The 72,089-nt window shown below is 35.8% G+C and overlaps 1 protein-coding gene across 1 annotated transcript; it reads left to right on the plus strand.

The window, feature by feature from the left end:
* Positions 1 to 26,389: 26,389 nt before the first annotated feature.
* Positions 26,390 to 31,343, plus strand: LOC138306381 (uncharacterized). Its single transcript, XM_069246818.1, has 2 exons — positions 26,390 to 28,827; positions 28,868 to 31,343. The coding sequence occupies exons 1-2, from the start codon at positions 27,272 to 27,274 to the stop codon at positions 29,499 to 29,501; spliced, it is 2,190 nt and encodes a 729-aa protein (XP_069102919.1). The 5' UTR covers positions 26,390 to 27,271; the 3' UTR covers positions 29,502 to 31,343.
* The last annotated feature ends 40,746 nt before the right edge of the window (positions 31,344 to 72,089 follow it).

Genomic DNA, 72,089 nt, shown 5'->3' on the forward strand with positions numbered 1-72,089 from the left:
TCTCAGCAAAAAAATCCTGTATAAATAGACCCTTAGTACTAGTTACTATATGTTACATCCGTATTCTTAGGTTAGTAAATTTCCTAATTCTTAGGTTAGTAAACGTCCAAATTTGTCAAGCTAAACAGTCACTTCTAGTTGTGTTCAAGTACCTAACACAAATGCGGTCACTCCACGAGCTAGCTTTGGACCATATCAAATCGATATGTTGCATCATCAAGGTCACTATGTCATCGCGAAATATCAGCTCTAAAACAGTATGAGACAAATCTTCGTGGTCGTGTTAGAAGTCCCCCTTCAAAATTATGAAGATAGACGACTAAGCCCACAGAAAAAAACAACCCTCAGGTCATTAAAGGGCCGCTTGTTACTGAAGTCGGGTCGGAATAAAATGAATTGAAAAAATTGTCAATTCAAGATTCAGCGAGAGAAGTGATGACAAGGGGCGGAGTCAATTTATACCAATCAAGGTACGCTTCTTGTGTGATTGGGTATTAGTATTCATGACATAGCCCATGAGGCACGGTGACATTTTTCATAAAGAATAATGTTCATTTTTCAGACAATTTTAAACATTATAGCCAGTCAGGTGATACGACTTCTTTAATTGACTATTTGTAGACTTCTTTCAATTAACTGTACGGATAAGCAAAAGATGTAATGTCGTCCACGTGTTCTCACAGCATGTCATCACTCAACTACTGTACTAAACGATACTGATTTAACGGAACAGTGGTTTTAAAAGTAGTATGCAGTTTTGACAAAAACAATAATGTATTCATGGACTTTATGCAGCAGATTTTGGACCTAGAAGATATGACGAATATGGACTCACACAATTTTTTTTTACCGTGGAAGGAATTTTAGCACGCATGAAGATATTTATGGATTGTATCGATTGATCTACAAAAAAGTACAGCTAAACGACCCATGTCATCTGTTTTAATTATTCTCATTAATTTGATGTGTTTTGTCGATGTACATGAAACACTAAATGCTTTTGAAACCACTTTTTACCTGATTGTTTATAATCGGCCCGCAGGTTGAATCATTTAGATTGATCAAAGATCGTATTAAACTTGAAATAAAAAAAATGAACAAATGAACTTTGTATATCAAGGATGTATTAAAAGGACCCCATTCAATCTGAGGACCTCAGTTATGGAACACCAGCGCAAACCCAGTAATGATATATATTATTTTATACTCGGCCGTTATGTCTTTTGGTCAAACTCACTTTACAAATTTCTTTACTATTCATAAAATCCACCGACTTATTGCGTTACGTGTTATATTGTATCGTGTGCATTTATGGATCTATATTTCTGGTTATATACATATTTTTAGCGTGAATTGCCTGGTTAATTGTATATATATATATATATATAATATAAAAAAAATAAAAATCGATTTCTCACAAAAATGTTATTTAGCAAGAGGGATATTTAATCCAATCTATCACTAAAATTTCTCTTTTAACCTCATGTTTACGGACCATGGACAAAGGTTGGCGATTAACCGCCAGCGGCAACTCTCTAAATCACACGCGTGGCCATTCCAACGAACCCATAACGAAAATTGGCGAAGTCGTACCCAGAAAGTTACCTGAGAACTAATACGGTTGCGTGGCTTGGCATGTAAATCGCCGCGGGGTTCTAGCGTGACCAAGACAACGGGGTCATACCTCACGAAAACACGTGGAAAGCCCACCTGTCGTGCTTTTGATTCACAGACTTGCCTAACCAGTGTACGGGTACTCTAATATGTAATTAATCCATGTCACTGCAACTCAGAAGATAGTTTCAAATTTAAAAGATTTCATTATAGTCTCCCAGACACATTAAAATGTGTTACATGGATTATACAAGTTACATTTTTAACTGCACGTGGCAGGATGGACAATATATATCATTACCAATTACTAAAATATGGAAAATTAATTTGAAAATTAACAATACTTATACCGTACTACTATCATAGCTTTTATTCACATCTACAAAAATACCATCATTTTTCTAATGAATAGAGACACCTTCTTCAATAATTGGATATTACAAATACCTATAAAGCCACCCATCTTATGAAGACTGGGATTACTATAATAATACTGTGGGATATATTTAATACGTATATTTTTTTTATTTCTTCGTGTTTACATACAAAAAGATAGTGAAATTCATCCCCGATATTTTCATTGCATAAATGGCATATTCTTTCACGTTTCTCAACATTACGCCATCTTCCAGTCTCAATTGGAATTTTTAAATTTGATGTACGGAATTTAGTTATGTATACTCTATTCATTTCCGATAATTTTATAAGATAATTTTCAAATCCAAATTTTTTTTTATATATTAGATAAGTCTGTCTCTTGAGGAGTTTTCCACACCTGAGAACCATTTTTGTATAAACTGATCTTGAAGGCGCTGTTTCATAAAACTTTTATAAAAACTGTTAATCATTTGTATTTCATTGAGGAAGATATTTGACTGACCAGATTCGTCAAAAATATTTTTAATGAAAGATATCCATTAAAATGTGTATATTCCTTCGAAATGTAACTTCGAGATTAGTTTATAAAGTATGCTACTTAATTTATTTTCATTTTGTATAAGTCTATTCCAAAAACACAGCATTGTCAGTTTGATATTTACTTCGAGTGGGAATCTTCCCAGTTCCCCCATACACCATAAAATAGTAGTCGAAGAACATGTACCATAAGTACACATGTACCATAAGTACGACTACACAACTGTGTGCTAATATTATACAATACTATTTATTTTATCTAATTCTTATCGGAACACATCGTCGTACCTAAATGAATAGTCAAGGACTCCAAAACCAAAAACTGTAACTAGATAGAAAGTTTCTTTTTAATCTGTTAAAATCGTTCATATATCTGGGTTTAGTGTAGTAGATAAACAAAAGACGTGCGTGTCCTGAAAAGTCGTATATTAGAACGTGAAACTTTTTTTTTTATTTTGAAATATTACCATTTAGTCTTTATATAAAATATCTCATAATACGTTGACTTGTATTTTGAAATGAAAAGTTGTTAAATTCTGTTGGTAACTCGATTTGGTCCGCAGTCACTGAAATAAAACACACACATATTACAGTTTACGCGTGGCTGAACACGTGATGACCAGGTACTGATAAAATTGACAGGAACAGAAAGGTCGTCATGGTTCACGCTGGGTGGATAGTTATTTCATGACGGGGAGGGGTGTGCGGTCTGTATACATGGGGCGGTGGCGTTTGTGTGACATGAGCGAGTCGAGGATGCAGACATTTCTTCGATATTTTTAGAAATTGATACTAATTAATACGTTCATAAAAATCAGCAGAACTCAACTGTATGTAGTAAAAAAATCTTTGTATTATTACTCAATGATATGTCGAGCATTTAATTACGCCCCTAATTGTTTTCTAAAAGGTATTGTTCATAGACGGCACTGATTAAGATATACACTTAATTCATTAATGTTAAAATATGATACTTATAGATAATACTTGTATATATGTTATCTGTAATTTGATGTATGGATAAGCAGTAATAAAATGCAAAGTTTGCAGAGGTATCACTATTTTAATTACTGATCAAATTAGGAACATAGTCTAACCCAGACTGACAGATGTTGTAATGGATTTGATGATCAGATTGATTTCTTTACGCAATGACGCGCAAGCGTGATATGGGTCTGATGAAATCCATTGTTAATCGTTGGAAGTTTCGAGTGTGATTGGCATTCGGGTGTCGACAGATCGGTGAGGGGTTGAAGGTTACCTGTGACCACATCAAAGGAACTCTGTGATTGGTGTTACAAAACGCCATTTATTGGGAAAATATATCAAATTTTTTCAGGGATGTAAAAAAAAAAAAAATCAACACGATCAATTTTATCGTCCTCTTCAGCTTTTCAACAGTTAACACAAGTGATGACGTCAGTTTGGTATTTCCTTCGATCTTCTCTTGTCCTACACTATGATATCTGAAACGAGAACCTCAGGTACATTTGTATACTATATTAATTGAATAACAATGATCTAGAACTACAGAAACGTCTTCAATCGCAGATCGAAGCCATGTATACAAGGTGTGTAGACAAGCTTTACAAATTGGAAATTGGTAAAAATTAACACGTGAACTTATGTCGTATAATTTCATTTATTTCAAGATTAATCCTCTTCAGCTGATAAGTTCTGCATCATAACGTCAGCCTGGTATTTTTCTTCGATCTTCTTCTCTGGTCTTACGAGATCTGAAACGAGAACCTCGAACAGCATTTAGTATCAACACAATTCACATCAGTACAAACAGTAATTCATATTTTACCGCTCGTCTCGGAACTCTCCCGAAAAAAAGGTTGAAAATGCATGTTTCGCCAGGTAGCAAGAATGACGAGAGTAAAACAAGTAACTGTATATTTAGAGAAAAATAAAGTAGTTTTAGTGCATGCATGACGTAAACATAAAATATCACAGGGGTAGTCTACAATCGGATAGCTTGGCCCGTTCCACAAACCTAATGTTTACCTGTGCAAGCCGTGTGTACTCGGCCGTCACGGCTCGGCGCGTCCGCTCGATAATTACCAACGTCAGTCAGAAAATCTGTTAATCTTCGCGCAGAAAGTATTAATATAACCGACGAAATATTAAATTCTATCGCCGAATGTGTTAATTTCACTGTCGCATCGGAAAAGTTTGACCCCCGACTATGTAGCATTAGATAGCCGTGCATGTAAACAAAGGTGGGTACTTGTAACTGATAGCCTCTGATGGTTTGTTAGTCGGCCGTCACGGCGGCGACAGCGGACAGAAAAATACTTAATTTTACGGCAGAATACTTCATTTTTCTGATCGAATTGGAATTCTAAGGAAAAGTCCTAATATTAAGGGTTAACACTGAATAAAAAAAAGCACATCTAAAATTGGCTCTTAGGGCCCTCTGTTGGTTCGTATAAAACTGTATTTATCAAAACAAAAGGAAGCGAATTGTCTTACGTCCTACAAAGTATATACTTTATCTTCAATTCCGCCGTTCAGCTGTTCAACATAAAACTTGTTCGATGTCATACTTATAAATTGATGGCAATTAGTTTCTTTATGATTCCACTTGAAGTTTGGATTCGATTAAAAGCTAACGAGGAAAGATCAACCCAATGTCCTCCCGGGAAATATCGCGGCCTGCTTTATTTGATTAGTGTTAAATATTACTTTTTACTCAAAGTAAACTTCTTATAAGCATACACCATATCTAATGGATTCAACGATTACAGAGAAATTTCCCAAGATGTTCTCAATGGGATGCCGAAACCTGGAATGGAAATATTAATATCTGATCAAAAATCGTGATTTTTATTCATTTCCTATTATTCATGTACATAGTGTGTGTTTCTTAAACCGTTCTGGATTTCAAAATAAATATAAAAAGAGTAATGTATTGTGTTTGTAATGCACTAAAATAGATTGACAATTAAAATGTTTCTTGAAAACATGAATTTTGACACGTGTAGTTCCACAAAATTTAAATGTTATAATTATCTGCAGTTTTTGCGTGATTTCAAATGTAGAATCTAATGTCGATACGTATAAACTCCGACTCCCCATATTACAATATATGAATCAAAATTTATGATAGAATATTACATGTCCTACTAAATTACAGTAAAACTATTATGTCTATCTGGTTTAAATACCTGTTGATGATGATTGCTTTGTATGTTGATTTATTTGTTATTCGTATCCTCCCGCACCCAGACGTTTTACTAGTACTTAACTAAGATTGCAAACCAATTTGCAACTCATAAAGAGAAATTTTACGTCTACTAGCAACTTTCAAATGTTTAAGTTCCCTTCCAATATCTTTGTCTATAAAGTGTATACATTTATTGTCGGCCATATTTCTCGCTTCGTGCTCCTACTAGTGCCAGCCTTAATATATGCGCCCCGTAAGTCGAGCCTCCTAAGTGCAGGGCGCATCACGATTTCCGTTAACCTTCTCCACACGTGTTTAGGTCTAGTGTGAATTCCTGTCTAAACAGGATAATCACACTAGCAGACCTGGCGAGGAACCTATAAGTGCTGTTGCTCAGATAGGGACTCAGAGAGGGAAGAAAAGGAAAGAGAGGGATGAATTAAATATGTAGAAAAATTGTTAATCGCTAAGATTAATACAAGTATGTGTTACATTTTACTACAGTCTCTAGAAAGAATGCATAAATTCATTGAAAAAAGTAAGAAATCTACACGAAAGTTTTACCATCATTAATATACTATAATTATACCACCAGCCTCCGCATCCAGGTGTAATTGTACAGGGTTACGGTGTTCATCGCGGTTCTCACAATTACAGCTTTCGTCCCGCATTGCTTAACATTTTATAAGGAAAACGAAAGTTCATGACAATTGCTATTTAATAAAAAAAAAATCAGAGAAACGTAGCAACTATCCCCAATTCGCTGAAAAGACGTTTTGGAAAATCACAGGTGGTGGTGTGTCGAGCGCCGTATGCAAGCATTGATAGAGTGATGCCTCGCTGCGCTGCTCGCCAAAAGGGTCGATTTACGTCACGCACCCAAATTAAGTCTCGTTACCACAATACATGTCCATGACACCAAAATGCGGTTATCTAGGTGTCTCGGCAACCTCCTAGAAAAAGAAAAGAAAATGACTCCGAGTGTCTTGAAAGGAGAACACACCTCATTTTTATCATGACACTTAAATTCTTTGATAGTAGAGTATAGTTTTCCTTTAGCTAGATGACTCTGTCGCGGTACCCATTTTTCAATAATCTTTGTTGAAGTTAAATGTTTAACGGATCTTATAGTTTAACATGCGATTCCAAACTGTACATAAAAAAATAATGGTAACGGCCTTCTAAGCGCAGATAATAATACTTAAAAAAATTAATTAATTAAAAGATCCACGCGACTGCTTGACCCGCGGGCGATTTTCACGGGTCGCAGAGCACTTGTTTTCGATGTCCCCGCGCGGTAGCAAATTGAAGTCGGATACATTGGAGTTTGTTTTTGACAGTGATTTTAGCATGAACTTGAATATATATTTCACTTTTCATAACGTAGACAAAACGTACAATACAGTACTATTTAATTAAAATAAATGCATGTCAGTTTGCATCATGCGTATTGTAACTGTATTTCAAGACACGTGCATTTGATATTTATTTGTGTCTTCCCTGTAATGATACGACATATCATATAGAATTATAGAAGATTTTGTAATGCTTCATTTTGAATATATAGCACTTGTTCCAAATCTATGTCTCAAATAATGTTGTGATATATATATAAGCCATTCAAGAAATGTACAAAACTTCGTTAAATCAAAACAGATTCCATAATTTGCATAACTTTCGACTAATTAATAACATTTTGTTATCAGCCATACAAGAAATGTACACATAATTTCCGTTAATCAAAACAGATTACGTACGTTATCAGAAATCATATCTTAATATATTATATTTATAACGTAAATAATCAGTAAACTTGAAATACCACAATATGTTAAAAAAACATCAAATCTTTGTAACAGTGTAGTTAAACTAAGACCGATTCCAAGGATTTATAAACGTCCCTTGACGATTCCAACACAATCCTAATATGTCTCAGGGATTTTCAATAAGTTTATACAGTGAATGCATAAAAAAAAAAAAAAAACTTTGGAGAAAAAGAGAACTGTAAATATAGTAACAGAAATACTATATATTATATTCCCTGCTAAGTTTGCACAATCTGCACATGCGATACGGTAGCGATACAGTGACAGCTGATTACACGCCAGTCGACTATATATTGGGAGCCGTTGCTATCTGTTATGGTGTGACCACCGTGGTCAACACACTAGCGAAGCTTGCCCGCTGTGCTCACTGCGCTGTTCGCCGTAAGGGGGTCAGATGAGAACAATAGGCAGTGGTATTTCCACGAAAAAAATCAACAGCTTTCAAAACAAAATAACGCTTTCACACAACGATACTTGTAACGTGGTCTCGTAAAATAATCACATGTTATGTTGATGCTATAACAAATGTTTCACATAAAAAATCACGTAAAACATTCTGGCAATAACATGTGGGGAAAACAAAATCATTAACAATCATTGCTGACACACTGAACACGTGAAATGAAATGAAAATAACAATGCAAAATAATAATCAACATGCAATATAAATAATAACATCAGCCACTAAATCTAACCACACGATTTAAAACGAAAGAAGAACGCGCATGCAAAGAATAGAGATAAACACAGCAGCAAAAATTATAACGTGTGCTAGAAAATAATGACATGCTTTTAGTTTAAGATAACTAAAATTTGATGATAACAGTTTAAAACAGATTTTATAACCAACATAATATATTTTAAAATAATCACGAATATGGTTACAAATAACACTTTTAGCGAACGAAAATTAACAGATACAGGGCTACCAGTGTCTGAAGATAGTTTTCATAATTATTTCATTAACTTCACGGAGTCTCCCAACACATTAGTGCAAATGTGTTACATGGATTTTATACAAATACATTGTTTTTTGCACTTGGCAGGATGGACAAGATATATACATTACCAATTACTAATAATGATACATTTAAAATTAATTTATTAAATTAACTAATACTTGATACTATCATATTTTTAGTTTCCCAGACAATTCATTTGTTCAAAGTTTCTAAACAAGTTTACGTTTTTTCTGAAACATAAGACACTAGACACATTACCTTCTAAAATAGTGACAATATTCCCATTAACAATATATGTAAAACCATCCCACCTAATCAGTAAAGACTTCAATATTGGATTACAAATATAATACTTTATGATGATATGTCTATATAATACTTGGGATAATATTTAATACGTATAATTTTTTATTTCTTCGTGTTTACATACAAAAAAAAAGTGAAATTCATCCGCTGTAAATATTTTCATTGCAAAAATGGCATATTCTTTCACGTTTCTCAACATTACGCCATCTTCCAGTCTCAATTGGAATTTTTAAATTTGATGTACGGAATATTTTTATGTATACTCTATTCATTTCCGATAATTTTAAAAGATAATTTTTCAAATCCAAATTCTTTTTTATATATTAGATAAGTCTAAATCTATTTGAGGAGTTTTCCACACCTGAGAACCATTTTTGTATAAACTGATCTTGAAGCGCCTGTTTCAAAAATTTTAATTTAAAAAACTGTTAATATATTTTTGTATCATTTGATTGATTGGGAAGATATTTGACTTACCAGATTCGTCAAAAAATATTTTTTATGAAAAGATATCCATTAAAATGTGTATATTCCTTCGAAATGTAACTTCGAGATTAGTTTATAAAGTATACTACTTAATTTTTTTTTTTCATTTTGTATTTAAGTCCATATTCCAAAAACACAGCATTTCAGTTTGATATTTACTTCGAGTGGGAATCTTCCCATTAAGTTCCCCATACACCATAAAATAGTAGTCGAAGAAACATGTACATACCATAAGTACACATGTAACCATAAAAGTACGACTACACAATATAATGTGTGCTAATATTTAAATGGGTCAATTAACTATTTATTTTTTCATAACAATTTTTATCGGATAACATACCATCGTCGTACCTAAATGAATATTCAAAGGCAATTCCAAAACCAAAAACTGTAATTTACTAGATAGAAAGTTTCTTTTTAATCTACTTTTTAAAATTATCGTGTATATATCTGGGGTTTAGTGTAAGTAGATAAAACAAAGACGTGTCCTGAAAAGTCGATATTTTGAAATCTTGACAAACTTTTTTTTCATTTTGAATTTATTACTTTATTTTACCTATTAATTATATAAAAATATCTCATAATACGTTGACTTTTTAAATTTTGAAATGAAATGAGTGTAAATAAATTCTGTTGGTAAAATTTGGTCCGCATTTTAAAAAAAATAATTTACACACCATATATTACAGTTTAATGGCTGAACACGTACAACGTGACCAGGTACTGATAAAATTGACAGGAACAGAAAAAATCGGTCATGTTTGAACTTGGGACCCTGGGTGGATAGTTATTTCATGACGGGGAGGGGTGTGCGGTCTGTATACATGGGGCGGTGGCGTTTGTGTGACATGAGTGAGTCGAGGATGCAGACATCAGAATTCTTCTTATTTTTAGAAATTGATACTGATTAATACGTTCATAAAATTCACCAGAACTCAACAGATATGTAGTTAAAAAAATCAAATTGTATTATTACTCAATGATATGTCGAGCATTTAATACCAATAATTACGCCCCTAATTGTTTTCTAAAAGGTATTGTTCATAGACGGCACTGAACTGATTAATAAAATATACATAACTTAATTCATTAATATTTAATAAAATATGTAATACTTATAGATAATACTTGTATATATCCAGTTTATGTGTAATTTGATGTATGGATAAGCAGTAATAAAATGCAAAGTTTGCAGAGGTATCATATTTTAATTACAATGATCAAATTAGGAACATTGAAACAGTTCTAAACCAGACTGACAGATGTTGTAATGGATTTAATGATCAGATTGATTTCTTTACGCAAAATGACGCGCAAACGCAAAGCGTGATATGGGTCTGATGAAATCCATTGTTAATCGTTGGAAGTTTCGAGTGGGATTGGCATTCGGGTGTCGACAGAATCGGTGAGGGGTTGTTTTGTTACCTGTGACCACATCAAAGGAACTCTGTGATTGGTGTTACAAAACGCCATTTAATTAGTAAAATATCAAATCAAATTTCAAAATTTTTCAGGGATGTTAAAAAAAAAAAAAAAAACCGATCAATTTTAAATTGTCCTCTTCAGCTTTTCAACAGTTAACACAAGTGATGACGTCAGTTTGGTATTTCCTTCGATCTTCTCTTCAAAATGTCCTACGTACTATACATGATATCTGAAACGAGAACCTCAGGTACATTTGTATATATATAATTGAATATCAATGATCTAGAACTACAGAAACGTCTTCAATCGCATTGATCGAAGCCATGTATACAAGGTGTGTAGTCAACAAGCTTTACAAATTGGAAAATTGGTAAAAATTAACACGTGAACTTATGTCGTAATTAATTTCATTTATTTCAAATTAATACAAACTTCCTCTTAGCTGATAAGTTTTGCATCGTTAACTCAGCCTGGTATTTTCTTCGATCTTCTTCTCTGGTCTTACGATATCTGAAATGAAACCTCGAACAGAAAATTTAGTATCAACACAATTCACATAAAGTTTCAGTACAAACAGTAATTCATATTTTTACCGCTCGTATCGGAACTCTCCCGAAAAAAAGTGTTGAAAATGCATGTTTCGCCAGGTAGCAAGAAATTAGAATAAAAACAAGTAAAGTAAATATGTTATAAACAAATAAAAATTGTTTTAGTGCATGCATGAATTAACCTAAAACATAAAGGGTAGTCTACAATCGAAATAGCTTGGCCCGTGTTTCCACAAACCTAATGTTTACCTGTGCAAGCCGTGTGTACTCGGCCGTCAGGCTCGGCGCGTCCGCTCGATATAAGTACCAACGTCAGTTTGAAAGCCAATAAAAAATTTAATTCAGCTTCGCGCAGAAAGTATTTAATATAACCGACGAAATATTTAATTTATCTCCGAAAACGACGAATGTGTTAATTTCACTGTCGCATCGGAAAAGTTTGATTACATTTGATTTACACTTTTGTATAATTAGATAGCCGAATGCATGTAAATTGAATGTAAAGGTGGGTACTTGTAACTGATAGCCTCTGATGGTTAAGTTAGTCAGCCGTCAGTTTCACGAATAAAGTTTCCAATCCGGACAGAAAAAATACTTAATTTTACTGGCTTACGGCAGAATAGCTCAAAAAAATTTTTCTGATCGAATTGGAATTTCATGGTAAAAAGTCCTAATATTTAAAGGTTTAACACGGAATAAAAAAGCACATAAGCTAATCCTGACGAAACTTGTTAAAAATTAAGTATTTTGCCCGTTATTCTAACAAATTCTGAATATGAAATGGTCAACGTATGGAAAACAAAAATTTTTTTGACACATAATCGGATAAAAATGTCAAAAAACATAAATTAAACAAATACATTTGTACATTTCTGTTGTCATACATACAAACATAAATAAAAATCGCTTTGACTTGTTTTCATGTATATATGGTAATATCACAGGGATCCGAAAATTAGCTACATTTGATATATATTTTATTTATGGACCCACCAGAGACCATTTATAGACAAATATATAGAAAGAGGTTTAGATCAAAATTCAGAAACCTCTAAAATTGGTCTTAGGGCCCTCTGTTGAAATCCGTATAAAACATGTGTATTTATCAACAAAAAAGAAGCGAATGTCTTACAAGTCCTACAAAGTCAAATATACTTAATTCTTCAAATTCCGCCGTCAGCTGTCAAAATCAAAAAAACTTGTTCGATGTATTTTACTTATAAATGATGGCAATTAGTACTTAAGGTTCCATTGAAGTTTGGATCGATTCAAAGTTTCACGAAAAAAAAAATCCCAATGTCTCCCGGGAAAATATCGCGGCCTGTTTATTTATTAGTTTTAAATAATTTTTTACTCAAGTAAACTTAGAAGCATAAGCATACACATAAAAATGGATTTTCCAACGATTACAGAAATTTCCCAAGATGTTCTTCAATGGGATGCAGAACCTGGAATGGAAAATATTATATCTGATCAAAATCGTGATTTTTATTCATTCTATAATTCAATACATAATCATTTGTGTTTCTTAAACCGTTCTGGAATTACAAAAAAAATCAAAAACCAGGTAATTATTGTGTTTGTAATGCACCACTTACAGATTGACAATTAAAATGTTTCTGAACAACATGAATTTTTTGACACGTGTATTCCAACAAAATTTAAATGTTATAATTATCTGCTTTTTTTTTGCGATTTCAATGTAGATCTAATAATGTCGATACGTATATAACTGGTCCCCCCCCATATATATACAATATATGAATCAAAATTTATGATAGAATATTACCATTCTACTAAATTTTACAGTAAAACTATTAAGTTCTGGTTAAATGGTTTCAAAATTTACCTTGTAGATATTGTGTGCACATTTCTGAAAGATTATATACTTTTATAACGTATTACAAAGCGAATCCCGTACTTCGCTAAAAATCAATTTCAACCAATTTTGCAACTCATAAAGTTAAATTTTTTACGTTTACTAGCAACTTTCAATGTTAATGTTCCCTTTCAATATCTTTGTTAAATAAAGTGTATACATTTATTGTCGGCCATTTTCTCGCTTCGTGCTCCTACTAGTTGCCGCATTAAATTAATTAAGCGCCCCGAAGTTTTCGAGCCGCGTTAAGTCAGGGCGCATCACGATATTTTCCGTTAACCTTCTCCACCGTGTATAGGTCTAGTGTGAATTCCTGTCTAAACAGGATAATCACACTATAGTTGGCAGACATGATTCGAGTTCCTAATGTTAAGTGATGTGCTGTACTCAGAGACCAGGCAGTAAGAAAGAAAGAAATTGGAAAATTAAATATGTAGAAAAAATTTTAATCGCTAAGATGAATACAAGTATGTGTTACATTTTTATACAGTCTCTAGAAAGAATGCATAAATCATGAAAAAAAAGTAAGAAATCTACACGAAAGTTTTACCCTCATTAAAATAATACATAATTATCCACCAGCCTCCGCATCCAGGTGAAATTGTACAGGGTTTACGTTGTTCATCGCTAAATTCACAAGTTTCGTAACGCTTTCTTGTCCCGCATTGCTTAACATTTTATAAGAAAAACGAAATTCATGACAAGTTCTGCAAATAAACTTAATAAAAAAAAAATCAGTTTAAATTAGCAACTATCCCCAATCGCTGAAAAGACGTTTTTGAAAATCACAGGTAGGTGTGTCGAGCGCCGTATGCAAGCATTGATAGTGAGTAATACAGCTGCGCTGCCCTCAGCAAAGGGGTCGATTACGACCCACGAACAACTAATATGTCTCGTACCACAATACATGTCCTGACACCATAAATGCGGATATCTAGGAGTCCAGGCAACTAATGACTCCGGTGTCTTGACATGGAGATCACACCTCATTTTTACTCATGACAAAATTCTTGATTGTAGAGTATAGTTTTCTTTTGCTAGATGACTCTGTCGCGGTTTCCATTTTTACTATTATCTTTGTTGAAGTTTAAAGTTAACGGCTATCAGTTAACAAGCCGATTCAAACAGTACATAAAAAATAATTGGTAAACGGCCTTATAGAGCAGATAATTAATACTTAAAAAATTAATTAATTAAAAGATCCGCGAATGCTTGAACCGCGGCGATTTTCACGGTCGCTGCGCATAGATTACATGTCCCCCCGGCGGCGGTTAGCATATTTTTAGTCCGGAATAACAATGTGATGTTTGTTTTGGGTACAGGTGATATGTTAGTGCCATATTGTTAAGAACTTGCAATATATTAGTTAACCATTTATCATTACGTAGACAATTACTGTACAATACAAGTAGTTTATATTTAATTAAATAATATTGCATTTGTCAGTTTTGATTTCATGAGTTTTATTGATTTATCTAGTTAATTCAAGGGTAACGTTGCATTTTCTTATTTATTATTCGTGTCTTCCATGTATTGATACGCCATATCAGATTAGTATTATAGTGGGATTTTGTATTGTTCAATTTTTGAATATTTTAGCACCTTGTTCCAATATATTTAGAGTCATCAAATAATGTTGGAGCTTGTGTGTGAGTTTTATCTAAATCAGCCATTCATAGATAAGTAACAAAAACTTCGTTCTTTTTCTTTTCTTTAAATACCTATACAGTAGAAAATTTCACTTCATATTATATTGCATAACTTCGACAAATTGACCTAAATTAATTTTGGTTAATACATGCATACAAGGAGATGAAATGTACACATTTTCGTTAAGTTAATCAAAACAGGATTAACGTAACGTTTATACTGGAAAACACACATTTCTTATATTTTTTTAGTTATTAACGTGAAAAATATAATCAGTATCGTGAAAAACTGAATTACAACTATTATGTTTTTAAAATAATATACAACTAGCAATAATCTTGGTATACAAGTGTTGTTTTTTAAACTAGAACCGCCGACCGATTATTCCAAGGATTTTATAACGTCGCCCTCTCTTTCCCGTTTACGATTCCAACACAATCCTAAGATGTCAGGGGAAATTTTCACACTAAGTTTATTATACAGTGAATGCAAGACTTTGGAGAGCGGGGGGGAGGTATATGAAAAAGAAATAAGATACCTTGTAAATTTAGTAACTGAAAACCTATATTTATTCAATGCTAAAGTTGCACACAGCACATTGCGTATACGGTAGCCTGGTTACAAGTGACAGCGTTAAACAGCCACGTCGTCTATATATTGGGAAGCTCCGTGCTCTCGTTAGGGGTGCCGTGGTCATCAACATAGCGAGAGCTTTGCCCGCTGTGGATCACTGCGCTCGTCTCGCGCGTAGGCGTTTCCGTAGGGGCGGCGGGCGTTGTGCCGTTTATTAGGGGTTGGGGTCAATGAGAAATTAGGCTAGTGGAGTGGATTAGAGTGGTGATTTCCACCGAAAAAAAAAAATAAAACGCTTTCCTAAACAAAATAACCGTTTCCAACACGAATACTTGTTTTAACGTACGGTCACGTAAAAATAAAAATACATCACAATCCATCGTCAGAGACGAACACCACACCCCCCCCCTATGTTGATGCTCTCACAAAGTTTTCCACATAAAATAAAAATCACTACGTAACATTCTGGCTATAACATGCGTGAAAAACCAAAATCATTATCAACTCATTGATGACACTAGATAACACCGTGAAATAAATGATTGATTTAACAATGCTCAAAATATAAATAAATAATACATCTCGGCCACTAAATCATAACATCATTTAAAAAAAGGACAACGAATGAAACAAAGTATAGAGGTTAACATCAGCAGCTATAAAATTTATTAACGTCCCAGTATTGTGCTAGAAAATAATTTTATTGCTTTTAGTTAAAGATAAATAAAAATTTTGATGATAACAGTTTTTTAAATCAGTGTATAAACTGGATATAACCAACCATTAATATTGTCAAAAAAATCTCGAAATATGGTTTTTAAAATAAAACTCAGTTTATAAGAAACGTAAAAATAACTAGAACAGGGTGCTACTACCTCGTTGTCTGATGTTAGTTTCACATAAGATTTCCATTATAGTCTCCCTGACACCCATTTTTAATTGTCAGTGACATGGTTTTTACCAAGATTCAAGTACATTTTAATACCTTGCACCGTGGCAGGAGGATTGGTACATTTTGTATCATTTCCATATTCACTAATATTTGGAAAATTAATTTGAAATTTAAAACATTCCTCATTTCACTATCTACATCTACAAGAAATACCATCATTTTTTCAAATGATTAGCAGGGGGGGACACCCTTCATTACAATTAATTTTGTTATTACTAATAACATTATAATGACAACCCCATCATTCTGAAGACTGGCGGATCTTCTTTAATAAATTCTGGTCGGGGATATTTTTTTAATATTACGTCAAATTCTTTTTTTATATTCTTCGTGTGTTTAAATACAAAAATATATAGTGTAATTTCACATCCACGTTATTTTCAATGCTTTAAATGGCTTATTATTTCAAAGTTTCCTCTAACATTAACGGCATCATTACAGTCGCTTTTGGTTTTTGTAAAATTTGATGTACGGAATTTAATTTATGTTATAACTTCTATTCATTTCCTGCGATAATCCTATTAAGGATAATTTTTCTAAATCCATATTCATTTTTATATATTTAGATATGTCTGTATCTATGAGGAGTGTCACACCACCTGAGATCCTTTTATTGTAATATTTAAAATCTGATTCTTGAAGGCGCTGTTTCATTAATAGCATTTACATTTATAAAAACTGTTATTCTTTTGTTTTTAATTTGAGGATTGTTATTTGACTTACCAGCGGATTCTTCAAAAATATTTTTAATGAAAGTTATCCATTAAACTGTGTTATATTTATTCAGATATGTAACTTTTGTAGATTAGTTTATAAAAGTATTCTTATCTTAATTTTATTTTCATTTTTTGTATAAGTCTATTCCCAATTAACAACCAGCATTCTCTGTGTGATATTTTACTTGCGAGTGGGAATTCGTCCCAGTTCCCCCATAAACACATCAATATAGCTTAGTCACGATGAACAAGTACAAAAAAGTACACACATGTACCATAAGTACGACATACACTACTGTGTGATAATATGTTTTTACAATACTATTTATTTTAATCTTAATTATTATTCGGAAACACATTTGCAAGTACCATAATGAATATTCAAGGATTCCATAAAACAAGAATAACTGTAATTAGATAGGAAATGTTTCTTTTTAATCTGGTAATATCGTGCATATTTATCTGGGCTTTAGTGTAGTAGATAAAACAAAGACAGTGCGTGTCCTGAAAAATCGATATATTAGAACGTGAAACTTTTTTTTTTCATTTTGAAATAATTACCATTTAGTCCTTTATTACTAAAAATATCTCCCATAATACGTTTGACTTGTATTTTGAAATTGATAAAGTTGTTAAACTCTATGTTGGTTATACACGTATTCTGGTCCCAGCAGTCTGTTAATAATAACACAACACTTATTTCAGTTTCCGCGTGGCATGTCACGTGTTGACCATGTTATGATTAAATTGACAGGAACTAGAAAGGTGTTCATGGATTCAAGCTGGGGAATAGATAGTTATTTCATGTCGGGGAGGAAGAGGTGAGCGGATCTGTATTACATGGGGCAGGTGTGCGCTTTGTGTGACAACGAGTGAGTCGAGGGATGCAGAACATTTCTTCGATTATTTTTGAAAATTGATAGATGATTAATACGTCCATAAAAATTCACCAGAACTCAACTCTGTATATAGTAAAAAAATCTTTTGTCATTATTAAAGCTCTCCATGTTATGTCGAGCATTTAGATTACGCCCCTGTTTGTTTTATATAAAGGTATTGTTACATAGAACGGCATCTGATTAAGATTATACACATTTATTCATTAATATTATTAAAATTATGATACTTTATAAGCTTTTACCTTGTATATTTGTTATCGTGTATTTGATATTTGTTTGGATATGACAGTAATCTAAAAATGCAAAGTTTGCAGAGGTATCACTATTTTAATTACTGATCAAATTAGGTACATTAGTTCTTAAACCAGGAATGGACAGATGTTGTAATGGATCTTAATGATCAGAATCGATTTTTCTTTACGCAATGACGCGCAAACGTGATTATGGGTCTGATGAAATCCGATTGTTAATCGTTGGAAGTTTCGAGTGGGATTGGCATTTCGGGTGTCGACAGATCGGTAATGGGGTTGAGGTTACCTACGTGACCACTTCAATAGACCAGTCAATCTAGCCATAAAAAATTGCTGTATCATCAAACTAATTGCTATCAGAAGCCTTCTATGCATTTTTTCTTTCTTCTCTGATATGTAGTATATGATGTATTGAAATTTACCATTTAATTCCAAAAGGGGAAAATTGAATAAATATCAGCTTTTCTAAGGACCTAATTTAGACACGCAAGAATAAGCCCTGTAGATTAAGGGGGCTTAGGGTAATTAAAAATTTTTCTTTCATGGGAAATAGTATTTAATTTGTACACAAGTAATATTCTTGCTATATTAAATTAAAGATTGATTAAACTTTGTTATGATATTTGTTTCTGTAAAATATCTTTCTAATTATGATGGTCAAATAAAGGTCATAACTGACGAATTGGTGAATAAATTGATGAATAAACCTCGCAGTGCTTTCCAGATTTACTCTCTTGGTAGGTTTTTATTATTGCATGTATACTCACTTAAATCATTTTCATCTTTTGCACAAAGTTAAATAAAATTCATACACCACTACAAAATATAACCAGCCGAGTTGGGGGGGGTGATGTTCACCTTTTTAATGTCACTTTACTTTGCTTAGCTCGCGACTCGGCGCTTACGGAATCACCTTTGTGTCAGTCGTCGGCGTCGGTGTTAGAAAATACAACATGTTAAGGTTTTGGTTATGTTTTGTAATATTATATACTGCTATTGTTAACAAACTGACATTCATTTATAACAATTATTACTTAGATTAAAAATTGTTATGATAAGTTATGGGACAAGCATTTAAAGAAGGACAATGCTGGATTTGGGAGAATTTCAACTGAGCCCAATTGGCCGAGAAGTAGGCAGGTTATATTCAAAACTACAGTATACAGCAATATCATATGTATTAATGGACCATATCCACCGTAATTAGCGCCCATTTTTACTCTTTAAACACACTCATGGCACATCTAATTTGTAACAGTAAAACATTACATACTCCTTCTTTCCTTTGATTAAGCCCATTTGTACGTAATCGATTCACATTTGGAGAATCTACAAGTTCATGGAATACGATTGCCTGTAAGCATCAACACAGTTGCTACAGTGAAACTCGCAGTTCTAAGCGTCCGGTATTGATTTTCGGTGTCGTTCAAACAAACCAAATCACATCCAGTTAAATTCTTCGGTCTGAATGGGGGCACTTTATATTAACTTCAGCATTAAGGGGAGTGGAGGACGACTGTGTTCACCAGTCAGTATATTGTCTTCCGGCGGAAAAGCTTCTCAGTGGATTATAGCACTATAAAAAGGCTCAAGGTCTTCCACTATACAACACCGACATATACAAACAGTCTCCCAAAGCAATCTATGTTATAATTAGACTTGTAATTCCGCTCCCCACTACTATAATTCATACGTTTCGCTTCTAATACAAGATCTAACCGTTACCCCGTTCGGGGTCACCTCAGCATTGGGGGGGGGGGGGGGACCCTGGCCTAGATTTGAAGCCCAATGAAAATTTTGGCAATGACGTCATAATTCGATTTATGTTATTGATGCGCGTAACTTATGAGTATAGTAGTGGCGAGCGGAATTACAAGACATTAATTTTTTGTCTACCAAAGCTGCCACCACAGATCTTCATACAAACAAACACACAGCATACATGGGACGGTCATCCCCTACAAGGATCTTAAGCTGTTAATAGGACGGTTAATTTAAGCAAACAAACAAGTAAGCAATACAATAACTAATCAATTCCTCAAGAAGAGGGGGTGGGGGCGCCATATACGCGCGAAATTACAGCATGTTTATTAAAGAACTAAAATGATTATAAGAAGCGGAAACGATATATGACGTCAAAATTGTTTTAAAATGTTTATTAGCGGTGTGATGTGACAGTATTGTCCTGGTGTACCAAGAGCTTGACCTTCTATTTTTTTTACAGCCCTCACTATATGCATTGTAGTTGTAATGTTTTGTGTCTTGGGGATTGGTTGTGAGTATATTACCATTTCGTTGACGTTGGTATAAAGTGATACCGCTAAAAAAAATAAGTAACAGTTTAAATTTTTGGCGGGTACAACACTGGCCATACATTACATTATTCGTAATATTCAATAGGTACATTTGTGCTAGAAAGGCGAAGGTTCAATTTTTCATTTATACTTAAAATATATACGTTCATCAAATACTATATTACAATCAGACTTGGGGGACCAGAGGAAATAATTCGTTTAATTATAGAAATTTGTTATAGATTTTCCTGAAAACTATTAGTTAATTAAAGTCAATAGGCCGATTGCAAACCCGAATCTACATAGTTATCAAGACCTAATCACACAAATTCCGAAGTTCAGCATAAACAATGTCTACTATGACAGATTTTTCCATTATACGACAATTATTGCCTACACTTGTTTGATCGTTTTTGATTTTCTCATAAATTAATTCCAATTTTAAACCCCAAAGTTTCACTTTAATAACAAGGGCTACATCCAACACTTTCTGGGGATAATAACATTGTTTTTATAGAGGCAAAACATTTTCTTGAAAGGGACCACGAAAATCACTCCAGATCAAAAAGATAATTCGTTATAAGGAAATTCGCTATAGACATTTCTCTAAGTCTGTATTAAATAAAGAGTGAGCCATAAACCCATGTTTTGGAATTTACCTTGTAATAAATTATAAATGGTATCAAGCAATATTAGTCTTAAGGATTCGTGTTTTACTGTATTTTGACTTTTATTCATCACTGTGTGCATTTTAACTTCTTATTCTAGAGCTACTTCTATATGCCCTTGAACCATTTGTTTGTGTAATAATATTTACTTGTAATTTAGCTTGTTATTGTTGTTTCTGTTATTAATAAGAAGGTGTAAAAGTAGTATAAAATGAATGGACATAGTTTCCACTGGTTAAGTCCATTTTTCAATATGTATCCATAAAGAACATGATAGAAAGATGTTGATTATGAAACTATACTGTATGTTCATGTCGTTATAGATTAATTGAGAAACATATCATACATGTACATCACCAACCCGCCAAGTTCACATTTTGAATTCTGCTTCTTCCACGTTTCATTTCTAAATATTTACCTCAAATTATTAATAATTGCTCTGATTGGACATTGTTTATACCGTCTTTGTGAATTTGGTAACCGAACTCCGCTAATAGGAGTTTATACACCAAGTTTTTGACGTAATCAATGTTAATGACTGTTTAATGAAGGATTTTAAGCCTCGATTAAACTTTTAATTAGATACTGTTGGAACAACTGGCCCCTCAGATAAATAAATACATTGGAACTAACTGTCCATTAGTATCTGTTTATATGTAGAGCTATGACACGTTATTTAAGAAATAAAATGGCAATAAAGTAAAAATAATTACAAAAATAAAAGAAAATAAGTACATCTAAAATACACTGTTAAATAACAAAATATAATAATGGACGTCACAAAATCCAAACCACTCTTCGGTATTAGATTTTAAATATTGAATTTTTTCGGAATATTACTACAGGTATGTGTAATATGGAAATTCTTGTTCTATAATCGCAGCTAGTACAAAACAGGCTTCCATTCTTTTTTCAGTCAATGAAACAGGGTTATCAAAACTGGCAACTTTTTAAAACTTTAATACATCGTAATGATTGTACCATTACTCATTAAAGATTTATTAAATGCAAAACTCTGACAAAAATATCGAAATTTTTCCAGATATGTTTTATTTAAATTTCAATGCAAATATTATGTCGTCGTCATTTTTGTACTTACGTCCGGTAAGGTTACCGTTCACACGATACAGCTAACCATTTCAAAACATCTGTGAAAGTACCATGGTACTTTGTCTAATTAAAACTTAAAAAAATCATGAAACTTAGCTTCACACTTATAATAAATCTGCCTATGATGCACAGATTGTCAAATAATCTAGACGCTTTTCGCTTGCGTTTATGTGGAATTGTCTACTAATGCCAACACATTTGTAGCTCTTTTGGCAGCCTCCTGTGTCGAAAAATCTTCCGTATCTAACCGGGGCCCATTTACGGGGACACATTTACCGGCGGTGTAGATGGCTTTATAAATATTTTTTTTTTTTTTTTTTTTTTTTTGGTAAAATTATACCAATTTTCCCCTTATGGGATTTTTATGGGAATCCTTTACAAGTTACTTTTAGTCGAAACTCTAAAAATACATTTACAACAAAAATAAGGTTCTGTTGCAATTAGGTGTAACGTTTTTAAACCTAGTTTGTCTGCGTCTACAAAGAAACTCTTGTGATTGGTGTTACAAAACCGCCATTTATAGGCGAAAAATATATCAAAAGTTTTTTCAGGGATGTAAAAAATTCAACACGATCAATTTCATTGTCCATTCTTCAGCTTTTCAACAGTTACACACACAAGTGATGAAGTCAGTCTTTGGTATTTCCTCACGATCATTTATCTTGGCCTTACACTATGATATGCTGTAACGAGGAACCTCAGGTACATTTGTATTTCTATATTAATTGAATTAATCATTGAGCTAGAATCTACAAGAATAGTCTTCAATCAGCATGGTTCGAACCATGTATACAAGGTGTTGTAGACAAGGCTTTTACAAATTGGAACATTGGTATCAAATTAACACGTGAACTTTATGGTAGTATAATTTCCAATTTTTTCATAGATTAATCCTCTTCAGATGTTAGGTTTCTGAATCATAAACGTCAGCATGGTAATTTTCCTCGATCTTCTTCTCGGGTTCTTTTCGATAGCTGATATGAGACAACTCGATACAGCATTTAGTATCAACACAAGTACACTTTCATCATACATACCAGTTAATTCATATTTTACCGCTCGTATACGGGAAAACTCTACCGAAAAATAAGGTTGTAATTGCATATTTCGACAGGTAGCATAGAAATAGAGAAAAAATAAAGTTAGTTTTAGTGAATATATGACACGTAAACAGGGGGTAGTCTACAATGGAGTAGAGTGGCCCGTTCCACAAACCTTATGTTTACCTGTGCAAGGCCGTGTGTTACTGGGCCGTCACGGCTCGGCGGAGTTCCAGGCATCGAATAATTAACAACCGTCAGTCTCAGAAAAATCTGTTTAATCTTCGAGCAGGGAAAGTATTAATATAACACGTCGAAATATTGAATTATTTTGCCCGATTGTGTTAATTTATCGGTCGCCTCGGAAAAAAAGTTTGACCCTGAAACTTTGTAGCATTAGATAGCCGTGCTTGTAAACTAAGGTGGGTACTTGTAACTGTTAGCACTCTGATGTTTGGTTAGGTCAGAGTAACGGCGGCGGACAGCGGACAGGAAAAATACTTAATTTTACGGCAGAATACTTGATTTTTCTGATCGAATTGAAATCTAAGGAAAAAGTCCTAATATTAAGGCGTTAATCCCGGAAATAATAACGGCACATTAACTATATCCGACGAAACTTGTTAAAAAAATTATGTGTTTTGCCGTTATTTTAAACAAATTCATGAATATTGGTGCTGGATATACAAATCTTTCTGTGACACAATAATCGGATTTAAAAATGGTCACAACTTGATTCATAAACCCAATATATGTGTACTTGTTTCTGTTGTACATTCATAACAATAAATAAAGCATCGACTTGTTTTCATGTATATTATGGTTGATATCACAGGGGATCCGATATTAGGCTATCATTTGATAATACTTTTATTTTATGGGACCCACCATGAGACCATTTATAGTCGTTGTATGAGGTTTAGAATCAAAAAATTCAGAAACAACTCTAAAAAATTGGTTGTATGGCCCTCTGGTGGTTAGTACTAACCTGTATTTATCAACTCAAAAGGATGGCGTATGTATTACGTACTCCAAAGTATATACTTATATCTTCACATTTTTTTTTTTTTCCGCCGTCAGCTGTCAACATAAAACTTGTTCGATGTCATACTTATAAATGATGGGCATTATATTCTTAAGATTTTCACTTTGAGTTTGGATCAGATTCAATGCTCACTAGGAAAGAATCATCCCTAATGATCTCCCGGGAATGAAATCATCAGCGGCCTATTTTATTTAATAGTTTAAATAATACTTTTTTACTCAAGTAAAAAATTCTTTATATGCTAACACTTACAAATGGATTCAACGGATTACAGAAATTTCCCAAGATGTTATCATGGGATGCAGAACCTGGATTGGAATATATTAATATCTGATCAAAAATTACGTGATTTTTATTCTTTCCTATTAATATTGTACACTAGTTGTGTTTTTTTATTAAACACCGTTCTGGAATTCAAAATAAATATAAAAGAGTTAATTATTGTGGTTTGTAATGGCACTAAAAACTGGATTGACAAATAAAATGTTCTCTGGAAAACATTGTATTTTTGGACACGTGGTAGTTCCACAAAAATTTACAATGATTATAATTATCCTGCAAGTTTTTGCGTGATTTTCAATGTAGATCTAATGTCGATACTTATAAACTCCCTCACCCATATACGAATATACGAATCAAAATTTATGAAGTTAGAATATTACATGTCTAATATAATTTCACAGTAAAACTATTTAGTATCTGGTTTTAAAAAATTTCTTAAAATACTGTAGATGACCTTGTGTGCATTTTCTGAAGATTACTATACTTAAAAAAAATAATCGGAAACCAAACCAATTTGCAATTCATAAACGAGATATTTTTTACGTTTTCCTTCTTGCAACTTTTCGAATGTTATTGTTACTTACAATATCTTTGTTTTAAAGTGTATTCAATTATTGTCGGCCATTTTCTCCCTTTCGTTTGCTCCTACTAGTTGCCGCCTTTTTCATAAGCGACCCGTAAGTCGAGCAATCCTAAGTCAGGGCGCATCACGATCACGAGTTTTCCGTTAAATGGTCTGGGATCTTTCTCAAATTTCATATGTAGGTTCCCCTAGGACCCTAGTTGTGCATATTGCATTTTGGGACTGATCGGTCAACAAGATGGCCGACCAGCCGCCATCTTGGATTTTGATAGTTAAAGTTTGTTACGGCTAATTCTCAGAAAGTACTGAAGGGATCTTTCTCAAATTTCATATGTAGGTTCCCCTAGGACCCTAGTAGTGCATATTGCATTTTGGGACTGATCGGTCAACAAGATGGCCGCCAGGTAGCCATCTTGGATTTTGATAGTTAAAGTTTGTTACCGCTATTTCTCAGAAAGCACTGAAGGGATCTTTCTCAAATTTCATATGTAGGTTCCCGTAGGACCCTAGTTGTGCATATTGCATTTTGGGACTGATCGGTTAACAAGATGGCCGACCAGCCGCCATCTTGGATTTTGATAGTTAAAGTTTGTTACGGCTAATTCTCAGAAAGTACTGAAGGGATCTTTCTCAAATTTCATATGTAGGTTCCCCTAGGACCCTAGTAGTGCATATTGCATTTTGGGACTGTTCGGTCAACAAGATGGCCGCCAGGTAGCCATCTTGGATTTTGATAGTTAAAGTTTGTTACCGCTATTTCTCAGAAACCACTGAAGGGATCTTTCTCAAATTTCATATGTAGGTTCCCCTAGGACCCTAGTTGTGCATATTGTATTTTGGGACTGATCGGTCAACAAGATGGCCACCAGGCAGCCATCTTGGATTTTGATAGTTAAAGTTTGTTACCGCTATTTCTCATAAAGTATTGAAGGGATCTTTCTCAAATTTCATATGTAGGTTCCCGTAGGACCCTAGTTGTGCATATTGCATTTTGGGACTGATCGGTCAACAAGATGGCCGACCAGCCGCCATCTTGGATTTTGATAGTTAAAGTTTGTTACGGCTAATTCTCAGAAAGTACTGAAGGGATCTTTCTCAAATATCATATGTAGGTTCCCCTAGGACCCCAGTTGTGCATATTGCATTTTGGGACTGATCGGTCAACAAGATGGCCGACCGGTGGCCATCTTGGATTTTGATAGTTAAAGTTTGTTACCGCTATTTCTCAGAAAGTATTGAAGGGATTGTTCTCAAATTTCATATGTAGGTTCCTCTTGGACCCTAGTTCTGCATATTACATTTTGGGACTGATCGGTCAACAAGATGGCCGACAAGCAGCCATCTTGGATTTTGATAGTTAAAGTTTGTTACGGCTATTTCTCAGAAAGTATTGAAGGGATTGTTCTCAAATTTCATATGTAGGTTCCCCTAGGACCCTAGTAGTGCATATTGCATTTTGGGACTGATCAGTCAACAAGATGGCCGCCAGGTAGCCATCTTGGATTTTGATAGTTAAAGTTTGTTACCGCTATTTCTCAAAAAGCACTAAAGGGATCTTTCTCAAATTTCATATGTAGGTTCCCCTAGGACCCCAGTTGTGCATATTGCATTTTGGGACTGATCGGTCAACAAGATGGCCGCCAGGTAAGCCACCTTGGATTTTGATAGTTAAAGTTTGTTACCGCTATTTCTCAGAAAGCACTGAAGGGATCTTTCTCAAATTTCATATGTAGGTTCCCCTAGGACCCCAGTTGTGCATATTGCATTTTGGGACTGATCGGTCAACAAGATGGCCGACCGGTGGCCATCTTGGATTTTGATAGTTAAAGTTTGTTACCGCTATTTCTCAGAAAGTATTGAAGGGATTGTTCTCAAATATCATATGTAGGTTCCTCTAGGACCCTAGTTCTGCCTATTGCATTTTGCGACCACCATCTTGGATTTTGATAGTTTAAAGTTTGAAAAGCAGAGAAAAGATCCCTCTTTCATTTGTCAGACATAGATCAATCTTTGGTGGGCGCCAAGATCCCTCTGGGATCTCTTGTTTTTCTTTATTAGAATCAACTAGAAACATGATCAAGACAGAAAAAGAAAAAAAATTCATGCCGACTCAAGCTTACCATGATGCTCAAGACAAGCTCCGAAAGAACACAGTTTTAGTGATCAAGGGGAACACAGGGGACGGAAAAACGTCTACTGCCTTCCAAATTTTAAATTGGCTTACAGAGGAGCAGCAATGCAGAACGCCACTTCAGCTTCATAAAATTGAGAAATTGGATTTACTAGCTCCACATTCTGATGTTGCTTGTATTATTGATGACATATTTGGTGAGAGAGATATTGGTCGATTGGATGTGCAAGAGTGGAACAAAAGGCTTAAACATGTAGAAACACTTTTTGTTAGTAAACAAAACCGGACAAATTACTTACTTATCACCATTCGAAATGAAATATTTAATGTTTTGGAAGGAAAATCTCTAGGGACAGTTTTTATGAAAGACAACATTATTGATCTTAGCTCAAATGAGTACAAAATCAAGGAAGAAAAACAAAAACTATTAGCAATGTACACCCCAACAAATCTGACATGGACAGAGGAAGAAGAGAAAAAAATTCTAGGTTATGCAACTCATATTGGATTCCCTCAATGTTGTCAGCTTTTCTATAATTCTGTTGAATTACAGAAAAAACGAGCAGAATTTTTCGAGAGACCAGTTAAATTTTTCATACAAGCTCTGTCAAATTTACCAGAATGTTCTGCCATTCTGTTTCTCTTCCTCAATGATGGGGAAATAAAGTTAAATGATCTTGACCCAAATGGGGATAAAGTAGACAAAACATTGTTAGAACAAGCATTTAGGATTAAACTGGTTAATAGTGAGGATAGGACAAAAAGGGAGTATGAGGAGAAAGTAGATTTTGTAAGAGAGAGTTTAGATAAGCTATTAGGATTTTTGGTAAGGAAGGAGAAACAATGGTTGTCTGGTGAGGAAGTGTACAGATTTCATCATGATTCTATATATGTCACAGTAGCTCTGTTGTATGGAAAGAAAACACCTGTCGGCTACATAAAACATTGTCCAAGAAAAGCACTCAGTTATCTAACAACTGTAGAAACATCTACAGACATGGTTGTCATATCACCTGGTCATTACAATGATTTGTGTGAACGTTTGCTCCGAGAGATTGAGAGTGTGGTGGGGTATGGTTATGCTGTGATTGGTTCTCTAGATGTGTGGAAAGTTCGTGTATTTGTTGAGATATTTGATAAGTATTTGAATGAGAAAAAGGTTAATAAACTCAACATATTGAATAAAGCATGTTTGTCTGGATCAGCTGAAATAGCTTTGTATCTATTGAAAAAAGGTGTGAAACCTGACAAACACACAGATTGGTGGAGATTGATTACAAGAGGTCGAGGGTTTGGTAAGGGAGATCTAGATATACTCAAGGAAATTGTTGTTTACTTGAATGATGAGATGAAACAGAAATTGTTAAATAAAGCATGTGAGTATGGATCATCAGAGTGTGGTATGTATCTGCTCAGTGTCGGGGTCAAACCTGACGAGGACACAATGTTCTGTGTGGTGAGGGGAGGGAGTATGGACCTGTACAATACAGTACGACAGTATGGTGTCACTCTACAGTGGACCTGTACATACAGTGACGTATGGTGTCACTCCTACAGGGAGGGGTGTGTTCGGTAGGAATGTCCTACATTGGGCGTGTATGTATAATAGAGAATCTATAGTAGCAGAATTGTGTAAAGATTACCCTGACCTCGTACATGGTACTGATATGTGGGGACAAACACCGCTCCATATGGCGGCGTGGACAGGAAACTGTTCTGTGTTCCAGACAGTAGAAAAAACTGTACTTAAATGTTTGTGTAGACACCAATGTCTGAGAGTAGACGGTTCTTTGGTACATATAGATTGTGTGTGTAGTCAGTACATGTGTAAGTTAGTGAACCGTGACGGGGAGACTGTGTTACATGTGAGTTGTATGGAGGGACAAAAGGATTTGTGTTTGTATATTTGTAGGTCTTACCCCGCCATGACGGCGTGTAGAGATAGGGACGGCCGTCATTGTCTACATTATATAGCTGGAGGTACAACAGATGTAGACTTATTTATTGAGGTGGAGAATGTTGTGAGTAAACACTTAGAATCATTACATCGACATCACAATATTAAAACGTTACTGGACGGGGAGGGGAGATCTGTTTTAGACTTGGCGAAGGAACGGGGAACAAAAAACAACCCTTTGTATGACCATCTTCTGGGAGTGTTTTCTAAATAAAAACAATACCATTCACACTTGTAAGTATACACAAATAATCATCACAAATCATATTATACAATAATATATACATTCCAGGATAAAATTAAGTATTTTCCTGAGGACAATCGATCCATTGTCGAGTTTATAGTCCCGATTTCACCGAACGACTTCGAGCTGCGCCTCTAGGGGTGTCCTCGACGACGTCCGAGTGCGGGTCACAAACTAGGACGTTAAGTCAGATCAATCAATCAATACACAGCAACAGAGTATTATGTTATATATATATTTAAGATAATGAGTAGCATTGAATGATATTATTTTTCTTGTTTGTACAATAATTGATATGTTACGTATAAACCAGTCATTTAAACAAAATAAAATACAATGTTTTGATAATTCAGCAAAGTTGTTTTAGGTTTTTATATTTTCGTTTTTTAAAGAGCTAAACACATATATATTTCACTTTGGTTCGATAAAATATTTTTTTTTTATAAAAAATACGACTACAATATGAAAGACGATGTGTAAGCTATTCAGAATCTTTTTATTTATTTATTTATTTTTTTTTTTTTTATTGAAATAATTTATTTTTTTCTTTGGTTGTATGAAAAAAAAAGAGTTAAAAAAATCAAGACTTTAAAATCATTTATTTTGCTCTCGAACAACAAGTTCTCTTCTTTTTTAAGACATAACAGATAGTCGTTAGCGTTTTAACTAGTGTAATGAAAGGACATCGCTAAATATCGGAATCAGATTTTGTTTGCGGTACAAGGGAGACAACTCGTATAAGTACTAACAGCATTGCATGACGAGAGAAGTCGTACGAAAATGACAGAAGGTTTGAGTAGGTATGGGTCTGAGTTGTACATTTATATTATTTCAATATTTTGACTGACATTTTAAACCGGTTTCTCCAATAGATTTGTCGTATGAACCAAAGACATACAATAGATTATACATCTATGCGTTATCATTGCTGGCATACATTTTATAGTAATTCAAGCTCAAACCGATATTCTAAAATGACCTTGTATGTGTAACACAATGCTAGATTTTATAGAAATGTAATCATTGGCTCCTCTAGGAATCGAACTCTGGTCCTCTGACTTGATAATCTGACGCTCGCAATCAGCTGATTAAGTTTAAGAAAGTGTCTCTATCCGAGAGGTATATTGCATAGTGTGTACTCACCAGAGTTTCTACATATACATAGCTATAATTTAATGATGTCATATTTTGGATGCTCTCTAAAATATACGAAGACAGATTTTCTCTGCATTTAATGTATAAATGCTGAATATGCTAAGTGTGTAATTAAATGGTATGTATTCAAAATTACTCGTATGAAAGAGAGGTCTGTAGAAATATGTATTATGTCGATGAATTGTATACTGAGAGTAAATGTTACATTTGATCTATAAAATGTATGTATTCTGTATATAACTTGGTACTGGGAGTATATGTTAGATTTGATCAATAAAATATATATACATTGTATTATGTATATGATTTTTATACTGGTAGTTTATGTTGGATTTGATCTATAAAATGTATGTATTCTGTATATAACTTGATACTGGGAGTTTATGTTAGATTTGATTTATAAGAATAAGATAAATGTTTTATTTATATAACTTTAGGAGTATATGTTAGGTTGTGTCATATTCTTTGAGAATTTGCCATTCAATATTTCAGTTTCATTTGTCTTCAGTATTTGTTAAAGCCAATGGTACACAAACAGTATACATTTAATGCAAGAACATGACAATCTTGTCATAAGCACGTGCTTTGTACTGTATTTAACAACGTTGTTAATATTGTGTGTATATAATAAAAATAAACATTCATAATACCATCATCTGTTGTTGTGACATTTTAGGTTATTTGACCAGAACGATGAGCTATAGTCATCATGCTTTGTGACGTCCGTCGTCATGGCTGCAACTTGCTTTAAATGATCCTGAAATGACCCCGACAAAGTGCTGTTATTTTTCGGGTCAATCCGAAATCTAAGATGGCCGCCGCAATCACCATCTTGAAAACATATTTTGACCTTCTTCTCAATTGCTACACGTGCGATTTGGCTGAAATTTGGCTAAAATGATTCAGCCATGGTCCTAACAACGTATTATTATTATTTTGGTCGATCCGAAATCCAAGATGTTCACCAAGATATCATATCTAATAAATTTCCTATATGCCAGTTGCAAAGGTATTAAGATGACCGATTAGGTCCTTGGGCCTCTTCTTTATGATATGTACGATCTTAAATGAAATTTCATTTCATATATCTTATCGCTCCACGTTATATTTCCCTACATCTGGTTGAAATACAGATATTAATTATCACTACTTGTAATAAGAGGATCTGACAACATCCCATTAGGGGTTACGTTCTGGTGACCTTTGGAAATGGCCAATCAGATTGTTGCTGCCAGAATCTTGTCTGGTGACGAACAGTTTGAAAAAGCTGTCAGAATTAGTTTCATGTACGTAATCATCTCCCCCATAGAGCACAACAAAGTTAATTACATGTATATATGTATACTGGGACGAAATAGCGTTTTCAAATGATGTAGCAAGGTGTAGAAAAAAATCTGATGTACAGGTGGAATAAAGGTCATCCGAACATGACCTCTTATGGGATTTTGTCAAATCAGATTGATTCCCCTAATGGCATAAACAAATATATTACATGTGAGAAATCACTGGGTATTGGGCGGATTACGTGATAAATACAAATAAATTACATGTGAGAAATCACTGGGTATCGGGCGGATTACGTGATAACCATGTTGTGAAGATTTGCAGGAAATACAATTGTTTTACCGATAAATCAATGTATGGCTAAAGTTTTCGTCCTGGTGAACTAATTTCTAGATCCCTGTGACATTGGGATAGGTCCAGTTATATATATATATAATGTAACTAATTTTCAGATCCCTGTGTACACCAGGATAGATCCAAATATATATAAACTATTACTTATTTTCAGATCTCTGTGTACACAAGGATAGGTCCAAATATATATAAACTGTAACAAATCATCAGATTCCTGTGTACACCAGGATAGGTCCAAATATATATAAACTGTAACTAATTTTCAGATCCCTGTGTACACCAGGATAGGTTCAAACATATATAAACTGTGACTAATTATCTCAGATCCCTGTGTACACTAGACTGTATTAAAACATGACTATGATGTCATCTTTTGTTGTCATCAGTACTTTATTTGGACTATTGTTGATCAAGTTCGTGTTCTGTGTATAGGTACATTTTTGTACGAATCCGGATATAGGTACTAGTCGAAGCGAGAGAATGGCAGATCAGATAGGACACAAAATTACTCTATCGCATATTTTCTATATTAAATCTTGTTTAATATGACTAAAGTTTTAAACATTTACCTGATAACTTTTCACTTAGGAGATAGTCAACACTGCATCATCGGATCCGGAAGTGTACATACTGATCGGCAAGTAAAAACATGCCGTCTAGTACCGGCGAAAATCGGCCTAATAAACTTTGAGATATCCAAATGCAACATTTCACCGCTTGAAAATTACACAACCATATATCGATTATACAATTATGATGTCAGGATATTGAACATACCTTTAAATCTTACATATATTTTGTGTATGCATAGACATCAACACATTCATTTTACCGTCTATCACGGTACACCGGAAATAGCTACACGTGAAGCGAGAGAGTAAAATACAGTTTGACATAGGTAAGATATTCACTGTTTTACCTGCATCCTAAGTCCTTGCTTATTTGTCTGATCGGTTCAGAAAAGATTCTAGTTCCGTTACTTCCTGTATCATTACAGAGACATTCAGTCGGTGTTCCACTGGTTGTGAACATTGTGCTTTCATTTCGTTAGAATTAAGAAAAGGTCACCTTTAAAATGTCGGAAAAGAGTAAATGAAGTCTAGGTGAGTAATACAGTCGTTAGTAGGGATACAAAAATTATGTATGTCCGTCGCGTTTAAAGCCAAATTAAGTATGGTCTAAAAACGCCAGACGCATTCTGCACTGACTACGAGCATGCTTGATTTCAGGTAAGTGTTCTTTCTTAAGTTTAAGTATGTAAAAATCCTTCCTAACTATAGTCATACGGAAATATCACTATTAAAATATTTCATAATGATCATTAAACTTTATACATGTAGCACCAACAAAAATAAAACTGACTACGTGAATTAATTACAACGGAGGCATTTATGGTGGCTGATTACGGCCATCTCGTGTTGTTGTGTTGTCGCCTTGTCGTGTTGTCGCCTTGTCGGGTTGTCGCGGTCTCAAACTGCGACAACCCGAGATTTAACAGTTAAAATGTCGACTTGTCGCGTTTTCGACAAGACGACAAGTCGACATTTCAAACACGCTAATTAGCGCGTACAGAATCTCGTGTTGTCGCGGTAAAATGTCGATCGTGTTGTCGAGTTGTCGACTTGTCGTGTTGTCGCCTTGTCGTGTTGTCGACTTGTCGTGTTGTCGAGTTGTCGACTTGTCGCCTTCCTGTTACACATGCGCAAATCATATGAAATAGCCACTATTTTTGAATATAGATTTGGTGTGTTTGTAAGATATTCGATGTACAAAATTGTTAAAAATTATATAATGTATTATACTTAACGGAAATTATAATATTAAATTAATTGAATATTAACAAAACAAAGAATGTTGTCAGAACACAGAACAAAAATGTTTGTACAATGAACAGTAACAGAGAGGACACATGTACATGTATATCAACTTAATATTGTAAAATCTCTTTTACGAAATATTGTGTTATTAATCGGTTAAAACTTATTATACAATTTGAAGAATTGAAGAGAACGTGGCTGATAAGACGAAATATTATCTATTATTACTAATTACTGTACTAGGTTATGTGTGTAGTACATCAAACAATAACCTTGATTTAAGATCTAATAAAGAATTTGATGTAAAACGATTAGAAAAAATCACTAAAACTTTCATTTAGTCCAAAGCGTTATAGAACAGATAAGGTGTTGTGCCCCATCTTTCTGGTAAATAGTTCATGTATTTTGATCATCAGCATGCATCACAACGTACATAATGTAAATATACTTTTTTATAAAATTTGTTTATTGTAATACGGTAAGATTTAACCATGGAAAGTTTGATTGTGTAACTTGACTATAGTAATTCATACAATAGTATACAAATGGTGGAGCATAGATACTTCCAGGGGACATTTAATACAATGGAACTCTTGCAAAAGAAAAGTACACAATTAGTATTTCTGGGTCTAGAAATTTCTATTACACAAAATATTTGTTCATTTTACGAAATGAATATCATAATTATATAATGATCTTTCTCAAAGCGATCAATTTGTGGTTAAGAGAGGCTTGGCTAATTATGATACATTCAAGTGTAATTGAACTGTGTTGATATAGTCCGAGTGCAAAGTCAATAACAGCAAATCAAGTTACATTACGCAAACATTGAGTTCTTCAGGGTGGTGTCCTATGGTCAACGCTTTTTCTTGTAAGTAACATGCACATTAGAGAATGGTTTGATACTTGCCAAAGAAAATAACACAAAGTATCTAGTATTAAAAAAATCCTTATACATGTATATCTGCAGTGCTTTTATCTTTATATTCGGTAATTCCTGTGTTATATTCGATACATTTACCATTATGCTCCGTCGTTATATCGAGATATTCGATGCCTTTTCCTTTAAATTATGTAGCTTAAATTAAACTTTATATTCGGTACAAATTTCTTTAAATTCTGTACACATTTCTTTATATGATGTGCAACCTTCTTTATATAATGTGCAAACATTTATATGATGAAGATCAAAGCCGGCTTATAATATATGCATACTTTTTCGGCTGCTTTCGTCTTAGTGACAGCACTTTGTATAGTCGTGTAGGATTTTGAAAAGAAATTTATTGCTCTTACCAACGGTAGTAACCGTTTTTGTAAAGACTTGCTAGAAATATCATTTTAACCGCTAAAACTACATGTAGGTGGACTAGTTTTTGTTTGTCTCGGGATCTATCCATCCTTCTCAATATATATAACCATGTAGATTATGATTTAACCGATTTTGGTATTTAAACTCATAAAACGTCTAAAATGGTCTATGCATGACACTCTGGTGGGTCCAAAATTATTGGATCGCCATCTACATGTAGACAATTAATCCTGTGTCTACATTGGATCACCAATAAAAGTAAAAAATTTGATTTTGTTTTAATTTTAGATGTGCTACTATTTTGTTAATTCATATTATGAAATCAAGAGCTTTTGGATATTCTATTCACCATCAACCTTTTGAAAATTACATTTACAAGTATGAATATGAACTGAAAATGATTTTGACAGTACATATGCGGTCAGGCTATGAAGCCAAGATGTGGTCTACAATTTCATTTAAAGGTACAATTCAGGCTAAAAGAACATTAAAATTTGTACATATGTCGGAAAAAAACGAATTCTAATCGAAATTAGATCAGTCGGTTTTACTCTGATATGCCAAAAAAGCCCATGGTGGCGAAATGCGTGTGAAATGTTCAAACTCGCGCGCTGTCCGCCATTACACATTGTTGTCGAACATCTTGTATGCCGAACCCCGTCCCTTGCTCGTAGAGTAATGCTACTTTTGTCTAGAAGTGCTCAAATCGCTCTGACAGTAATGTGTTTACCTTATTAGGTGAATTGCCTCGTCTAAAAAAATAATTTTATCAACTCCTCCGTGGTTATGCAGTTCATTTGTTTAACGTGCGTGACGTTGGCTCGGGTATAGATACAGCGTACATATTTTACCAGCGGAATCGTATTGATCAACGATTTATAATTACAACGGTATAGATTAAAATACTTAACAATGACGTGGAATTTGTCAATATTTTATGTTATATGTTTCATAAGAAATGTAGAACAATACATTTATGCCATATTTTGCTTCTTGGTTATGTAAAAGAATTAGCCTGAGTGAATTGTCCCTTAACTTTTTTATAAAGTAATAAGACATTATAAAGTGATTACTGCAGGTATGCATTTATCTTAACATACATAAGGCATAAATTCTGAGTTATAAATAATGTTTACAAGGCATCGTACATGGTTTTCTGACCATTTGAATGATTATCACACCTTAAAGGATTTGTGCAGTCAAAAATGATAATTTCAGTTTATGCTGGAAATGGCTTTATTAGACCATGTAGAAACCTCTCCGTGCCGCGCGCGACCGGAATAACCTGTAAACCGCCGATATCGAGGTCAAATTTTCTGACCACCCGATTATGCATATTTTCTAGCTCTAAACCGTGTGACGTCACAATAGTCCGTGGCTTATAGCTGTACTATAACTGATGTGCTATCACTTACAAATGTACATCGACGGTCACAGGAAAAGCCGATCAAAGATTTTCTATGATTACTTTTGAGTGAAGTTAATCGTACAATAACTTTGGCTCGAATATAAATAACTAAAAGAGTGAAATTCGATGTTTCAAATACACTAATTTATGCTCTAATAGCAGCAGAAGTATCTTCGTGTAATTATGAAAGAAAATCCACACAGATATAAAAGTTTCAGATTTTTTGTCGAGGAGTTCAGCAACGAATAAGCTTAAATTACATAATATTTTCCTGTAGGCTGTATCTTTGATACATTGTGAATTGCAAAGTTTGTGACTGTAAAATGAAATTTTACGTAACAATTTAAGAAATCCTTGATTAAAGCATCAAGGATATGATGCTTGACATACGTACACATCGATGATTGATCATTACAAACATTGTGTTGTGTGTTGCTAACCGAATAAATCGAGATACATTTATTACAATACCGTAAAACGTTTCAACATGTGGTAGAAAGTATTTACTTTTAATATTCTGAAATATCAAATAATTGAGATATTAAGCAAAACAAACTATTTTTCAGACCGTGCGGTCGCTTTCAATTTAATTTTTAATTATACGAGTTGATACACCGATATTATAGATATATAATTAGCCATGCCTTTGGTTTGATGGTTATGTAATACCTGGACCAGGATGTTGTTTACCCGTACACAACGCCATTCATCGAACTCACCTGTAATTACCTGGCCGCGGGCAATTCGCTATTAAGTGGACTATATCAGGTATTTGCTATTGTCTTACTGTCAATCAGGTTAGGACATCCGTTAATTGGATTGTGATTTGAATTATGGAAACCCCGTACATCTATGCTCTAGGTTTTATTATTGTCACCTCCATTTTTAAAATGAAGATGTAAAAGCAAATGAAAGTAAAATACACGATCATACCTAGGAATATATAATACAAACACATATATATGTCGTACATAGGTAAAACAAAAATTGGAAGGTGACTTATTCAGAAACAAAAATGGTTCTAAGAACTATTTCAACTAAAGGTTTAACCTTAAAAATTATTCCAGTCTAGTACTGTAATTACGGAATCGTGGCATATACCAATCTTCCGTAATTTCTCAGGTATTAGTAAAAATTCTAAGCATATATTTTCACCGTTTCGAATCTAAATGTAAGTGTATAGTAATACAAGAAGGGTTACAACATTAACACACTAAATATGCTTATTTAAATATCACTTAGTATATTTTTAAAAAGGTACAAGATATTATATCTTTTTATAATGCCTGTATACAAGTAATTTCAATTTTCATTTGAACACTTTATGTGGTTACTTTTTGGATTATACGATAAATGTTCATATATCATACTATTAAATCGGGATGATATACAAAACGGTCGACAATGAATATACTATTTTAAGGATTTAGTATAATTTTGAAATAATGAATTAAAATCTACACTTAAACTGATACCATTGATGTATTTCTGCTTTTTAGTAAATGTTATGGATAAAGTTTCAAAGGCAACAATATAGATATACATATCATTTTCGGTATAAGTTCGGTACTGTTACTCCAATATCACATAACTGATAACCGTCCACATTTTATTTTTACTCAAAAACTGTGCCGTGTTTGCATCGTTATAGCAGAAGTTTGAAATAAAAACACGGATTCTAGATATATTCATGCTAAATTTTGGGATTTTACTCGTAAAAAGATAGTGTTACATTATACTGTTTTTTTTTTTATTACACTGACATTTACATCCTATCTAAATCTAAGTCCAGACTGATCCGAACATCTTTTTGATATCTCTATCAAATTGGACTGATTATCTAATCTAAAGTTAGATATATACTTGTCTGATTTTTTTAAGTGGTGTAAATGGAATGTTTTGAAACTGAAAAATATCTACATCATAAAGCTAGAATAACCATTTACTCGAAAAACTCAAATTGTAGATTTAACGTATACGTATGTATGCTATAAACATGTATAGTACTAGACTTACCTTGTGTAGCCGCGGACTACTCTGACATCACAAGACCACGTGACCACCTAGCTCATTATCTCTGAACCGTAGTCGACGCTACCCGTAAATCACGATCAAAACCAACCGATAGCGCTAAAAGATGGGCGATTCGTTGGGTGGGGCTTAATTTTTCATTCATCCAAAGCAATATCCTGACGTATTATAAAAAAAAAAAATTGGCTGCACAAATCCTTTGAAACAACCTGATGGTTTTCAATAGTTTCTTGAAGAAAAAATTAAATGCCTAGTTACGGCACATATAACTTAACCAAACGATACATAAAATCGGATAATTGATAAAACAAAATGTTCCCAGCCGCCATACATCATCTATGATATAGGTACATGTATATATTATCCGAATAGCGTATATTGAACTTTGATTCCTAGGCGTGGCAACATTATAAGACTTTTCAAATATCTACATATACATGTAGATCTGCTACCCTGTTGAGATCATCCGCTTGATTTTTACACTTTACCTTATGTCTTGACAGCTAACCAAATCATAACAAAACCAGTCACTTCAGTTCTCAAGTTTTCATTATGACGAATGGTGAAAAACTACAACATGCAAAAAAACACACTTTAGTTACATGTACAATTCTGTATGTTCCCGGTTATACATTATACAATTAACCGTTACATATCATGACTATATCATTATTATACAAACAAACGCGAATTATCTGACCGCAACTAATAATCGACTGATTATCTATAAACTAGATGTAGCATACATATGTAGGTACCACTATGTCAATGTAGTATAGGTCTAAATAGATATACATTTCTAAATTATGCCAAATTCAGATTTCCCTCGCTACTGTTACTAAAAATAGACTTCGTTATATCCAACATCAAGTTGGCAGTTCTGCACAAACTACTGTTTGACAGCTACTCGACTGACATGACATGACAATAAGACTTATTTTCGTCTTATATAAACATATTTGTAATAGACTTACACCGTGCCTTAGCAAGGGATTGCTTATAAACTTCCACCATAAACACAATCGACGACCATGCCGTTTTACCGGAAGAACAAAGATGAGGACTAAATGCGGACTAAAATCCGGATATACAACAAACTAAAATCCGGTTAACCAGGTTCCGGAATTACATACATAATTACTTAAAATTACTATCGGAGACAGAACACTCCCCGTCTGATATATCTATATCACCTTTTAAAATAAGAATTGACAAAAAAGAAGTGGAACATAGTTCGTACATATACCAATGATGCAAATACTTCAGGGTGAAAGCAGCCCTGATTCAATGTTCGTTTTGATTTAAAAGTTCACTATTTGCACACAATACAGAAAGTCTGTTCCAAAATAGTCTCTACACTCCGGAATATATAGGTCCGAATCAAGAGTATAATATTCAGTTCCTAGACACCAGAAGCACAACTTCGCTGGCAGGTCTGGAGTATACCTTATGGTCTGTTCCAATACACACTTCGATTTTCCTTACGCGACCGTCGGCGCTAGGGACAGCCCTATGAATCACACCCATGGGCCACTCATTACGATACAATGATTTGTCCCTCAAGAGAACTACGTCTCCTTCCCGCAGATTCTTTTCGTCTTGCTGCCACTTCCTTCTCTCTTGCAATGAGGACAAGTATTCAGCTTTCCATCTTTTCCAAAAACAATTGGCTAGATGCTGAACACACCTCCACTGAGCCTTGTATATGTCCTTCAATGTGAAATCATCCACACAGTGGGAGTCCACTTTGTGAGTGGTCTTCAAACACAAGAGTGTATTGGGAGTCAATGGCGTTGGAGACATTGGATCAGCAGACACACCTGCTATCGGTCTGGAGTTGATGATTGAACAAACTTCGGCCATGAAAGTTACAAGAACCTCGTGTGTTAACTTTTTGCCTTGCACATCCAACAGCAGTGCGTCCAGAATTCTTCGACTCACTCCAATAAGTCTTTCCCACACTCCGCCCATATGTGAGGCATGCGGAGGGTTAAATTTCCACGTGATGCCTTTCCGTGTTAAGAAACTCTTGAAGTTTGGATCGTCAACGTTGATGACAGTGGAGTCAAGTTCCTTCGCTGCTCCCACGAAATTTGTTCCGCAGTCAGAACGTATGAATTTCACTTCCCCACGGAGAGACGTGAAACGACGAAGAGCATTGATGAAACTCGACGTTGTCATCTCTTCTATGACTTCGATATGGACAGCACGTATGACAAGACATGTCAATATCACTGCCCATCTCTTTGAGTGTGCTTGGCCTCCACGGGTTTTTCGTGTGATCACTGTCCATGGTCCAAATACATCTATTCCAACATACGTGAATGGAGGCGAAAGATCCAGACGCTCAGGAGGCAGATCTGCCATCTTAGGAGATTGTTGCTTTCCACGCAACTTTAAACATTGCACACAGCTTCGCAGATGAGTGTTGATCAAACGTCGACATCCAATTATCCAATAGCCCGCAGCACGTATTGCACCTTCTGTGAACAATCGACCCTGATGCTGGACTTCCTGATGATAGTGAGCAACAACGAGTCTAGTGACATGGTGAGATTTGGGCAAGATAACTGGGTTCTTCTGAGTTTGTGGAAGGTCAGAATTCTTCAAACGTCCCCCAACGTGAAGAAGACCATCATCATCAAGGAATGGATCCAGATTGAGTATTGAGCTATTTCTTGGAACATCCTTTCCACTTGCAAGTGCCTTGATCTCCTTATGGAATGCTTCATTCTGAACAACTTTCACGACGAATTGTTCCGACCGTTTGACTAAATCATGCTCTTCCGCAGAGTTGCATGTCTGTTGATCCGGTTTAGTTTTTGTCCATCTAGCGGCCAAGTTTTTAACGTTAGCGATAGCTCGTACAAGACGATACCATGAAGAGAAGTATTCAAATCTACTGCTCTCAAACGTTTTTCCTGAAGTTTTCTCTACTTCTGTTTTGAGGATACGTATTTCACGATCATTCTCGGGACTAATTAGAGGGTAGTCCGCATCTTCTCCGTGGTCTTGTTTCTCCTCCAGTAGATGAGTAGGTCCTTTGAGCCACGTGCAGTCTTGGAGACCATCTGCAGGAACTGACCGAGTAGCCTCATCTGCCGGATTCAGTTTTGAACAGACGTAGTTCCAGTCGCTGGGGCTGCTGCACCTGCGGATGCGTTCGACGCGGTTTTCCACATAATGAAGAATCGTTTTGTTTCGTTGCGAATATAGCCCAGGACGACACGGCTATCTGTAAAGAACCGCACACGATCAAAGCCAATGTCCATTTCATCCCGAACAGTTTCAAACAGTTCCGTCGCTAAAACTGCGCCACACAGCTCCAGTCTTGGAATGGTATGCCCGTGCTTTGGGGCTAACTTCGCTTTGCCTAGCACAAATCCAAGACTTTGAGATCCATTCGAGTCGGTGAGCTTAATGTAAACTACGGCTGCGATTGCCTTCTCTGACGCATCAGAGAAAATACAGAGTTCCTTCGTTACTGCCTCGCTCATAGACATACCGCCATAAGTACGCTGAATCCTTACATTCTGCAAATGTTGCAATGATGACTTCCATTGTTGCCATTTGTGCAGACAATCTGGTCGTAACGGTTCGTCCCATTCGGCTCCATCAGACATTGCTTCTCGGAGAATGGCCTTTCCTGTTATTGTTACAGGTGCGAGAAAACCCAATGGATCGAATAGACTATTCACACATGAAAGGACGCATCGTCTTGTGAATGGTTTCTCTTCAGGTTCAACGTGAAATGTGAATTCGTCACGCTGGAGATCCCAGCGCATTCCCAAGCTGCGTTGTGATGGGAGCGCTTCCCTTTCAAATTCAAGGTTCTTCAGTTCCTTGGCAAGGTCATCAGGTTCAAATGCCGACAACACCTCAGATGAATTTGACGCTATCTTGTGCAAGCGGAGGTCACCAAATTCTTTCAGTGCGGCACGAGTGCGACTCATGAGGTCAATGGCTTCCTCTTTAGAAGGAAACGAGGACAAAGCGTCATCAACGTAAAAGTTGCGATGGACAAAATGCTTGACGTCAGCACCATATTTCTCTTCAGCTACATCTGCTGTTCTCCTAAGTCCGAAAGTAGCCACCGCAGGCGAAGGACTGTTTCCAAACACGTGGACTTTCATTTGGTAATCAACTAAGGGTTGGTTCAAATCGTTGTCCTTATGCCAAATGAAACGCAAGTACTTCCGATGGTCGGGATGTACGAGAAAGCAATAGAACATTTGCTGGACATCAGCAGTTATTGCAACAGTTTCTTTCCGAAATCGTAACAAGACCCCAAGAAGACTATTGAGCATGTCTGGTCCTGACATCAAAACGCTATTCAAAGACTTGCCCTGCACCTTTGCCGAAGAATCGAAAACGCCTCTGATGCGGTCTTTCTTCTGGGGGTGGTACACTCCAAACAATGGTAGGAACCAGCATTCCTCGTTTGGATCAAGAGAAGTGGCAATTTCCGCATGCCCAGAGTCCAGTAAGCCTTTCATGAACTCTAAGAAATGTTCTCTTTTCACAGGGTTACGGCCTAAGCTTTCATCAAGGCTTTTAGCTCGGTCCATGGCTTGTTTCCTATTGTTGGGTAGGCGATCTCTGTTTTCCTTAAAAGGAAGGGCGCTATCCATCGTCCTGTGTGTTCCTTCTTCATCTGGTTTTCCATCAGAGACAAGAAGGCTTTATCTTCCACAGACTTTCCCAGTTTGTTGTCCCTTTCAGTGCGATGAAAAATGTCAGAAACCCGGATCTTGCTGTCACATGGGCTTAAGACTGAAGTATGTCCTGGTGCAGGATTCAGTAACGTCTTCAGGACGTTTGCATTAGATAACGGTGCATGGAGTCCGTCCAAACAGGACTCACCAACAACTACCCAGCCAAGATGCAGTCGTTGTGCATACGGATGACCTGGAGGTCCAGTCTTTTGTTCCAAGACGTGATGGGCAAGCAGCATGTCCCTGCCAATCAGGAGTAAGATTTCAGAGTTGACCGAGAGAGGAGGAATACAACTGGATATATCTGTCAAATGTTGGTAATGAATGGCAACTTCTGGTGTGGGTATCTCTTCCCTGTTGTTGGGGATGGTGTCACACTCTATGATGTTAGGTAGTTCCATTGAGGCAGTGCCATCTATAGACTCTATGATGAAACCTGATGACTGTCTACCGCTTGTTTCCACTTTCCCATTACATGTAGAAAGAAGATAATTATCTGATACTGAATCAGGATCAAAGATATCAAAGAGTTCTTTCCTTCCAAGTGACCTATTACTCTGCTCATCCAGAATTGCATATGCTCGAATAGGATCTTTCCTACTGCCCTTGTGACGAACTGTGACTAGGACTATCTTTGCGCATGATTTTCCTTGAAAATGCTTTCCACAAATTTCAGTACATTTAACGTTTACCTTCTCCTTCTCCCCGCCATGATCCTGAGCCACCACAGGACTGTGGTCGCTGTGCATACCTGTTGAATGATTTATGCTCTTACAAATGTTACACTTTACCTCCTCCTTACAGTCTTGTTTCTTATGTTTGCCGTCACAGCACCGAAAACAATGTCCATGTTTTCTTAGCAAATCTCTACGATCCTTGATGCTTTTTGTTTTGAATACCCGGCAGTCATTCAATGAGTGTCCAGCATTGTGAATCAAACACCTAGATTCCACTCGACCAGATACTGATTCTGAGACGGATGTTTTGTGAACAGATACATGAGGTTTCTTCCTGTTACCTTGTGTTACTGGGTTGTCGGAATCAGCACTACTGCTTATATAGTCGAAACCTGGATCATTCAGTGTCATTGCTATCTCTTGAACAAATACACAGAGGAATGAAAAGGGTGGGAATGCGACACCATGTGTGCGTTTGAAGGTCATAGCCCTATCACGCCATTTGTTTTGAAGACCAGCCGGCAGTTTCTGTATTACAGGATTTACGCCAATTGATGTGTCAAAGTAACTGAGAAGTCCACTGTATTTTTCATCTTCTTTTACAGCAAGTATTTCGTTCAATGTATCTGACAGTTCATAGAATCTTGGTTTGTCTTTGTATGATAACCTTGGGAAATTACGTAGTTTCTGTTTTAGAGCATGTTCCACTCTCTCTGGGCTTCCAAAAAAAACTATCAAGTCTTTCCCATGCCTTTGTCAAAGCTTTTCTATGGTCTCCTGCATGTGCCGTCTTAATGCTGGACACTTGTGGACTTGACTGTGGTCCTAGCCACTTAACCATCAAGTCGATCTCTTCTGAAGGTTTAGCATCAACCTCCTTGATTACTTCTTTAAATGTTTCCTTCCAAGAAAGGTAGGTTTCCGGTTTATCAGTAAACTTTATAAGGCGATCCGTGACAAGTTCTCGTTTTATCAGATACCTGGAAAGCCCTTTAACAGCATCATGATCATCAGAATAGTGAGAAGCATGTAACTGAGCCTCTGGTGGCACATTGGGGGCTTGTTCATGAGGGAAGTGAGGAACTTGTGTCTGAGCCTCTGGTGGCATGAAGGGAGCTTGTACACGAGGTGAGTGAGGAACTTGTGTCCGAGCCTCTGGTGGCATGTAGGGAGCTTGTACATAAGATGAGTGAGGAGCTTGTGTCTGAGCCTCTGGTGGCATGTAGGGAGCTTGTACATGAGGTGAGTGAGGAGCTTGTGTCCGAGCCTCTGGTGGCATGAAGGGAGCTTGTACACGAGGTGAGTGAGGAACTTGTGTCCGAGCCTCTGGTGGCATGTAGGGAGCTTGTACATAAGATGAGTGAGGAGCTTGTGTCTGAGCCTCTGGTGGCATGTAGGGAGCTTGTACATGAGGTGAGTGAGGAGCTTGTGTCCGAGCCTCTGGTGGCATGTAGGGAGCTTGTACATGAGGTGAGTGAGGAGCTTGTGTCCGAGCCTCTGGTGGCATGTAGGGAGCTTGTACATGAGATGAGTGAGGAGCTTGTGTCTGAGCCTCTGGTGGCATGTAGGGAGCTTGTACATGAGGTGAGTGAGGAGCTTGTGTCCGAGCCTCTGGTGGCATGTAGGGAGCTTGTACATGAGGTGAGTGAGGAGCTTGTGTCCGAGCCTCTGGTGGCATGTAAGGAGCTTGTACATAAGATGAATGAGGAGCTTGTGTCTGAGCCTCTGGTGGCATGTAGGGAGCTTGTACATGAGGTGAGTGAGGAGCTTGTGTCCGAGCCTCTGGTGGCATGTAGGGAGCTTGTACATGAGGTGAGTGAGGAGCTTGTGTCCGAGCCTCTGGTGGCATGTAGGGAGCTTGTACATAAGATGAGTGAGGAGCTTGTGTCTGAGCCTCTGGTGGCATGTAGGGAGCTTGTACATGAGGTGAGTGAGGAGCTTGTGTCCGAGCCTCTGGTGGCATGTAGGGAGCTTGTACATGAGGTGAGTGAGGAGCTTGTGTCCGAGCCTCTGGTGGCATGTAAGGAGCTTGTACATAAGATGAATGAGGAGCTTGTGTCTGAGCCTCTGGTGGCATGTAGGGAGCTTGTACATGAGGTGAGTGAGCCTCTGAAGGTCCGTGTTTCCCTTGTAACTGTTCCTGTACAAGTAGGTTCGGAGCATCATTATGTGTGGAAACATTAGAGTGCTCTGACTGTAAAAAGGTGTCGGATTTCAATTGGTTCTGTTCTTGTACATAATTAACAGTTCTTTGGTGAACACTTGATTCTGAGACATCAGAGATATCCTCTCCTGGGCCCTCCAACTCTTCAAGGACAGCATCCATTTCTACGCTGGCCACTTTGGTTTCCTGTTCTGCCTTTAAGTTCTTAAGCGTAGCCTCAATGTCTGCATTTTTAATTAACGTCTCTGCCTCCAACCGAGCCTTTTCTTTAAGGAGATCAGTTTCTCGCGATGCAAATACCATGTTGGCTTTCGCTCCTTCAAGTTTTGCCTTTTGACGTGCTATTATCACACTTGCTGAGGATTTACCTGAGGATGTTTTAGAAAGTTTAGACTTCTGCACACTTCCTGAACTCATACAATCAGTTGGTCTTTGCCACGGTCCAAAAACAGCTTCTAGTTTCTGTCTGACAGATTTCGCAATTAAACTGTGCGAGGTAAGTTCTCGTGCACTTTCTCCAGAGTTCTGTCTTTGTAAATATCTTCTAAATTCCTTAGATAAAACCAAGTAGCGTTGGTAAGTATCTTTGAGGGAAATCACTGTATTGGCCTGTTGATCCCGTTCTGTTGTTGACTCTACAATTAAGAGAAGCTCGTCCATTTCTCTTGCCATACGTGAAAATTTCATTATGTATATACAGTTGGTAGTAGACTAAAGGTTACACCCTTGTGCACACGGAGTGCACGAGGTTTAGACTACAGGTAGACACGGAGTGCACGAGGTTTAGACTACAGGTAGACACGGAGTGCACAAGATTTAGACTACAGGTAGACACGGAGTGCACAAGATTTAGACTACAGGTAGACACGGAGTGCACTACGTGTGAACACGGTGTCCACTACAGGTGGACATGGTGTCCAGGTACATTCAGACCTAGACAGACAAGGTGATGTGTTATAGTTAGGGATCGGGGAAGAATACGTTCTTCAATTTGAAATAATACATAACTATAATTTTTTAGTGTTTCTTTTTTTTTAAATTACAACATCTACAATTTAATGTACAGTATATATAACTATATAATACGATATATTTTTTTAGTATACATGAATAAAACCTTTTCACTGCAAAAGTAATAAAGATTAATTTATATTCATTAAGTATATGTCTATTTAATTTTATATCAGTAGTTTCCATTTCATATCTTAAATTGTCTATATTACGTTTTCAAAAGTCAATGTTTTATGGGTAAATTGCATTAAATATATATATATATATCATTTACATGAAATAGTAAATACAAGTCAAAAACAACTTTGAATTGCGGCAAAAACTAGAACGAATATACGTACCCGGCCTACTAAGACGACACCATTTTCTATCTAAAAGTCATTTGATGAGCTACAATCTTGCAGCTACGGCAAAAACCAGTCCTATTGTGCTTTTGAGACACTTTTTCTTTTATAATTTAAGCTATTAGTAATACAATCATATACCGGGTAATACATATAGCTTTTAAATAAAAAGATTTGGTCCCTATCAATCGGTTTTCTAGCGACACCCTTGTAGATCGTCTTTCATAAAATATACACTTTTATAATATTTTTCTTTGCTATTTTAAGTTCTAAAAGTATTGTACGTAAAAATAGCTTAATTACATATTCTTTATTAAAAACTGAACGTCTTTAAAAGATCATGCAGAATAAATCCACTTCAAACTTTATGACGTAGCTAGCTATAGTCTACCTACAAGTACCCAATTCAGCTTGTTTTGATTCAAGTTATCTTGACCGTATATTGCGTCATGGTCCAATAATTATAACTTGTCAAACATACAGGTAAGCCACAGTATCCAGCTATACAGGTACCTCAAGGTGACCATCGATAGATGGCCAGAGGGCAGAATAGTTGCCTTCTGTGTTTGCACGGCTTTATGAGAACCAGAGATTTAAATGATATTTAAATCTCTGTGAGAACGGAGGCAGTATCTTTATATAATATGTGATTTTAGAATTGTTTCAATGGAAGTTTGTTAAGACAAACAAATTAACTTTACCTTTTAAAAATCATAAAGGTTTATGAGTTTGAAACACAAAAGTACCATTCTTATTAGATACATGTACATGTTTGTTGTAGAGCCTGAGTAAACATGTACACCATTTCCCGGGGAAGGGGGGGTTAGATTGGGATGAGGTAAAAACTAGCTGGCAAAACATATAGTAAGTGATGCTGAATACATCCCAATTATTGTCATGACAGGCAGCCGTGAAGTGGAGCTGACGGGAGCTGTACAATGCGTAAATCAAGCATGTCTGTCACAACCTTGAATTTACCAATAATACATGTATATATTATAATCAAAATTAATTTAGATTAGGTACTTATTCAACATTGTAATATGGTATTTTATATACATAGTCATGATAATCAGGTTTCTGATATATGTAAAAAGCCAGTGTAAAAAAAATTAAATTAATGAAAAGATATTGGATGAAATATGATTTTCCAATAATTTTGAAATAAATGTTTTAGTTACTTATACACTTTGTATTTTGATTATTTTTTATTTTAATATATAAAGCTTCATTTAAAATACATATCCCTATTGACTACTATTGTTGTATAACTGTTCGTATTTGTGTGATGAGTACAATGTATATGTAGAGAGGCTGCCACCTAAGTACAGCATGCTATAAATGGACCTCCTGGGGTTGGGATAAGGTACTACATGTATACAGGTGTTGTTAGTCTGAGATACACTTGACTGAACATATTGAAGGGTGCCCAAAGAAGGCCCCAGGCCCCTGGCCTCACTCTGACCAATGTTAGGTAATTTAGATTACCATATCCGTGTGGTTGATGGAACAGTTTGAAGTCCAAGTGACCATGGCAACTGCAGTCCTAGCCTAGGGGTCTACCTTTCGAGCAGGCATATTTTAAGTGTACAATATACTATGTATACATGTATGGATCACACATTGTAAAGAAGGTCAGAATAGGATATTGTCAAATTATCAGAGTTTCTAGAATTAAAATAATTGTGACAAATTCAGAATCTAATCAACAACTATGAATCTACAGTTTAAATGGGTAGAAGTTGGATTTATTTTGATTGTCTGTTTAATTTATTATCAGGCATGTGACCTACATTTTTCCGATCGGTCCTTTGAACATTTGCTTTTATTATGCCCATCAATAATCCTTTTTAATCAAAATATTTTGCCGATCAAAATATCTTTTGGGCGACGATTTGCTAACACTGAAAATCTTACTCCCTGCAAGGTTCATCACTTTATGCGTTCGAAAAAGAATTTCATCTTTAAACTACATATCACTAGAAAGAAAAATAGTTTTTACTGGGAAAATGCGGACTTGAACTATCCATTGATGAGACATATAACCAGTACGTGGTTTACCGTACGCAGTTAATTTGCATTTATAACTTCTAATAAACGTCCTTATTTATAAATTAAATTGTATGATAATATATATTGATACATTTTACTTTATATGTATCTATTCAAATAAACATTACAGTACGAATGAATGATTTCCAGTAAATAACGGCAATTTTATGTTGCAATAAATATTATGTTTCTGATCGCAATAAATATTTCTATCTGTCAAAGTCCATATAGACTGCAGAATAAATACATATTTTCTCATATCTCTGTGGCACATCATCTAGTCTGTCTGTGGTCTGGATGTAGTGGACATTTTACCTGGACACGATGTCCACCTGTAGTGGACACCGTGTTCACACGTAGTGCACTCCGTGTCTACCTGTAGTCTAAATCTTGTGCACTCCGTGTCTACCTGTAGTCTAAATCTTGTGCACTCCGTGTCTACCTGTAGTCTAAACCTCGTGCACTCCGTGTCTACCTGTAGTCTAAACCTCGTGCACTCCGTGTCCACTCGTAGTTCACACCGTGTGCACAATGTGTAACCTTTAGTCTACTACCAACTGTACCTAAATGCCTTCTACTTTCTAAAATAATTTCCCCGCCCTTTTTCTGTGAGTATGTGTTGCCGTTTATCAGTGCTAGTGTCGGTTGATTGTGTGTGTTGGTCCAACATATCAGTGGAGTCTGTTTGCTGGTGCAGCGATTCAGTACTAGAAAGTCCCTGGTCCAGGGGGTTCGAAGGTGTAGCCATCCTTGTTATTTCGGTTTTTTCACTGTCTTGACAGCTAACCAAATCATAACAAAACCAGTCACTTCAGTTCTCAAGTTTTCATTATGACGAATGGTGAAAAACTACAACATGCAAAAAACACACTTTAGTTACATGTACAATTCTGTATGTTCCCGGTTATACATTATACAATTAACCGTTACATATCATGACTATATCATTATTATACAAACAAACGCGAATTATCTGACCGCAACTAATAATCGACTGATTATCTATAAACTAGATGTAGCATACATATGTAGGTACCACTATGTCAATGTATAGGTCTAAATAGATATACATTTCTAAATTATGCCAAATTCAGATTTCCCTCGCTACTGTTACTAAAAATAGACTTCGTTATATCCAACATCAAGTTGGCAGTTCTGCACAAACTACTGTTTGACAGCTACTCGACTGACATGACATGACAATAAGACTTATTTTCGTCTTATATAAACATATTTGTAATAGACTTACACCGTGCCTTAGCAAGGGATTGCTTATAAACTTCCACCATAAACACAATCGTAGACTGGTTCCCTTCCCTTAGTTCTCTACTCTCCGCCAGGCTGCGCTCCGCTCACTAGGGACCGGTAGCGGGTAACCATGATGATTTTTTTTGATTGGTCAATCTACATATCCGGTTCGCCTGCATCACTTTTTTTAGGCGTGGGAAACCCCTTTACGCACGAAGCGACGGATCTTAACGTAAAGAATAAATAATTTATTTGAACGATATATAAACAAAAGTAAATGAGATCTTAAGTTTTGAAATTATTTCGTGCTAACAGAGTTTAGAGTGTTCATAGGAACGACGTTAATGACGTTATTTTTTCTTAACGGAAGTAGCCGTCTCCATGATGACATATCATGCGCAGAAATGATGCGCACTACTCTGGAGTTGGAATTCCCACTCAAGATGGCTACCCGCTACCGGTCCTCAGTGAAGCGTACGCAAGGGAGGTAACTGAGGCGGGAACCAGTCTAACACAATCGACGACCATGCCGTTTTACCGGAAGAACAAAGATGAGGACTAAATGCGGACTAAAATCCGGATATACAACAAACTAAAATCCGGTTAACCAGGTTCCGGAATTACATACATAATTACTTAAAATTACTATCGGAGACAGAACACCTTATCCTAAACATGTTCCCTAACAGCTTTAGTTGAATTCGGACCAGTTGAGAAGATGATGGAATTGTTATAGACAACAAATAAAAGTGATGTCGATAGGTCACCTGCCTGGGTGACCACCTTGTCCTTAAGGCTTAATAGTCCGAAGGCCCGTTAATCTGAACGTCCGTTAGTCCGAACGACCGTTAGTCCTAAGGCCCATTAGTCCGAAAGTCTGATAGTCCGATAACCGATATAAATATACAGACTTTAATTACAAGACTCAGTATTAAACTTGCTAAGATATGTGTAACTCTAGATTAATTGACACCATCTTCAGTGACCCAAGGATGATTGCGCTATTCTACGCTACATTTATCACAAATGTAGCGTAGGGTCACCGACAAAAAGCAAAATGTGACTAATTTTAAAAATTGTGAAAAAAGCATAATCTTGCAATACATGTACGTAAACGTATCCGATATGAAAGAGTGTATATGTACACTATAATCCTGGTTATTAGTTTCCCAGAAATTACCATTATGCGATGCGAACCATTTTCATCATTGAAAAAGGAGAGAATAAACAAGTAAAAGGAAGAAGAAGGAAACACAAAAATAAGTCGTAAAATACATATTTCATACATGTTTGCAGGTTAGAATTGTTGGTATATATCATCCATTCATACAGCCATGTTATCCCTAATGCAATCAAATTACAGGGGACATAAGCTTTACATTAGGCATATGTTTGTAAGATAATTCATAAAATATGCATTTATGTGACATCTTATAAAATGTAAGATATTTTCTTTCTTTTTATGATTTTTTTTTATTTATAATTTTGATGTATTTTTTATCATGCAATGCTCATTGAAGAAATCGTCCATAGAAGTTTGCAGTTAAATAACTTTAAAGAATTGCCGGAAAATGCATTTATCACAATTGATTGAAAACATGTCAAACTATCAATTTACATGAAGTAAAACAACTGTATAAATTGCAATGTTTTCTAATTTTCGGATTAACGGGCCTTCGAACTATTAGGCCTTAGCAGTTCAAGTGACCTTAAAATTAACAGATGACGATTACTGCGTACTAATCAGACGGCATTATCATATAATAAACAAATTATTGAAATTCATAGTTCAGAGAAAAATACTTTGACAACTCTCGGTAGCCTAAAGAAATTGGTATCAAATATCTTCATCTAGCTACAAACACGTGCACACAATTATTTCCATTAGCAATCCAATATGGCGAGTGTTATCCATTGTTTGCGCATGTGTAACAGGAAGGCGACAAGTCGACAACTCGACAACACGACAAGTCGACAACACGACAAGGCGACAACACGACAAGTCGACAACTCGACAACACGACAAGTCGACATTTTACCGCGATAACACGAGATTCTGTACGCGCTAATTAGCGTGTTTGAAATGTCGACTTGCCGTGTTGTCGACTTGTCGTCTTGTCGTCTTGTCGACTTGTCGCGGTTCGGAAACGCGACAAGTCGACATTTTAACTGTTAAATCTCGGGTTGTCGCAGTTTGAGACCGCGACAACTCGACAAGGCGACAACACGACAAGGCGACAACACAACAACACGAGATGGCCGTAATCAGCCACCATATCAAATAGTGTGCCGACATACATGCAGTAACATCACGCCAAATGTTTTCGTAATTGTTACTTTTCCCCTATACATGTATATTCGATGCATTTTTTTTGTTTTTTGTTGTTGTTTTTTTTTTTTTTTTTTTTACATTTTTTTCTTAGATTATATTATTTCCCTATTCCCTTTACGTAGTTTTAGATATATCCTTGATTTAATACCAAGCAAAACCTTTTCGTTGCCATCTTGGTAAGTACAAAGAAGGGAACGACTTACAATGATCACTAACATAATATCAAAACCAGTGGTAGGTAAACTTACTAAACTAGAAGGGTATCTTATTTCATTAGATAGATAGTTAATTAAGGTTTTTCTCACTCAAATATTGTATCTTAGATATCTCTGTGGCCCATTTTAATGAGAAATTGTTTAGGGGCTGCAATGACGGAGTGACTTTTTGATATAACCATGTTTTAATAACAAGCAAAACCTTTTCATTACCATTTTGGTAAGTACAAAGAAGGAAACGACGTCATGCAGTTTTAGCGGTGCACAAAAATATTGGGAAAACATTGGGAAATAATGCAAATATTATAAGCTGAAAGTGTAGATAATTATGTCAAATAATACCAGATCTGGTCAAAATCCATCCATAGATATTTGTATGGGGAAAATAACAATTACGAATACTTTTACACGATACCGTATGTATACACAATGTATATGAACATTGCAACAACTCTTCCATATCTGAGTCGCGAGTTCGGATCCAATGTAATGCAGACGGCAGCTGACCGTAAGCCGGAGGTTTTTCTCTGGGTACTTAGGCATTCCTCCCGGGAAATTACATTAAAAAATGTGAATATCAGAAAAAAACCGCAAGCATGTATATACTATTTAGGCTATCCTTCCCCTCCGTACACGGATCGGACTGGTTTTACAGAACAAGAACATACACCGTTAGTATAAGTGCCAGAGTACCTTCCGGATTCCGTACAAGGATCGGATCAGTTTTACAGAACAAGGACATACTTAGTAAGTATTACTGCCAGAGCACCTCCCGGATTCCGTACACGGATCGGATCAGTTTTACAGAACAAGGACATACACCGTAAGTATTACTGCCAGAGCACCTTCCGGATTCCGTACACGGATGGATCAGTTTTACAGAACAAGGACATACACCGTAAGTATTACTGCCAGAGCACCTTCCGGATTCCGTACAAGGATCGGATCAGTTTTACAGAACAAGGACATACGCCGTAAGTATTACTGCCAGAGCACCTTCCGGATTCCGTACAAGGATCGGATCAGTTTTACAGAACAAGGACATACTTAGTAAGTATTACTGCCAGAGCACCTTCCGGATTCCGTTCACGGATCGGATCAGTTTTACAGAACAAGGACATACACCGTAAGTATTACTGCCAGAGCACCTTCCGGATTCCGTACACGGATCGGATCGGTTTTACAGAACAAGGACATACTTAGTAAGTATTACTGCCAGAGCACCTTCCGGATTCCGTACACGGATCGGATCAGTTTTACAGAACAAGGACATACACCGTAAGTATTACTGCCAGAGCACCTTCCGGATTCCGTACACGGATCGGATCAGTTTTACAGAGAACAAGGACATACGCCGTAAGTATTACTGTCAGAGCACCTTCCGGATTCCGTACAAGGATCGGGATCGGTTTTACAGAACAAGGACATACACCGTAACGTATTACTGCCAGAGCACCTTCCGGATTCCGTACAAGGATCGGATCGGTTTTACAGAACAAGGACATACACCGTAAGTATTACTGTCAGAGCACCTTCCGGATTCCGTACACGGATCAGATCAGTTTTACAGAACAAGGACATACACCGTAAGTATTACTGCCAGAGCACCTTCCGGATTCCGTACACGGATCGGATCGGTTTTACAGAACAAGGACATACGCCGTAAGTATTACTGTCAGAGCACCTTCCGGATTCCGTACACGGATCAGATCAGTTTTACAGAACAAGGACATACACCGTACGTATTACTGCCAGTGCACCTTCCGGATTCCGTACAAGGATCGGGTCGGTTTTACAGAACAAGGACATACACCGTAAGTATTACTGTCAGAGCACCTTCCGGATTCCATACACGGATCGGATCGGTTTTACAGAACAAGGATATACACCGTAAGTATTACTGCCAGAGCACCTTCCGGATTCCGTACAAGGATCGGGTCGGTTTTACAGAACAAGGACATACACCGTAAGTATTACTGCCAGAGCACCTTCCGGATTCCGTACACGGATCGGATCGGTTTTACAGAACAAGGACATACACCGTAAGTATTACTGCCAGAGCACCTTCCGGATTCCGTACACGGTTCGGATCAGTTTTACAGAACAAGGACATACACCGTAAGTATTACTGCCAGAGCACCTTCCGGATTCCATACACGGATCGGATCGGTTTTACAGAACAAGGACATACACCGTAAGTATTACTGCCAGAGCACCTTCCGGATTCCGTACACGGATCGGATCGGTTTTACATATAACCATGGCAACTATATAATGTCCCATTACAAGTTAGCTCGCCTCTCAGAGCTTACGGAATCACTTTGTTGTTACATGTAGTGTCGGCGTTGGAAATCCCATGTTAAGGTTTCGTTGTGTTTTGTAATATATACTGCTATTCTTAACACTGACATTGATTTCTACAATATTCTTAGATTAAAATTGTTGTGATAAGTATGGACAAGCATTTAAAGAAGGGCAATTCCTGGATTTGGAGAATTTCAAGAGGCCCCATTGGCCGAAGTAGGCAGGTTAAGGTTTTGTGAGGTGCAAGTGTTTGAAATACTGTTATCTGTCACAACTGACATTTATTTCTGCAATAATTATTGGTTTATAATTGTGGTATATGGACAATGATTTAAAGGGGGAAATGCTGGATTTTTGATAATTCCAAATGGTTCAATGGACCAAAAGGTTAAATTACATAAATGACATTGCTATAATTTATACTTTGGCCAAAGGGATTTCTTTTGATGAAGGTAGTCTAATACAAAAGTTGTATCTTTCCCTTTGTGTGGTCATATGGATATATAATTAACCTCAGTGGAGTTGTGATAACTAAAATCACATAAAAATAGACATCAACTACAGAATAACTATTTATTAATTACCATATCCACCAAAATTAGCGCCCAGTGTGCACTTACAAATTTATAACACAATGGAAATTGCCTGTTGTAAATTATTTCTGATGACGATTGGCGCTGAGCCATCCAGAAACAATGTAAAACTAATAAAATACCACACAAATTCAATGGAATCTTTTGGGTGTGATAGCTCCATCCCTTCTTCAACACATGTAAATTATAAAACAAGAATAAAGGGAGGGGGGCCCCCCCCCCCCCCGGCTTATTTATTTAGAAGAAAATGTAAAGTTTGTGGACTAAAAAACCTCTAAGCAAAAGTCAGGCATATATTTTTTTACTCTTTCCACACTCATGGCACATAAATCTCGTCCACCATGTAAACCATTCATATGCCTTCTTTCCTATTGATTACACATTAGTACGTAATGATTTCACATGTGGAAGACTCATAAGTTCATGTAATATGGAATACGATGCCTGTAAGCATCACACAGTTGTAAAACATCGTTAAATTTATGGGATGACGGGGGCATTTATATAACTTCAGCATTAAGGGAGTGGGACGACTGGTTCACCCGTCAGTATAATATCTTCGGCGGCATGCTTCAGTGATATAATACTATAAAAAGGCCAAGACTTCCACTATACAACACGAATAAACCACAGTCTCCCAAAACACGCACCACGCACTTCATATATGGGAGGTCATCCTTACATGATCTTAGCTGTTGATAGGACGTTAATTTAATCAAACAAACAAGCAAGCAAACAAACAAACAGACAAACATATCAATTCCTCCAGAAGAGGGGAGGGGCGCCAATTACGTCGAATACAGTATGTATATAAAGAACTAAAATGATTAAGAAGCGGAACCAATATATGACGTCAAATTGTTTAAAATGTAATTAGCGGAGTGATGTGACAGTATTGTCCTTGTACCAGTAACTTATCTACAGATAATACAGCCTCGTGTATATTATGGTTTGTGTCATGGGGATTGGTTGTGGTCTACAACATTACGTTGACGTTGTATAAAGTGATATTCTAAAAAGTAAGAACAATTTATATTTTTGGCGGGAACCCACTGGTTACATTATATTCGTTAACTTCCATATGTACATGTGTGTAGAAAAGCGGAGTTCAATTTTCATCTATACTTTAAAATAAACTTTCTTCAAATTTAATTACAATCAGACTTGGGACCAGAGGAAATAATTCGTTATAACAGAAATTCGATATAGAGTTTCTGAAACTATAAGTTCATTAAAGTCATAGCCCGATTGCACCCCGAATCAACACAGTTATCAAGCTAATTCACAAATTCCGAAGTCAGCAACAATGTGTTCTTTGGCAGATTTTCCATTATCGACAATTAATAGTACACCGTATCGTATTTGATTTGCTATTAATTAATTCCCCTTTTTTTTATTCATCACAGTGTGTATTTACTACTTATTCAGAGCTACATATATATGCCCTTTGACATTTGTTTGTTGAAATATGTATTTCATTTGCTTGATATTGTTGTTTCTGTTATTAATAAGAAGGTGTAAGTCTCTAACATGATGACTAGTTTTCACTGTAAAGCCATTTTTCAAAATGTATCCATAAAGAACATGTAGAAGTTGATTATCATATATAGGCCATGGGCTAGGAGGGTCCCACATGCCCCCCCCCCCCAAACCTCCGAACCAATATTTTTCTGAACCCTTATGACCCACTGATCACAAATCCAAATGTTAACATTGCATAAGTTGGGATGAACTTCCGGTTATGACGTCATCAAGATGGCCGCCATCTCGAATTTCACTAAAAAATGAAAAATAGTCATAACATTAACATTTTTCAACCGAAGTAGACAAATGAGGTATCAAAATGACCACAATAGAACAACAAATACATATCAGGACCAAAAAAATCCAATATATGTAGTGATTTATACGCAGGAAATGAAAAATTCGGATTTAAAGCTCAAAAATGGTGATTTTTCAGCAAATTTTTCATATTTTGTTTGACGCAGCAAAAATGTTTCCCAACAGCAATCTATTATTTCTAAAAAGTTTTTTGACCACTTGTTAATCAGTTTAAGCAACAAAAACAACCAAAACCAATGTTAACATCGTATAAATTCCGGTTATGACGTCATCAAGTTGGCCACCATCTCGAATTTCACTGAAAAATGAAAAATAGTCATAACATTGACATTTTTCAACTGAAGTAGACAAATGAGGTATCAAAATGACCACAATAGAACAGCAAATACATGTCAGGACCAATAAGCCAATATATGTAGTAATTTGAACGCAGGAAATGAAAATAATAATATTTTAAGCTCAAAAATGGTAATTTTTAAGCATTTTTTCATATTTGGCTTGACGCAGCAAAATTGTTTCCCAACAACAAATTATCATTCACAATCAGTTATTTGACCACTTATCAATCTGTTAAAAACAACAACAACAAAAATATATAGAAATGCAAAAGAGAATTGTTATACCATCATTTGGTTTACAAAACATCACCGGATGCGGCATATGATTGTTATTTTTTCCAAACCGCTAACACTACAGTTTCCTGGTGTCTTGGAATTTCCTGAATATAACAATGGCTATTGACGATTTATAGCTTAACAAATTTGAATTTAAAGTTGGCTGAATATCTAAGTGGTACTTCAAAATAATCCATTTTCATGTTCAAAATTTTGCAGACTAGTAGCCTCTCAAACTGAATTATTACAGCAAAACGCTAACTAATAGTTATAGGGTATCAAATTAAAGTTCCGTAAATACCATGACACTTTTCGAATCATATTGTGTCTTTTAGAATGAGCACATCCATTGTTTATTTCCTGTGTATAACGCAAGCAAATATAAGATGGTTACTACAGTGTCACATATTTCTTTCACTAGTTCTTAATGCTAATCATTTTCGTTGTGCGTGCTTTCTCGCCAGAGTGTCGTCTTCGACCTCGGTGACCTGATGTGACATTACATAACCGGGTTACCATCGTGGTTCTACTGTCCATGGTCAGAGTTAAGATCAGAAACATCGGCTTCAGGGATGTGGGAGCTATTCCTGTTTCCAACCTAGTTTCACCTAGATTCACATATCGTATATGATGTTCCAGACTTCCCCGGCATGATGGAAAAGACACCAGATCAACATTCTGCGGAGGGTTGAGTTGGTTCTCCTTAATTCGTATGAAGCACAATTCCTCATTCTTGTGAACCTCAGTGACCATAGGTGGCACAGGTGGATTCTTTGAGGTCATAAATGAGGTCTGCAGTGAAGTTTTACTCCTTGCCAAGTCTGGAAAGCACTTTAGAGAACTTTTTACCGAAGAGTCTTCAATGGTCTCTTTGCACATACACCAGATGTGACACAACCAGCACCTTCAAAGGAGTGGGGAAAAGTCAGACCAATGAAAATCATTAAACATTTATGCCCCCATTAATGACCTCGATGATATCACCTGTGCCATTTATGGTTGCACGAGGGTCCACAAGATTGATGAATAGTACTTCATACGAATTATGGAGTTATGTGCTAAAGAGAACCAATTCCACCATTGGAAGAATGTGCATCTGGTGTAATTTCCATTATGCCGGAGAAGTCTGAAACAGCATATACGTACGATATGTTAGAATCTGAAAGAGATCCCACATCCCTGAACCTGTTGTTCCTGATATGAACTCTGGTCATGGATGGGTCATAAAAGGCTAGAACAACACTGGTAATGCAGTGTCACACGAAGACGTCGATCTGGCTTTCGACGAATTGGATACTGATATCTCGAGAACTCTGATTCGGACTACATGTACCAGCTACCAGATATGCCGAGTCTCTTCAGCGGATATGTCAGTGAGGCGAGAAAGCACGCACAATGATAATGATTATCATTGAGAACCAGTGACAGACATATTAGTGACATTGTAGTAACCATATGACATTTTGCTTATGCTATGCATAGGGAAAAAACCAATGAATGTGCTCATTTTCAAAGACACAAACGCTTTGGGAACTGTTAATGATATTAACGGAAACACAGGCTTAGCTTAGGTTACATTTGTTACGCTATCAGTAGGTATTTTTGAGACGCTGCTAATCTACAAAATTGAGGGTATAACAATAATTCTTTTTTTGCATTTCTATATATTTTTGTTGTTGTTTTTGTTTTTAGTGATTGATAGGAGTTTAAATAACTGTTTACGAGTAATTAATTTGTTGTTGGGAAACATTTCTGCTGCGTCAAGCCAAGTATGAAAAATTTGCTGAAAAATCACCATTTTTGAGCTTAAAATATTATTTTTTTATTTCTTCCGTACAAATCACTACACATATTGGATTATTTGGTCCTGATATGTATTTGTCGTTCTATTGTGGTCATTTTGATACCACATTTGTCTACTTTAGTTGAAAAATATTAGTGTTATGACTATTCTTCATTTTTTAGTGAAATTCCAGATGGTGGCCATTTTGATGACGTCATAACCGGAACCTATACCATGTTAACATTGGTTTTTGTTGTTTTTGTTGTTTAAACTGATTGATAAGTGGTCAAAAAACTTATAAGAAATAATAGATTGTTGTTGGGAAACATTTTTGCTGCGTCACAAAATATGAAAAATTTGCTGAAAAATCACGATTTTTGAGCTTTAAATCCGATGTTTTCATTTCCTGCGTAAAAATCACTACATATATTGGATTTTTTGGTCCTGATATGTATTTGTTGTTCTATTGTGGTCATTTTGATACCTCATTTGTCTACTTAGGTTGAAAAATGTCAATGTGTTATGACTATTTTTTCAATTTTTAGTGAAATTTGAGATGGCGGCCATCTTGATGACGTCATAACCGGAAGTTCATCCCAACTTATACAATGTTAACATTTTGATTTGTGATCAGTGGGTCATAAGGGTTCATAAAAATATTGGTTCGGAGGTTTGGGGGGGGGTTGCATGTGGGACCCTCCTAGCCCATGGCCTAATATGTACACGTAGATTAATTGGAAACATACATACATGTACATCCCCAACCTGGCAAGTTCACTTTCTAATTCTGCTTCTTCCAGTTTCATTTCTAAACATGTCCTCAAACATATAAATGCTCTGATTGGACATTGTTTTAACCGTCTTTGTGAATTTGATAACCGAACTCAGCTAAAAGAGTTTATACAAAAGTTTTACTACACAAATTAGCATTTAATTGTGGTTTAAAGGAGCCCCATAGGTCCATTAAATATCGTAGATTTTAATCAAGCTTTATTAGAGCTTTATGCTCCGTTAACTTTAATGGACATTTGTGCAACATAATATTTTCTGGAAATGACATCATCAAGTTAATGACGGTTTAATGAAGGTTTAATCTTCGATTAACTTTTAATAGACCTTTGAACAACTGGCCCCAGATAAATAAATACATGGAACTAACTGACCATTAGTATATCTGTTATATGTAGAGCTATGACACGTATTAAGAAATGAAGTGGCAATAAAGTAAAATAATTACTGAAATAAAAGAAAATAGTACATATAAAATACACAATTAGAAACCAAAACAATAATGAGGTGACAAACATCCAAACCATTCTTCGGAATTAGTATTAAATATTGAATTTTATCGGAAATATGTGTAAAATGGAAATTTTGATCAATATCTCGCTAGTACAAACAGGTTTCCATACTTTTTTTCGTAAATGAAACAGGGTTATTAAAACTGGCAAACTTTTAAAACTTAAATACATCGTATTGACAGAACCATTACTCATTAAAGATGAATTAAAGCATAAACTACACTGGCAAAATATCGAAATTAAAATATGTTTAATTTAACATAAATACAGTTATGTTGTCGTCACTTTGTACTTCCGTCGGGTAGAAAATACCGTCACCGATCGCTAACCATTTCAACACACATGACATTATGTATAATATAACTTAAAATAATCATGAACTTAGCTCACACTATCATAAAACCTACCAATGATGCACGATTGTCAATAATCAATGTTTTTGTTTATGTAAATTGTATTCGTGTGTCCACTCATGCCGACATTGTAGCTCTTTTCCGCCTCCTTTGTGGAACTCTTCCGATCTACGGTGGCCCATACGGGACACATTTACCGGCGCTGTAGATGACTTTATAAATAGGTAAAATTAACCACTTTCCCCTTATGGGATTTTTTGGGAATTTTTACCAGTTACTTATAGTCGAAATCTAAAAACATTCCAACAAAAATAATTTCTGTTGCAATTAGTTTGACGTTGAAACCTGGACTATGTAACGTATTACTGCCAGAGCACCTTCCGGATTCCGTACACGGATCGGATCAGTTTTACAGAAACAAGGACATACACCGTTAGTATAAGTGACATACACCGTAAGTATTATGTCAGAGTACCTTACGGATTCCGTACACGGATCGGATCAGTTTTACAGAACAAGGACATACACCGTATGTGTTAACATCATAATATTAAATATCAAAGAAAACACAATTTAACAAAGCATGACAATTTATTGACTCGTGCCCTATCCGGGCCTCAAACTCACGATCTACGGCACCCAATCGCCTAGCCAAACATACCTGCGCCTTCTACCACTGCGCCACATCCACATCCCCAAAAAAGGATGATTCTATGACGAAGGAAATTGTCAAATTAATGAGGGCACGAGTCAATAAATTGTCATGCTTTGTTAAATCCTGTTTCTCTGATACTTTTTATTTTATATATTTCATCATAATATTTTATATATATTCTAATTTAACACAGGTATCTGCAATTAGACGTTTGTTTTGTTTGTTTGTTGTCATTTGTATTGTGCCTTTTACAGCATGCTTCATCGCTATCACTATTAAATGGTCAGGAATTACTTGATTTTTTAATTTTGTTTGTCTTATACAAACTCAAATAGCGACAACATGATTATACCACAGTCTTTCTAATCAAAAATACACTCACACATTGAATGGAGGGAGGACAGACTTAAACTGTTACTAAGACGTAATCCTATCAAACATCAATTATCGATTCTCAAGTGGTTACTATCATTGACGTTATATTCACCCCTGGACTATCTCATAGTACAACGGAAGGCAGTTCAGGAGAAAAAATCTGAACCAATCACATGCCTGAATATATTTCCTTTGAAAGCGACATAGTGAGCGACGCCCAACTTCAATGCAACATACATAGTCAACCACAGTGTACCGTTATACGACTCTTTTGATATACATCAAACGACTAAATTAACAGTTCTGTGCTGTTGCCTCGAGGTTTACTATGAGATAATCCAGTGTGTTTTTTACCAGGGAAAACTGTAACAATGGAATTTTTATAGTAACTTACAACAAATGCCAGTTATGAAAAAAAAATTGCATCTAGATTTCAGTTTGTTGCTCGTTTCATGATACTAACAAACAGTACTCATAAAAAAAACAAGCCAAAACATTTATCGGAAGCTCAAGAAATCTGCGCATGGGACTTTTTTGTTTTGTTTTAGAAATTGTTGCTATTTTTCCCTTCCTTTTCCCTTCCTCTCTATTTTCTCTTACTTCGATATCTCCTCCATTGTTTGAGACCATCTGAGCAAACCTGTATCTTGACAATGAAGCTCATAATGATAGGTTTCCGGGCACACACTAAAATCTTGATTCCATGTCATTTTAATTATATTTTCTCATGCATTATGCATGAGCGAGACCTCCGCTGCAATCTCATTTGCTGACTGAAAGGAAAAGTATTATGCTCCTTTCGGGACCCCTCGTAATTTACGAAAGACACCAGAGAAGAAAATGCCATGTTGATTTTCCTGACCCCGATCGGCCCATATATTTGTAATAAATCCGTAATTTTGAAATAAATATGTTAACGTCTTAGTAACGGCACTTTGTGTGGTTGCGTAGGATAATTTTAAAAGGAAAATTATCGCTCTTTCCAATGGTAGACTTAACCGTTTTTGTGAAGATGTGTTAGAAATGTGTTTTTAGCCGCTAAAGCTACAGCAAGTTTTTGTCGGGGAACTTTCCATCCTTCTATGAAGAATGTGATTTTTACCGATTTGTTATGTAGACTTCTAAAATGTCTAAAAATTGGTCTTAGGGCACTCTGGTGGCTCCATTATTATACAAACTGTAACTAATTATCATATCCCTGTAATGTATGTGCGTGTCGAACCCATCTCCGGTAGATACGCGATCATCTAATGACTTCCGCCATTTACAGTTCGCCCGATAAACAAGCGATAATCATGGCACCAACTTGTTCATATCATTATAATCATTACTTGATATTTTTGCAATTCTCAAATAAAGATAGGATATTAGTGATGCATTTCCCTGTATTATTATTGTGTTTCCCGGTCGGTATGTGGCTTTAGACGATGACCTAACTAGGTTAGGTTGCTCACAGTATGTTTGTAGTAAAATTTATGGAAATAAATATGCTTAAGCGTTTCGTCGGTAACATCAGATCTGTAGGAAAGATTGTCAAAGAAAATAGATAAGATGTGAGATCAAATTGTACGTTTTGTATTTCAATGAAAATGCGGCGACATTGTTTGACAGAATCCCGTGAAATATGTTACACCTGCTGTCCGAACTGTAGTCATTCATAGCATCGTTTTACCGTCGTGGTAAATATTTCTTGTACATACATTATTAATATGACAAATACCTTAATGATAATAATAATAATATTTGTTTGTATATTTGATAATTTTAATGGTTTAAATGATTTATTCTCGCCATCCATCACGCAGAAAATGAGTCCGCCATTGTGTTGTGATTGTAAGCATCCACGCATCAGTCGTTTGATTTTCCGTGAACTAAAGAATTTTACGATTGAACATGCTTCTAGTACGTATAGTACGTAATTCCGTTAATCTTTCTTATATTTCTAATTCATATTACATCTGTTAAACACGATTCCGTTTATTAACTTTTGCCCAACCGACGATTTTTACGTCTCAAAGGAATAAGTTAATGCATTTTATGATTCAACGTTCATCTGATACGGACTTACATTCAACGTTATATTTCAAAATTCATATCATATCTTTTTAACACATTTTCTGGCTTTTTTAATGCAACACACAAGATGCACTTAAATTTCAAGAAGATCTAGACGCAGCAGGTAGGTGGGAGGAAGATTGGTTATTGTCCTTCCACCCGGACAAGTGTAACGTCCTCAGCATCTCAAACTAACGCACATAGACCAATTATACATACAAACTCCACGACCACAAGTTACAACAAGTAATATCTTGCAAATATGTAGGAATCACAATACAAAATAACTTACGATGGGACACACAAATCAACAATATAAATGCTAACAAGACACTGAGATTCTTAGAACGACAAGACACTTAGATTCGTAGAGCGACAAGACACTGGGATTCTTAGAACGACAAGACACTGAGATTCTTAGAACGACAAGACACTGGGATTCTTAGAACGAAATCTCCAGATAAACTCACAACATATTACAGAACATACTTACAAATCAGAGTCAGACCCAAACTGGAGTACTGTTCCTCCGTATGGGACCCTCACCAGACAAATAAAATCATGCAAATTGGAAAAAAAAGCAGAGCAGCACGCTACACATATGGCATATACCACAACACAAGTTCTGTACAAGACATGATGAAAAACCCCATCTGGAACTCATTAGAAATACACAGAACAAGAACACGTTTAATATTTTTATAAAATCATACACCATCATGTGGCAATAGATTATAGTCACATTCTTCATCTGACAGACTACAGGTCCAGACAATCACACCCATTCACATAATGTACACATATAGATGCCATCAAGGACATAATATTCATTTTTCCCACAAACAATTAAACAATGGAACATCCTCCCGGTGGCTGCAGTACAAAGCACTACACTAGAGGTCTTAAAGTCAGATATCTTAAAAACAGAACTTGTAGACCTAAATTCCACTCCCTAAACTCTGTCATATTTATATCTTATAACTTTAAACTAAGAAAATAATAACCTGCACCTTCACAATCACTGCATATAACGTCACTTTTTTCCCACAATCATGCCCTTGCCAATCCGCACAATATAATCATCGTCATCGATGGATTTGTGGCACCAATAATAAGAAGAAAACTAAACCGGCGAGAAATAAATATTTTTTTCAAAACATCGTCTGATTTTAGTTTCTTTGTTTGTTTGATTTAGGTTCTATTAACAGCCAGAGTCTCCTATGTATGCGGTGTGTTGCGTGTATGACGTGCATGGTGCGTGTTTTGGGACACTTTGATATATCCGAGGGATCAGGATGACCTATTGTCATTGTAACGAGAACCGACCGGAATTGTTCAACCTACCTTTAAGCATCAGTCAGACTCCGAGAATACAATATTTACAAGTTTATTTACAATAAATAATACTAATTACAGTCATACCAGCACATAACACACACTCATACAACAGGCTCTCACCATCTAACCTTATCATAACCTTATCATAACCTTATTCATAATATATTATGTACAGATGTTTGTTTAAAAGGATATAAAATGTTCATTATATGGCTGCTCCCCATTGGTCCAATCCACTGTTCCGAAATAATGTTCAGTACCACGGCACAGCATTGCCAATTTGCCGCTGTCAATGTCGCACAAACCAAGGTGAAGGTCACCCAGACCCGCCGGCTGAGGTGGAGCTCACAAAGGCCACGATGACGGTCACACAGACCAGACCTTCCAGTAAAGGTAAAGGTCACACAGACCAAGATGAAGGTCACACAATCAGACTTGCTAGTTAAGGAAGAGGTCACACTGACCGAGGTAAAAGTCACGTAGACTAGGTGAAGGTCAGACAGACCCGTCACTGGTGAATGTAGAGGTCACACAGACCCGCTAGTAGTCGTAGATGCCACACAGACCTTCTGGTAAATGTGGAGGTCACACAGACCCGCCAGTAATCGTAGAGGCCACACAGACCTTCTGGTAAATGTAGAGGTCACATTGGCTAGCGACGATATGGCTTAATGGCATATGTATCCATCAGTTTCTGGATAGTTCTGTAGTTCTCCATGGGTGGAAAGCTATAATATACGTATGTTATGATATAACACCAATTAACTATTCATATGTTTGCTCTATCCAAATCTCTGCTATTTATCTAAATATTCACTATCTCAAAATGCATACTATATAGCTATATTACAAATACTAAGATAATCATCTCATTTCTAAGCCTTTACAGTAAATAATGTCACGTATGCTAACTTAACAACCTAACAATGCTTTACAAAACACACCCGGCCTCATACCCACACATATACACATGGCCCGTGCATACACATTGCCGTACGCAAGCACACACGCCGGGTGAATTACACCTAACTATAACTTATAAACTATAGCAAATACCTATACTGATGAAACCTCATTATAATTAATAATATGACAAGGACATATGAATGTATTTACTTACCGCAAGCTGTATTTCGCGCTCTGAGTTCCAACCCTGCTATCGTTCGCTACCGTTACCTGTGTCCTCTGCTTTCAACTCACACCTGTGCGCATGCGTGACTTACCTTGTGACTCTTTAGACAAATTTAAATGGCGCGAAATCCAAATTACACACTAAGATACATATAATTCTACAATGGGCCCAGGGTACTGATATTTTGCCTGTCGCATGCTAGGATGAAGGACTATCAGGTTTCTTCAAATGAATGCCTTTGACCTTAATTCAAGTCACAGGGGTCAAAAAGGCAAAAATATTTAAACGACATTTTCTCAAGAACCAGAATGCCCAGTGTACTGATATTGGGCCTGTAGCATGCTTGAGACCTGATATTGGGACCATGACATGCTGGGATAAAGGGCTATCAAGTTTGTTTAAATGAATGACATTGACCTAAATTTAAGGTCACAAGGGTCAAATAGGCTAAAATCCTTTAAACAACTTCTTGTGAATAACTAAGAGGCCAGAGACCTGATATTGGGTCTGTGACATGCTGGGATAAGGGCTACCATATTTGTTTTTTTTTTAAATGACTTTAATCTTCATTCACAGGGGTCAAATAGGCTAAAATCTTTAAACGACTATGTTGTATTTTTGCCAATAGTCAGATGACCGTTAAGGCCCATGGGCCTCTTGTTATAGACTATCATATTGTTTGTCTCGGCCAGGGAACAGAGCCCAGCCTTTCTAACAGGCAGGAGTTTTTGTTTTTCAAATATTGACTGTTCTCCTTTGATATAAAGTTATTAATGAATATGCCTCGTAATGACCACAGAACACTCAAAGTGCCGAGCTAAAGTGTAGTAACAAGGTTTTAAATTCCGTAGAATTTAGAAGGAATAATCATACCCTGCCTCCGCTCCGTTCCCGCGGCCAGATGAGCCGTGTCAGAGATGTGAGCCATTGAAATGTGCTTACAAACGAATTTTATACATGTACATGGAGGTGGGTAAATCAATAACTAGTTTACAGCTAATTTTAAGTAACCTTTACACCTAGTGCACTACAATTTATCTAGGAGTGCACTAACATTTAAACTACAGGTAAACTAGTAGTGCACTAACATTTAAACTACAGGTAAACTAGTAGTGCACTAACATTTAAACTACAGGTAAACTAGTAGTGCACTAACATTTAAACTACAGGTAAACTAGTAGTGCACTAACATTTAAACTACAGGTAAACTAGTAGTTCACTAGCATTCAATTTACAAGTTAAACTAGTAGTGCACTAACATTTAAACTACAGGTAAACTAGTAGTGCACTAGCATTTAAACTACAGGTAAACTAGTCGTGCACTAACATTTAAACTACAGCTAAACTTGTAGTGCACTAACATTTAAACTACAGGTAAACTAGTAGTGCACTAACATTTAAACTACATGTAAACTAGTCGTGCACTAACATTTAAACTACAGATAAACTAGTAGTGCACTAACATTTAAACTACAGGTAAACTAGTCGTGCACTAACATTTAAACTACAGCTAAACTTGTAGTGCACTAACATTTAAACTATAGCTAAACTTGTAGTGCACTAACATTTAAACTACAGGTAAACTAGTAGTGCACTAACATTTAAACTACAGTTAAACTAATAGTGCACTACATTTAAACTACAGGTAAACTAGTAGTGCACTAACATTTAAACTACAGGTAAACTAGTAGTGCACTAACATTTAAACTACAGGTAAACTAGTAGTGCACTAACATTTAAACTACAGGTAAACTAGTAGTGCACTAACATTTAAACTACAGGTAAACTAGTAGTTCACTAGCATTTAATTTACAAGTTAAACTAGTAGTGCACTAACATTTAAACTACAGGTAAACTAGTAGTGCACTAACATTTAAACTACAGGTAAACTAGTCGTGCACTAACATTTAAACTACAGCTAAACTTGTAGTGCACTAACATTTAAACTACAGGTAAACTAGTAGTGCACTAACATTTAAACTACAGGTAAACTAGTAGTGCACTAACATTTAAACTACATGTAAAATAGTAGTTCACTAACATTTAAACTACAGGTAAACTAGTAGTGCACTAACATTTAAACTACAGGTAAACTAGTAGTGCACTAACATTTAAACTACAGCTAAACTAGTCGTGCACTAACATTTAAACAACAGGTAAACTAGTCGTGCACTAACATTTAAACTACAGGTAAACTAGTAGTGCACTAACATTTAAACTACAGGTAAACTAGTAGTTCACTAGCATTTAATTTACAAGTTAAACTAGTAGTGCACTAACATTTAAACTACAGGTAAACTAGTAGTGCACTAACATTTAAACTACAGGTAAACTAGTAGTGCACTAACATTTAAACTACAGGTAAACTAGTAGTGAACTAACATTTAAACTACAGGTAAACTAGTAGTGCACTAACATTTAAACTACAGGTAAACTAGTAGTGCACTACATTTAAACTACAGATAAACTAGTAGTGCACTAACATTTAAACTACAGGTACGTAAACTAGTCGTGCACTAACATTTAAACTACAGCTAAACTTGTAGTGCACTAACATTTAAACTACAGCTAAACTGGTAGTGCACTAACATTTAAACTACAGGTAAACTAGTAGTGCACTAACATTTAAACTACAGTTAAACTAATAGTGCACTACATTTAAACTACAGGTAAACTAGTAGTGCACTAACATTTAAACTACAGGTAAACTAGTAGTGCATTAACATTTAAACTACAGGTAAACTAGCAGTTCACTAACATTTAAACTACAGATAAACTAGTAGTGCACTACATATAAACTACAGATAAACTAGTAGTGCACTAACATTTAAACTACAGGTAAACTAGTAGTGCACTAACATTTAAACTACAGCTAAACTAGTAGTGCACTAACATTTAAACTACAGGTAAACTAGTCGTGCACTAACATTTAAACTACAGGTAAACAAGTAGTGCACTAACATTTAAACTACAGGTAAACTAGTCGTGCACTAACATTTAAACTACAGGTAAACTAGTCGTGCACTAACATTTAAACTACAGGTAAACTAGTAGTGCACTACATTTAATCTACAGGTAAACTAGTAGTGCACTAACATTTAAACTACAGGTAAACTAGTAGTGAACTACATTTAAATTACAGGTAAACTAGTAGTGCACTAACATTTAAACTACATGTAAACTAGTAGTGCACTAACATTTAAACTACAGGTAAACTAGTAGTGCACTACATTTAAACTACAGGTAAACTAGTAGTGCACTAACATATAAACTACAGGTAAACTAGTAGTGCACTAACATTTAAACTACAGAAAAACTAGTAGTGCACTAACATTTAAACTACAGGTAAACTAGTCGTGCACTAACATTTAAACTACAGCTAAACTTGTAGTGCACTAACATTTAAACTACAGCTAAACTGGCAGTGCACTAACATTTAAACTACAGGTAAACTAGTAGTGCACTAACATATAAACTACAGGTAAACTAGTAGTACACTACATTTAAACTACAGATAAACTAGTAGTGCACTAACATTTAAACTACAGGTAAACTAGTAGTGCACTAACATTTAAACTACAGGTAAACTAGTAGTGCACTAACATTTAAACTACAGGTAAACTAGTAGTTCACTAGCATTTAATTTACAAGTTAAACTAGTAGTGCACTAACATTTAAACTACAGGTAAACTAGTAGTGCACTGACATTTGAACTACAGGTAAACTAGTAGTTCACTAACATTTAATTTACAAGTTAAACTAGTAGTGCACTAACATTTAAACTACATGTAAACTAGTATTGCACTACATTTAAACTACAGATAAACTAGTAGTGCACGAACATTTAAAGTACATGTAAACTAATAGTGCACTACATTTAAACTACAGGTAAACTAGTAGTGCATTAACATTTAAACTACAGGTAAACTAATAGTCACTACATTTAAACATCGGGTAAACTAGTAGTGTACTAACATCTAAACTACAGGTAAACTAGTAGTGCACTAACATTTAAAGTACATGTAAACTAGTAGTGCACTAACATATAAACATCGGGTAAACTAGTAGTGCACTAGCATTTAAACTACAGGTAAACT

Source organism: Argopecten irradians, chromosome 13 (assembly GCF_041381155.1).
Source record: "Argopecten irradians isolate NY chromosome 13, Ai_NY, whole genome shotgun sequence".
NCBI classification, from domain to species: Eukaryota; Metazoa; Mollusca; class Bivalvia; order Pectinida; family Pectinidae; genus Argopecten; species Argopecten irradians.

Bases quoted from the DNA above. Each gene is read 5' to 3' on its own strand.
- LOC138306381 (XM_069246818.1), top strand. From the start codon at position 27,272: ATGATCAAGACAGAAAAAGAAAAAAAATTCATGCCGACTCAAGCTTAC. The intron at 28,828-28,867 runs GTATGGTGTCAC...ACATACAGTGAC, and splicing joins CTGTACAATACAGTACGACA to GTATGGTGTCACTCCTACAG.